The sequence below is a fragment of the Azolla caroliniana genome, unplaced genomic scaffold (assembly GCF_043228905.1).
Source record: "Azolla caroliniana isolate FFs.n. ecotype wild unplaced genomic scaffold, voAzoCaro1.0.p SCAF_15, whole genome shotgun sequence".
NCBI lineage: Eukaryota > Viridiplantae > Streptophyta > Polypodiopsida > Salviniales > Salviniaceae > Azolla > Azolla caroliniana.
This window is the reverse complement of record NW_028230450.1, coordinates 12,848,751-12,920,839: the sequence shown is the minus strand read 5'-3', so window position 1 is coordinate 12,920,839 and position 72,089 is coordinate 12,848,751. Positions and strand designations below refer to the sequence as shown.

The 72,089-nt window shown below is 43.4% G+C and overlaps 2 protein-coding genes across 2 annotated transcripts; one reads left to right on the top strand and one right to left on the bottom strand.

Moving 5' to 3' along the window:
• The first annotated feature begins 48,426 nt into the window (after positions 1-48,426).
• Positions 48,427-53,201, top strand: LOC147854653 (ubiquitin receptor RAD23b-like). The gene is made up of 12 exons (XM_087331113.1): positions 48,427-48,590; positions 49,391-49,552; positions 49,659-49,706; positions 49,800-49,909; positions 50,018-50,056; positions 50,168-50,342; positions 50,442-50,630; positions 50,716-50,778; positions 52,259-52,306; positions 52,384-52,496; positions 52,573-52,651; positions 52,741-53,201. Exons 1-12 carry the CDS (start codon positions 48,525-48,527, stop codon positions 52,855-52,857), a joined length of 1,209 nt encoding a protein of 402 aa, XP_087187239.1. The 5' UTR covers positions 48,427-48,524; the 3' UTR covers positions 52,858-53,201.
• A 2,534-nt stretch (positions 53,202-55,735) lies between these two features.
• On the bottom strand, positions 55,736-58,222 carry LOC147854652 (exocyst complex component EXO70B1-like). Its single transcript, XM_087331229.1, has one exon. The coding sequence runs from the start codon at positions 58,046-58,048 to the stop codon at positions 55,886-55,888; it is 2,163 nt and encodes a 720-aa protein (XP_087187355.1). The 5' UTR covers positions 58,049-58,222; the 3' UTR covers positions 55,736-55,885.
• Positions 58,223-72,089: the final 13,867 nt, after the last annotated feature.

The following is a 72,089-nucleotide window of genomic DNA, read 5'->3' as shown; positions in this document are numbered from 1 at the left end:
AAGACGGACGGAAGATATGGCACGCAGTAACACAGTGGCTCACCTTGCTTGTGCCACCCGTCCAGCCCAAGAAGCGGGGAAGAGTTGCAGACGGCACCCCAAAGACTGCTTCCAAAAGACAACAGTTGTTGGCCTCTAAGGCCACTAAGGGGAAGGCGGCGAACGCAGAACAGGCGGGAAAGGAGAGCGCCAACCGGAAGCGGCCAACGGAGGCGCAGGAGGAACCACCGGTACGGCCCGTAAAGATTACACTCTGCCGACCGGTGAATAGAGAAGCGAACCCCGTGGCGGCGAAAATCAATGTCGGGACTCAGGAAGAGGAAATAGAGGAGGAGCCCACGGAGCACCTCCAGCGACGGTCGTCCGCAAGGACCGTTGAGGCAGCCGGGAAACGTTCGGACCCTCAGACGGAGGGAACACCGGCTCCCCATACTGAGACTCCCACGCCAAGGGAGGAACCGGAACCGGTGCGCATGGCACCGGAATCAGAAGCCCCTGCACCACTAGCAGCACCGGCAAGACCCATACCGCCAGAGCCGGAAAGGTCAATGCAGCCTCCCTCAGTCAACCAATAAGAAGCGCAAGGGGAACCAGGACAGTAGGGTGGTCCACGGGCAGAAACGGAATTGCAACTCGGCACAATCAGGCGGGACCACCCACCCACAAGCGAGCCCATCCGTCAAACCTCCGTGCAAGCGCAACAACAATGCACCGATAGCCTGTGGTTCCGGTGGATAGGCGAACAGATTGCCGGAGCAATGGGGTATATTGAGGCGTAAGAAAGAGCGCAAAGCGAACTGTTGCTCGTCACAACCGAACAACTAGAGACGGCCTGGTCCAGAATCCGGTGCCTTAAAAAAGACTTGGATCAGGTCACGGCAGAAATGGCCAAAATGGCCTTAACGGCAACACAGATCCAAGCACTGGTGACTCCGGTAAGTGTACAAAATAAAGAAACAGACCAACCTGTACATACTAATAAGACCCCGGCAATGGAAACCGTTCCAGAGAGAGATGTGGCGCAAGCCCAGGAGCTTGCGGAATTGAGAGATGAACTTGCCACACAAGAAGCGCTAAGGAGCCGTGAACGGGAATTGAAGGCAGCGGCCGAAGCAGAATTAAAGAAGACTGCTGAGAACCTCCGCCGGGCAGAGGAGAGCCTCCGGAAATGCCATCAAGCGTACGACCGGCTAATGGAGGAAAAAGACAAAGTGTTGCAGGAAAAGGACAACCTGCTAAAGACGGCGGAAACGGAAATTGAACGGCTAAAGGAGGAGCTCCGCCAGCAGAAGGACTGCGAGGACTGGGCCCGTCGACAGATCAACGTACGGCTCAAGCGAAAGACAGATGATTTTGAGCACCTGCACCGGGACTACAAATGGCTTGAAACGGAGCATAAGGAACGGATGGCTGAGCTCCAGCAGGAAGTTGACCAAGCCGCGACGGCGCTCGCCGATGAACGAGCGGAAAATACAAGACGGTTGGACGAGGCGGAGAAGGTCCGGATTGAGCTCCAGAGGCAGCAGTAGGAAGAAAGGGAGAGAGTGACAACGGTATTGCAAAAATTACAAAGCACATATCAAGGGCAATTGACGCATTACAAGGAGCAGGCGGATGACAACGTCAAAATCATCAAGCAATTGAAGGAGGAACGGCAAGCTGCGGAGATCAAATCGCAGATGGGAACAGGCCGGATTCAGTGCATCCTCCGGGCATGGCTGAATCAGACAAAACTCTTGATTGACGAAAGCTCCGTAAGATGGTGGACAAAGTGGGCACAAAATACGGTGGAACTCCAATTGCTACGGGCAGACGTGGAAAACCGGCGGAAGGAAGGAGATGATTGTTACACGTTGACTTCCGAGGACTTCACCGCCATACGGGATGAGCTCGCTAAAGACTTCCAAGTCATGGCGGATGAACAGCTGGTGCAGGTCCGGCAACTCGTAGCTCAGCTAGACGATGATAGGCTGGACGCTCAAATCCAGTTTGAGAGCTACGAGCGGTCCCGGGTTCAGGAAGAAAAAGCACGGGAAGCGGCAACGGTTAACCTTAGTGATGAGGAACCGTCGCCGGCCGAGGGCCAGGCCGGAACCAGTCAACCGGAGACCACTACGATGGAGGGAGCAACGACGGAAACGCCGGTGTCAGAGCAACAAACGGAGGAGCAGCCACAACAGCTACCAAAGGACCGGTCGCAACAGTCATCAACGGAGCGGCAACAACCACAACAACAACAGCCAATTCCAGATGAACCATTGGAGACTCTCGAACAAAGCATTCTGGATATTTTGGACGAAGAATAGCAAGGGTCGGATGGTGGATTCGACGTACAAGGTATTGTCCCACGGGCGTGCCATGTGTTATCGGCCGGCAAAGGAGTCCAGAGTGTGAAACGAAGGAGTTATTTAATTATTAAGGAATGGTTGTAAGTAAGCTATTAGTGTGGACGGACCGACTGAAATCGGTATGCCGTTCCGGATCCGGACCGATCCCGAACAAGTGCAGATGGCACCGTTTTGTACTACAAACCGGAAACCTATTTAAAGGCCCGGATACAATGTTATGGGCAGCGGATAATTAATGAAGCTTAGTGTTTTTATCTCTCTGTGTTAATTGCCATTCTGCATTCATTGTTATATCTTACGCGTGTGATTGTTAAGGATGATCTTGCTAAGTAACCTAATTAAGTCGGATTAATCGTTGAGCCTAATCCTCTTGCTGTAACACCCCTTTGGTGAAGTGTCTTCCGTAGACACCCTGTGTTAGGCCATTGTCCGGCCCTAAGAGTTAACACTGTTTTTTATGAGATGTACGGAGAGTCAATGTGATGAGCGAGGGTCAAATGTTATCATGATGATTGTTGTGTGTGTGTAGGGGGCATAAATGTAATTGTGAGTCTATACGTATGTGAACACATGCACACGTGTGTGCATGTGGATGGATACGAGGAGGTGTGAGTGAGTGTCCAGTATGAATGCTCGAGGGGGCTTACACCCCTATGTATCTACCCCCTCTTGTACTATTTAACCCCCTTATGGGGAATGAATGAAACATGAATGAATCATCTCTCTCTCTCTCTCTCTCTCTCTCTCTTTGTCATCTCTCTTCCTCTCTCTCCGCTTAACGTTGAGCCCCCTTGGGAGGGGGGGTGGAGCCATTCTAGGCACCACCCCCCACCCCTCAATGGTTGTCTTGTTCTTCACGCCCTGTCTCATCATCACACATTCATTATCAATCTACCATCATTGCTAGCCCTATTCCTATCTTTATCATTATCATACCCTAACCCTAAAACATACAACATCTAGCAATTTTTTCTTACCTCGAATTGTTGTAGGATATTCACTTGGCAAAAGCACTGTATATCTTGGAACTAATCGAAAAAATAAGCCTATTTCATCCATATTGTAAACACAACTAGCATCATACTCGTTGATTATAGCATAGAACCTTTCCAAAGAAGCCAACAATTCTGGGTCATTTCGATTAACTGCCCCTCCTTCGCCATACAAACTAATAGTATTCAAACATTGGCAATGGCGAAATTTCCTAAACCAACCTCAAGTTGCTTTGAAATCATCATCACAAATATTCATTTGTGTAGCCAATCGTCGAGCCTTCTCCATAATAACGGATGGAGGCAATGCAATTGACAATCGACGAGATGCATCAATCCAAGCATACAAGCGTTCCTCTAATTCTGGATATTTCCCTTTGGATCCCCTAAAAGTTGTTTTCCTTGTATTATGATCTTTTAATTGGACACGCATTCGTATCTCATCCTTCTTCTTGATCAAACTTCTAATCGTTGATTCACTTACACCAAAATTTCTACCTATGTTGCGAAGAGAAGGAGCGAATGGTTGTTCCACTATCTCCAAAATTTGTAGCCTTTGTTCATCATTCAAACAAGGTCCAGCACCTCGCTTATGGGTTGAATTCATCTCTGTAATAAGGCTAATGAGCTAATTTCACATTGACTTATATCTATTATTTTCTAATTCCCTAAACCGTCAATCTAATTTATGAACCCAATCAACAAATGTACTCAAATTCAACAGTAAAAACAACACAAATACATTCACATACTCATCCACAATCAAATTATTTTCTAATTCCCTAAACCCACAATCTAATTTATGAACCTAATCAACAAATGTACTCGAATTCAGCAGTAAAAATAGCAAAATACATTCACATACTCATCCATTATCAACTTTTTTTCTAATTCCCTAAACTCGTAATCTAATTTATGAACCTAATCAACAAATTTACTCGAATTCAGCAGTAAAAACAGCAAAATACATTCACATACTCATCCACTATCAATTTTTTTTCTAATTCCCTAAACCCACAATCTAATTTATGAACCTAATCAACAAATTTACTCGAATTCAGCAGTAAAAACAACAAAATACATTCACATACTCATCCATTATCAATTTTTTTTCTAATTCCCTAAACTCGCAATCTAATTTATGAACCTAATCAACAAATTTACTCGAATTCAGCAGTAAAAACAGCAAAATACATTCACATACTCATCCACTATCAAATTTTTTTCTAATTCCCTAAACCCACAATCTAATTTATGAACCTAATCAACAAATTTATTCGAATTCAGCAGTAAAAACAGCAAAATACATTCACATACTCATCCACTATCAACTTTTTTTCTAATTACCTAAACCCGCAATCTAATTTATGAACCTATTCAACAAATTTACTCAAATTCAGTAGTAAAAACAGCAAAATACATTCATATACCCATCCACTATCAAATTTTTTTCTAATTCCCTAAACCCGCAATCTAATTTATGAACCTAATCAACAAATTTACTCGAATTCAGCAGTAAAAACAGCACAAATACATCCACAATGAAATTATTTTTTAATTCCCTAAACATTTGGCCTTAAAAAACCTGAAAATGCGCAGAAACTCTACATACCCGAAGAAGATTGTAGGTGCACAATAGTGTCTTGAGCAACAACCTGGTGAAGCAGCAGCCTTGTGACCAACTACGTGGGATTGATTAAGGTGCAAAGAGGGTCTGATCGGTGGCGGTTGGGGCTACGCTTACTCAAATGTGCAGAGAAAAGAAAAATTGGGGGAAAAAAATTTTGTGTGTAAAAAGCCCTAAGTGTGCGGCTCGGTTAAGTGCGCACTTTTCCCTTCAGATCAAAGTGTGCACTTAACCAAATGTTTACTATATAGGGGTCGTTGATTTTTTATAAGGGTTGATTAATATAAAATATTCTTGGGATTCATGATTTTGCCATCTATTTCTCTTTTACAATCTAAGTATCAATTAATACACTATACTCGTGGGATTCACGAGTTTCATATCTTCATCTTGCAATCTATTCATAACGAACCTTATCTCATATTCTTCTTTCTCCTAGTCCAAAAACCCAGCGGTTCCCACCCAACTCATGCTAACGATCCGGAGCAAAAGGCCCAACACAGTGGTGAACCCGACGTGAAAACAAGTGGCAAGGAGATGGAAAATCAACAAGAGGCTAACAACATGATGGCAATGTTCGAGCGGATGCTATGAAAACAACACGCGATGTCGGAGATTGCGGCGGTAGTAGAGCGGCTCGTGCAACGTAATGGGCAATTCAACGGGAAGGATGTATCGCAATATTTGCGGGATTACAAGGCGGAAATGCTGAAAAAGTTGAATAACCGTCCCACAAGTTCCAAGTATATGGATTGTCGATGCATATGGTGCGATAGCACCGAACATGATCGGAGGGATTGCGATGAGCACAAGGAGGCGCTACGACGGGATCTTATCTACTACGAGGGAAATCGGATTCATTCAATGGACTCTCGAAAGCCACTCCGACCGAACTTCCAAAAAGGCGGCATGAAGAAGGTCCTAGAAGAGGAAATAGCGGCGAAAAGAAATTTTGCAAGAACCGCGGGGATACGTGTGGGTGAGTCCTCCGAAGCAAAGGCGTCTTTTTGGCCGGAAGTGCTAGAAAACCTCGAGAAAACTGACTCTAATGAGATCCGAAGCACCGTGAAAGGCATCCGAGAAGCTACGGGATGGGAGTGCCCCATCAATAAGAATAGGGTGTACGTCCTATGCCAATTACATGAGGTGTATGTAGATGACAAACGACGGCGCACGGATGATGCAGCCGGACCATCAAAGACGCCGGATAGTTGGAACTCCGAAGGGAAGGGGAAACGAAAAACAATTCCGGCATTCAAACTCGCTTCAGACATCGAGCAATGGACGGACTTAAAAAAGGTGTTCGAGGAGAGAATCCTCGATAGCCGGGTAGATTTTTCGCTTCGGGAATTACTCGGAATAGCGAAGAAGGAGTTCAACAATCTTCTTGTGGATATCGTGAAGAGAAAAAGACAAAATACGAAGGAAAATGCTCCAAGGGTGAATGCAAATACCATTCTAATGAATGATACCGAAGTGGAGGATGAAATTCCGAACTCCCACTACACAAGGCCACATTGGGCACGCGCAACTACGAAGACTCTGGTCCGAATCGGAAACATCAAAGAGCTCGTACTAGCATTGATTGATCATGGATCAGAGATCAATTTGATGTCCAAGGAGTTCTACCAAAAGGGGAAGTGGCCTATTAACACTAATCATGGATGGAAGATCCGGGCAACCACTAAAGCAACGGAAGATTTATTTACGGCTTGTCCGGATGTGACGATGAAGATCGGAGATGTGGAGATTGACCAAAATTTCTTCGCACAAGATGAGGTCTCACACTTTGTGATCCTCGGGCAACCCTTTATCATGGCTTCACGATGGAGACAAAGGTGCTCAATAGCAAAGTGGCTTTTGCACGAATTCGGAGCCATAGCGAGGGGAAAACCGTCCAATTCCTAACTGTGCCATCAAATCACGAAAGCAACAATAGAGAGCTATTGTCCCAAACAAAAATGTATTTTTAAAGCAAACTATTGCAGAGTGGGGAAGTAATAGTCTGAGAAGCTCTGATACCCCACACAAGAAGAAAAACTACGGAGCAAAACAAGTACGAATCGGTACAGATGGGGCATCTACATACATGGCCATAACCGGAGTAATGAAGGAAGAATTCTGAAAGGTGCAAGATGAGTTACAATCTGCATCAATAATAAAAGAAGATGAAGAAATCGTGGGAGTGGTCGAAGAAGTGTTCTATGGGAACACGCTACAACGACTTGAAGAGCTTGCAGAAGAGAATAGCCAGGGAGACCGGGTAGTTCCGATGGAATCGGTCGAGATGTACGAGATCATTGCGAAAATGGGGCCGGATGCGCTCCGCAAAGAAGAAGCAATGGTATGTACGAAATATAAGACCGTGGAAAAGAAGGTGAAACTGGCCGCAGGACCGCTACCCGTCGATAGCGAACAAAAGAGGAAAGAAGTCTCGGGAGATCCGACACTTCAGAAGTCTGTGGATATCGGACATGCCTTCACAGATGAGACCCGGAAAAAACTTCGGATTGGTGGAGGTGGTTTCCTCTCACAAAATGAAGAAGAACGGTTTCGTGAGATGTTGGAGCAACATGGAAAAGCATTTGCATTCACATCAAGAGAGATAGGGTGCGTTGATCCGAAGATAGTGGAGCTGATGGTGATCTTCACGATTGATCATGTGCCGTGGAACCTGAAGCCGATTCTAGTGCCACAGGCGCATATTCCGAAAATCATTGACTTGCTCAAGGAGAAGGTGGCGATGGGGATTCTAAAGCCATCAAACGCTCTGTTGTCGCGTTATTACGCGCGTACGTGTAGAAGGGGCGGGACCACATGGGTCTCAGACTAGGGAGAAGAGGGATGCCAAGAAAACCGACGCCGGACACGACCCGGATACAACCGAACACGAGAGAGAGAGAGAGAGAGAGAGAGAGAGAGAGAGAGAGAGAGACAAAGGAGAGGGAGAGCATGCGTGCGACACCGACACTTATGCACAGGAAGCAAGGGGTTGTGTTTCCGACACCACCAAATACACCAATATGCACAAACAGATACGAGTATGTATATTACAAGGGAAAGAATACATCCCCGGCTTCGAGCCGGACCAAGGTAGGTTATGTTGCAACAACAGTCTGCTGCCAAGCCGCCGTTGGGGGAGCTTTCGGGCTCGTCGTGCCGAGCGGGGTCTTGCACAGGAGGCCGAGTCGAAGTTAACCCCCACAGAACATACAAGTTCTTCACCGGGCAAAACCCTAAACAGACACGAAGGGGCAGAAGAAGAAGAAGACAAGACGAAACCCTAAACGAAGTAGAGCGAAGACCAAACTACAAACCCTAAGGGAACAAGAATAAGATGAACAGGAAGAACTCTACCAAACCCTAGACCTAAGTGGTATACCCTCCTAAGTCAAAATGGGCAACCCATCTACAAAGGATCATCCCTTCGTTTTATAGAACAAGGAGAGGGATGCGTTACAATGTGGGATAAATCCCAACTTACATGGGATTCTCTATCCCGACTTGAATCCTACTATTCACACGTTTTACAAGGGTAAATGCACATGGTGCACTCCGCCGATTCTTCCGATATCCCCCGGTTTCTCACCATGGCCCGGAATCTTCACGACACTGTACTTAAATTGATGGTTTACGGTTCCGAAGAAGAATGGGTCACTCCAGTTTATTCAAGATTTGCAACTGGTGAACAAGGTCACGATCCCGAACTCCAGAGTCGGTCCGAGAGTGGACGAATTTGCAAAAGCATTTGTTGGTCGCCCGATATACTCCATCGGTGACCTATAATCCGGGTATGACCAATTCCAACAAGCCATGAAGAAGCTCAAGAAATCACTATGGAGGGTTGAACTATGACCGACTGATTATAGTAACAGTTGATACAAGTCCAACCGGGATCGAATGGGTCATCAATCAAGCCGATTCGGATGGTTCATGATATCCGATTCGATTCGGAGCAAAGGTTCTTAACAAAAGGCAACACGGATATCCACAAGTTAAAAGAGAATTATGGGGAGTCATGTCGGCGATAAAATCAGATCAAGATTACTTGATCGGAGCCGAAGTAGTGATCGAAACGGATTGTCTTCCGATACTCGAGATGATGCGGTGTTGCACAATACCGGATGTGGCTATGCTAAGATGGATTGCATATGTAAAGTCACTTAATCCGGAGATACGACACGTCTCCGAAAAAGACAACGCGATAGCGGATATGCTATCAAGGGCACGGTTCGGAGACGACATAGCCAAATCCAATAATGAAGAAGTTTCCGAAAAGTACTTTATATGCCGGGTGAACGTAATCCAAGAATTTCGGGAAGAAGAATACGAGGGAGAAAGCTTGTTGATGGGGAAAGTGCTACAAGAAATCGAGGAATCATCGGACAATAAAGAAAAGAGAGCCGAGATCCGAAATAAGAAGCAGCAAGTCCAGAAGTTTTTCTTGAACAACGGATTAATCTAGAAGGAGCTGGAAAGACCGGATGGCATACCACTACGGGTAGTTGGAACAAAAGAGCAATGAAACCGGATAATGTCCGAATTTCATGAATCTGATTGGGCTAGACATCGGGGAACATGGGCAACATTTGCGAAGATCAAACAAAAATATTGGTGGAAGAATATGTACAAAGATGTAGCGGAGTTCACGGAAAGCTGCGAGAAATGTCAAATCTACTCCGAAGTTCGACACCGAGATGAATTACATCTGACATTCTCACCGACAATCAACTTCAAATGGATAGTCGACATTGTGTCCATGCCAACCGGGATTGGGCAAAAGAAGTACTTGGTGTTAGCCCGGGAAGATCTGACAAACCAAGTAGAAGGACGGGCACTACGAAGGAAAACATGTTCCGCAGTATGCCAATTTCTCTTGGAAGAAGTGTTCTGTAGGTACATGTGCATAGGACAAGTGATTGCGGATCGGGGAGAACTTGACTATGATAAAGCTAGGGAATTCTTCATCAGACATGGAGTACGGTTAACAATAACCACGGCATATAATCCAGAAGCCAACGGGAAGATCAAACAAGGACATAGTCCAATCGTCAAAGCACTTGCAAAAGCATGCGATGAAAGGGTGAAGGATTGGCCACAGATGCTTTTGTATGCACAATGGGTGGATCGCACAACGCATAGTTCCGTGACCGGTTATATGCCAGCCAAACTTATGACCAGACAAGCACCGGTAATGCCGACAGAAACCGCAATTGCAACATGGACGGTGTTACCGTGGAAGGAAGAAATGAGCCCGGAAGAACTACTAGCGGTTCAGATACGACAACTAGAGGGAAGACCGGAAGACATAGTGGAAGCAACACGCCGACAACAGGAAGCGCGATTCCGGAACAAAAGTTGATTCGACACAAAGCATCGACTACGACCACGGAATATTGAAGAAGGAGATTTGGTGATTGTCTATGACAGTAGTTTGGATCATCAACATACAACGATACGGGAGTTCACTAAAAGGTGGTTTGGGCCATATGAGGTTCGGAAAGTTTTCGACAATGGAACTTACTAACTATGCGAGTTGGATGGAACAGTACTATGGGTGCCTATAGTGGGGAAACGGGTGAAGATTTTCAAGAAGCGGACTGACGACGAACCTTAAGTAAGCTTAGACAAGATCGACAACAAGGAGCAATCAGACAAAGATCACAGTGATGTGGAAAGCGAAGAAAGTAGACTACAATTGATAATCGACATAAGGGGAGAATCGGAGAGTGCTACGGATGAAGGCGAATAACAAGAATCGGAAACCTTGGCACATACCGGAGGATGTGTAGGTTCGGAGGGGGTGAGTGTCCTGGTGTACTTTGTACACTACGTAAAATATGTGTGGAGTACCCGATTGACTAAGTATAAAGAAATAGGAGAAATACTACAATAATTATGTTACATGCATAGGGCAAGATTTGAACCCTATACCTCCATGTTAACGATTTTAAGCCTTACCACTATACTAGCATATTATGAGTTCTAAAGCTATTTATCACATGTAAATATTCTAGATAAGCATGATAGAAAAAGTTATTCATGCATACACACTCGAGTTAAAAGAAAAGATGTGATAGAAAGCTAATCATGCACATGTAGTGTGCATGAAAACTAAAGTTAGAAAAAGCACAATCTAAGTATCAATTAATACACTATACTCGTGGGATTCACGAGTTTCATATCTTCATCTTGCAATCTATTCATAACGAACCTTATCTCATATTCTTCTTTCTCCTAGTCCAAAACCCCAGCAGTTCCCACCCGACTCACGCAAACGATCCGGAGCGAAAGGCCCGACACCGCGCTTTAGTGCAATTAGGTCAGCCATTCTCGCGAGGGAGAACCCAACTTCCTTTGTCGACCTTCGATCAATATTATTGATGGAAGAAAACCATGCCCGACAAAGGAGCAATGCACCGGATGGTCATATGCTTTACTCACAGTCAGATGATAGAAGACAATTCAGTCGTGGGTCAATTCGGCTGAGGGCAGCAGGGTCAGTTGACCCGAGCATGCAACTCCCACCAATGGCAAGACAATAGGAACAATTCCAAGGACTTCGGCAGAAGTGGGAGCCATCAAGAGCAATGCACCGGATGGTCATATGCTTTACTCACAGTCAGATGATAGAAGACAATTCAGTCGTGGGTCAATTCGGCTGAGGGCAGCAAGGTCAGACGACCCGAGAATGCAACTCCCACCAATGGCAAGACAATAGGAACAATTCCAAGGACTTCGGCAGAAGGGGGAGCCATCCTGCCGAACCAAGCCATCGCAGCAACCAGATCGAATGCGGGTACTGTGGAAAACTCGGCCACTATGAAGAGGAGTGCCGAAAGAAGAAGTGAGATTGGCATCGACCTGCCGACAACTTACGAATTACGGCTCGAATTCCGACTATGATGATCGTGGTGGAATGTTTATGATGAGGCACGAAGCGCATTCGATGTCAACACAAGGTGAGACAAGCACCTCAACCTCGGATAATGTGTGGTTTGTTGACGCGGGAGCGTCCAATCATATGACGTCTCATGAAGATTGGTTCCGAGAATTACGAAAGCCCGATTGGCCCGGTTATGTCGAAACAGGCGATGACACGACTCATTCAATACGGCACATTGGAAACGTCCCATTCGGGAACGACGGAAAACAAACCTACCTCAAAAATGTCTTGCATGTCCAAACCATCACTAAAAACCTAGTCTCGATAAGGCAGATTGTCGAACAAGGAATGCAAGTTCGGTTCAATGATGAAGGGTGCTTCATCGAAAAAGAAGGCCGCCTCATCGCTCACGGTCGCCGAGAAGGCAAAATGTTTATCCTCGAATCAAACAAGGTAAAGTCGGAAATGTATGCAAAGGTCTTAAAGTCGAAACTGACTTGAAACTATCGCACAAGTGTGTTACTCCTGGGCAGGACTTGCCTCTAACACAAGGTGTCCCTTCGGAACACTTCACCAAAGGGTAGTTATGGTAAGGGATTCAGCACTAACAACCATAACCGATTATCTTCCGGTTCAGTATCCGGATTCAAAACACACCTCAATTACACACGTAAGATCCATACATTCAGCGCAGAACGGAATAGGAACATAAAGATCCACAAGATACAATAACAAAACTTTCTTATATTAATATTCCGTCGTCTAAATACATCGATACCCGGATCCTTTTATAGGCATCCGGTTCTGTGCTACAAAACGGTGCCTAACCGGCAACAGTCTATGAATCGGTCCATATCCGGATCGACATACCTATTCCGGATCCGTCCGTTCTTATAACTAATAATATTATTATATATCCTGAAACCGGCTCTCCCCTGCCTCATTACATACTTGGCCACCAACGGCCAACACATGGCACGCCTGTGGGACAGTACCTTGTACGGTAAACCCACGGGTTAACTCCACTACTCCTCATCAAATATGTCTAAGACTCTGGTCCAAGGGTTCGAGGGGTTCCTCATTTTGTTGCTCTTGCTGGTCCTTTCGATTTCCGGCATTTCCGTCTTCTCCAGTTCCTTCCGCTCCCGGCTCTTCTTTTACTCCTTCCAGCTGCTCTCGTCCGGCTTTTGTTGGTTGTTCCAATCCAGCTTCATCCGGCTACTCTATTCTGTCTCTTTCCGGTTGTGTTGCTCCGGCCTCGGTTTCAATTGGTGGCTGATCCGGAGATTGTTCTTCATCACTGAGATTGATCACCACCATCACCCGCGCGGCCTCCTTTTGTTGACGCTCCCGTTTGAATCGCTCGAACTGGAGTTGGGTGTCGAGCTAGTCATCGTTTAATCGTTCCACCAGCCTTTTGACAGCAACCAATTGCTCTCCGACCAAGGACAGAAAGTCATCCAACAACTCTTCCCGGATGGTGACAATCCTTTCCGCATCCATCTTATAGAAGTGGTCATCGTCTTTTCTCTGGTTCTCAACATTGTCGTGAAGATTTTCTGCAACGGTGTGAAAATTGCGTGGAATCGAGAAGGTGTAATGTGCAAACGAATGAAAGGGGTGATGGTCACACTCATATGTTAGCATGTTGTAAATATAAATGTAATGAGAACACCTAAAGCCTATTTGCGTTTTCAAGCATACGAAGGGTTCCAAGTATTGAACCTTGCTCCTCCAAGATAGAAGACAACTGACTTACCATTAGGCTAAGTTATTTCTTTAGACCATCTTTATGTTTTTCACATATGAATGCTCATACATGAGAGCTTCAATGAGGTACATGGTCATCATGCATCACATGTGATGCACGAGCACCAAATGGCAATCATGCATTTCATGCATTGTATGCATGTCTTACACCCTCACATGCACATATGCATGGGGGCATCTATATAAGTGGGAATCAAAGAAGCTATGTATCAAGCAAGCTATAGATTAAATCAAGATTATTAATTTAATAAGAAAACCTAGTTATCTTATTGGTGATGTGTCTTGTTTTTCTAAATTAAAGTCAAGGGTTCAAACCTAGAATTGGAATTTCAATCCATCTATCTATCTATCGTAAACACTTCCTCAACTTTCATTTCTCTCTCACACACACTCTCAACCACATTAGTGCCTTACTTCAACTGCCTACACGTCAATCCACCACACCGTTGAGTCGGGTTCGGGTGCGTCTTCGACAACGAAGGACGACTCGACGATAAACCTAAACAATCAATTCCTTACAGGCACAACTCACCCAATTCGTTCTCCCCTGTCAAAGACCTTGGTGGTCCCATTCGATCAACCCGTAGGCGCAGAAATCCCATCGTCAATCCTCCATAACTATTAGGAAACAGGTCCCTCCGAATGGGAAGTGAGAACCGAATGACGAGTACCCGGCAATGGAAGACCCGGTGAGAACCGGATGATGAGTACCTGGCAACGGAAGACCCGGTGAGAACCGGATGTGGAGTACCCGGCAATGGAAGACCCGGTAAGAACCGGATGTGGAGTACCCGGCAATGGAAGACCCGGTGAGAACCGGATGTTGCAGGCCCGGTGAGAACCTCTCATCGGATGGAAGGGACATATATGTAAATATGTTCCAAAGAGCCCACTGGGGCTATATTTGTAAATAGCCCAAAAGTCATATTAGTATAAATATGACCTAGGGCAAACTCAATAGAAGATGATGTAGAGTTGGTTGTGTTATTACCGTTGTGGCGATAATTCAGAGTGTAACTGTGTACAAAGAAGAGAGGAAGAGAGGAAGAGGTCGTTGCCTCTATTGTAACCGCCTGGTGGCGAAGCGAGGGAGCAAGAGGTCGTTGCCTCTGTGCCCCATTGTTGTAATCTTGATATAGTGATATTTTGCAGTCTGAGGGCTACCATGGTTTTTCCCAGATTTCAACCAGTGCACTCTCTTCTTTACTGTTTCGTGTGTTAGATACATTTCACCACATCCTTGTTTCCTGTGCTTGATCCGACGTCTCAGTTGTGGCCAAGCATAGCTAAGGAAATCGTATTCCTTTTCAATAACCACTAGCGGATAGAGTCTCGGTGCTTGTCCGCGCTTGTGACACGCACATCCCGACGTTTGGCACGTATGTCACGCGCCACGCGACATCTATTTGGTGAACCCGGCATGAACAACACAAGGTGGTAATGGGGGGATCGCGAATGGTGGATGTGATCTTGGATGCATACTTCTTAGAGGAGTTGATAAGAATAGAAGGTGGTCCAACGGTCATGATGCTTCCATTTGTAAGGAAGACCATCGAAATGATGTTGCGATATGATAAGGATAGAGCATTGGAGTATCTCAAGTTGGCAAGGCAAGTCGAAAGACTATATCAAGAAGTTCCTGATTGGTACGAAGCAATTCTGACGTCAAGATTCGGGCCTCAACCTTTTCATGGTTTGCTCGATGGTGACGACGATGAAGATGATCGAGATCAGCGTAGTTGCGGTGGTGAAGAGACATGTGACGAAGAACTAGGCTTTGAAGAGAGATATCGAGATCAACGTGCCTATGGTCGTTACAAGGATCATTGCAAACTCGACAAAAGAGAAACATGTGACGAAGAACGTGATCTTGAAGGGAGGGATTGTGATCGACATGCCTATGGTCATCCCGAAGATCGACGTAGTTGTGGTCGTAAAGAGACATGTGACGAAGAACAAGGCTTTGAAGAGAGATATCGAGATCAACATGCGTATGGTCGTTACGAGGATCATTGCAAACTCGACAAAAGAGAAACATGTGACGAAGAACGCAATCTTGAAGGGAGGGATTGTGATCAACATGCCTATGGTCATCACGAAGATCATTGCAAAATATTGAGAATCAAGCTCAACTTGGTCTAGTGTGTGAACTCACCTTGAGAGTGAATAGACACTCCAACGGTCAAGAGTCACCATTATGTCACCTCTTTGTATTCTAGCATTTAGTATGAGTCATAGAATCATATTCTATGACACATAACTTATGAGCTTTCACATTCCCCATGCTCCATGAGTCTTGTAGTTAATGAAGAGAGAAGGTGACTATATAAAGCACCCTCCCCCTAGCTTGTATTGAGTTGAGTCTTTCTCCTTTGTTAATATACTTTTACCTTGCGTATTCTCTGTGTATTATTCCTTGTCTCTCTCTCACTCTCTCTCTCTCTCTCATACACACACATAACTCACATCTCTTCCACTTCACAAGAATCATATCCGGTTCTTTACATGGTATCAGAGCGATTTGGTAGCTCGATCTAGCCCATTCGCCTCATCGTGATCGTGTGTTCTGCTCCACGCTGACGACCAAGAACCGGCTCATCGCTATCGTATCTTTGCTACATAGCTTGCATTCGAAGAGAGAAGAAGAAGAAGAAGAATCGACATAATGAATACTCAAATGGGGAGCGCTCTCCCTACCGAGAAGTTGGATCGAAACAACTTCGCATCTTGGGAGTACAAGATGCACCAATACCTTGTCGGACAAGGCTATTGGAGCTACATCAAAGGAGCGCATGAAGACCGACCCACCGAAGCGGCTCCCGGATACACGACATGGGAGCAAGCCGCAAGCCGCGTGATGTATTGCTTGGTGTCATGTGTTCACAATCACATGCTCGGCTACATTCGCGAAGCCAATACGCCGAAGGAGGCATGGGAAAAGCTACGAAAGATTTTTGCGGCGAACACAACCACAAGAAGGCTTCAACTCTGCCAAGAGTTGAACAACATTCAACAAACGGATATGTCCATCACGACATACACCTCGAAGATCAAGGAGCTTTGCGATTCGCTCGGCTCAATAAGCGTAAATATCGATGATGATGAGATGGTTCAAATATGCCTCGGCAGCCTCGCACCACAGTTCGGCGCGATGTGAACCGCCGTTCTAGCACATGAGAAATCTCCCTCCTTCTTCGAGCTCCAATCAATGCTATTGGTCGAAGAAAACCACGTGCGTACAAGGAGCAATGAGTCGGAAGGCCACATGCTTTACACACACTCGAACGGAGGAAGAGGACGCGGACGGTCGAGAGGCCGATTCGGCCAAGGACAAGGCAGACGAGGTCCGACCTACGATAACAACTCCCAATTTCGGCCGCAAAACGGAAGCCAACGAGGAACCTTCGCAAGCAGGGGGAGCTTCCACTCCGGCCCGAGCCGTCAAAACGCAACCGAATGCGGATATTGCGGAAAGCTCGGCCACCACGAAGAAGATGTGTGAATCAGCTTCCACAAGCCGACAACTCACGAATTACGCGCACAATTCCAACTACGAAGAGTATAGTGGAATGTACGGGCACAACTCCGACTACGAGGATCGTGGTGGAATGTACGCATACAACTCCGACCGTGGCAGATTGTTCATGATGAAACATATTTTTCTCTTCTTCTTTGCAAACTTCATACCCACATAACTTGACACTAAGATCTCTGTTTCGTACGTAGTAAAGCACATTCAGAAGCTCTTCAAGACCTCCATCTTTTTGTATCAAGATATTAAACTTTTTTAAGATAGTATCTTTACTATTATTGTTTTATATTTTGCGAGAAGAACCACACTCGATTTCGTATGTTCCTTACAAGTTTCATAGTATCGCCGAAAATCTTCACGACAACGCTCCCAACTCTCCCTCGTCCGCCGTGAGGGTGTACAGGATGGATTCCGCATTCCGCAAACTACTCATACTACTTCCTTCGTCCAGGTATGGATTGTGCTATAACCGGAGTGACTCCTCCGCGACCCGCCAAATCACACTAGAAAAAGACCGATCCGATCGGATCTCCTTAGTTGCTGCTGGTAAGCCTCCCTCCTCCACGGTCTTTCGGCTAGTCTTCTTGCTCGTTCGGAAACTGGGTCATTTGTTGGCCTAGTCATCCATCCCCATTGTTCATTGCTTGCTGTAGTAATCGTGGTCGCCAAAATATGTGTTACTCCTGGGCCGGACTTGCCTCTAACACAAGGTGTCCCTTCGGAACACTTCACCAAAGGGTGGTTACAGTAAGGGATTTAACACTAACAACCATAACCGGTTATCTTCCGGTTCGGTATCCAGATTCACAACACACCGCAATTACACACGTAAGATTCATACATTTAGTGCAGAACGGAATATGAACATAACAATCCACAAGATACAATAACAAAACTTTCTTATATTAAATATTATGTCGTCTAGATACATCGATACCCAGATCCTTTTATAGGCATCTGGTTCTGTGTTACAAAATGGTGCCTAACCGGCAACTGGGTACGAATCGGTCCGGATACGGATCGTCATACTGTCCATTCTTATAACTAATAATATTATTATATATCCGGAAACCGACTTGCCCCATCCTCAATACATACTTGGCCGCCTACGGCCAACAAAGTGAATTGGCCACATTAATCTCCAGAACATGCAATCGAAAGGAGTCGTAATCAAACTCCCGAACTTTACCGAGAAGGAGATTACGGGCGTATGCGAGGCGTGCCAATTCGGAAAACAACACTGACATCCATTCCCAAAAGATATCAATGTGAGCAAAGGGATCCTAGATGCAGTACATTCAGATGTATGGGGACTGGCGCAGACAACCACATTCAGCGTTTGCCGATACTATGTCACAATCATTGACGACTTCTCAAGGCACACCTGGATCTACCCGATGAGACAGAAGAGCGAAGTGTTCAAACACTTCCGAAGGTTCAAAAATGAAGTTGAAAAAGCCACAACTCAGCACGTACGCTGCCTTCGATCGAATGGAGGCAAAAAATATTTCTCGGATGAGTTTACGGCATATCTCCAAAAGGAATGAATACGACGAGAATTCTCATGCCGGCACACACCTCAACAAAATGGTGTAGCCAAACGAAAGAATCAACATATACTAGAGGTTGCACAGGCAAGGATGAACGAGAAGAACCTATCGAAATCGTATTGGGCAGAAGCGGCTAACATAGCTATATATCTAATGAACCGGTGTACAACATCCGCCATGCATGAGGTTACCCCGCATGAGAAGTTTTACGAAAAGAAGTCGGACCTATCACATGTTCGGACATTCGGCTCTGTCGCCTATGTGCATGTTCCCGACGAGAAGCGACAAAAGCTCGACCCGAAGTCAAAGAAAGGTGTCCTCGTAGGATACTCATTAGAGCAAAAGGGGTATGTTGAGAGACAAGCTCAACATCGGCCAGTTCGGCTGAAGAAGCCGAGGACTGGATCGGTTGGGACCAATCGGCTAGGCCGAGTGCGTAAACCGGGAGGTCGTTAGGAAAGATATTCCGTAAGGAATATATTTGGGAGTTAGTGTAGGAGCTCTTGATGAGCATTGAAGTACTGTCAGTACTTCGGCCAGTCCTTCTAGGGCTTGTATAAAAGTGTTCACTGAGCACGTCTTATGTACAGACTGAGTATTATTGTTGAATATAGTTTTTTGTGTCTTCTCTCTCACTCTCTCTGTCTCTCCCGCGTATACCGTGTAAGCTCAAGCTCTCCATTAAACCTGAGTTTCCTTCCTTCTGTTCGGTCTTCATACTTGCTTCCGCACGTTGCTTTCTACATGGTATCAGATCGCGAGGGTTGAGAACCTCTCTGCAGCCGACACAACTTGACGAAGAAGAACGAGAAGAACGATGGATAGAGGCATGGCGAGCTCGCTTCCAACAGAGAAGCTCGACAGAACCAACTACGCGTCTTGGTCCTACAAGATGCACCAGTACCTGCTCGGGCACGGCTACTGGAGTTATGTCGAAGGAGCTAATGACGCGGCACCCGAATCGACACACAGAGACTTCCCGTCGTGGGAGCAATCGGCGAGCAGGGTATTGTACCGCTTCGCGTCGTGTGTGGGCGAACAGCTATTGAGCTATGTTCGGGATGCAAAGACGCCGAAGGGTGCGTGGGAAAATCTGAAGAAGATTTTCGCCGCGAGCACCACAGCTAGGAAGCTTCAGCTCCAACAGGAGTTGAGCAACCTACGACAACGCGACTTGTCGGTGGCGGACTATACCTCGAAGATCAAGGATATCTGCGACTCCCTCGCCTCCATAGAGGTGAACATCGAGGAGAGCGAGATGGTCCAGATCTGTCTCGGAGGTTTGGCGTCGAAGTTCGGAGCGTTCCGAACGGCTGTTTGTACCCAGGAGAATACGTCGTCCTTTTTCGACTTACAGTCGATGCTCTTGGTAGAGGAGAACCACGCGGGTGCGTCGACGAGCACGCACACCGACAGCAAGATGTTGTACACAGAGGGAGAAAGGCCCCGTGGTCGTGGCGGACAAGGCAAGTCGGTACGCAATGGAAGCGGCCGACGAGATCAAGGAAGATGGCACCGAAGTGATGCCGACAACAACTCCGGACCCTCCAGAAACAGGGGGAGTCGAAGCGATGAGAACTGGCAAGGGAAGGCCATCGCCGAGTGCTGGTACTGTGGCAAGAAAGGCCACAGGGAAAGTGAGTGCTGGAAGAAGCGCGCCAATTCGGAGAGAACCGGTTCCGGAAACGGCTCCGGACATACCGACAAGGGAAATCGGCAGCGATCACACTACGCCCAAGACTTTGGGAGAGTCGGAGAAGGGTCTGTCTTCGTGACGAGACACGAAGCAAACTCAATGAAACAGAGCACCCCGAGATCGGACGAGGTGTGATACGTAGACTCCGGCGCGTCAAACCACATGACGAGCCATAAGGAGTGGTTCTCGTACCTTGAAAAACCGATAGAACCTGGAGTAGTCGCAACAGGAGACAACACTCCGCATCCGATCGCGAATGTCGGAGAAGTTCCCCTTAGCCATGTCGGGCAGAAAGGGAAACTCATGAACGTGCTGCACGTCCCGACAATCACGAAAAACTTGGTCTCGGTCGGACAGATCGTCGACCAAGGGATGGAGGTTCGGTTTACACACCTCGGGTGCTTCATTGAGGAAGAAGGCCGTGTGATTGCGCAAGGGCGCAGAGACGGGAGGATGTTCATCCTCGACTCCACTGACGGCGGCACCGCAATGTTCGCGAAGGGACAAAAGACCGAGTCAGACATCGACTTGTGTTACAAGCGGATAGGCCACATCAACCACCAACAGCTTCAAGATCTGCAATCGAAACAGGTAGTGTTCGGATTGCCCAAGTTTAGTGGCCGAAAGGCACAAATTTGTGAAGCTTGCCAGCTCGGGAAGCAACACCGATTTCCTTTCCCCAACGAGCGAAACCGGAGCCGGAACAAGCTTGACCTTATACACTTTGATGTATGGGGACCGGCACAAAACGTTAGTCTTGGTGGGAGCCGATATTTCGTCTCCTTCATCGACGACCACACGTGGCACACATGGATCTACCTCATTGAGAGGAAGAGCGAAGTCTTCGACTGTTTCCGGGACCTCAAAGGGTTCGTGGAAGCCGAAACAGGACAAAAGATCAAGTGCTTGCGGTCGGATGGCGGGAAAGAGTACTTTTCCGGTCAATTCAACGGTTACTTACAACAAATGGGAATTCGCCGCGAATTCAGTTGTAGATACACGCCAGAGCAGAACGGCGTGGCCGAGAGAAAGAATCGGTCAGTTGTGGAAGCGGCACGGGCAATGCTGGAGGAGAAGAGCTTGCCCAAGTTCTACTGGGCCGAGGCGGTAAGGACCACGGTATACATCCAAAACCGGATCGGAGACAAAGTGTCGGCGCACGAGCTATATTTCGAAATGAAGCCGAACTTGCGACATTTGAGGGTGTTCGGTAGCATTGCATATGTGCATGTACCGAAGGAGAAAAGGAGGAAGCTGGACGCAAAGGCCGAGAAATGCATCTTGGTCGGTTACTCGGACGAGCAGAAGGGTTATAAGTGTTATAACCCTCGCACCAAACAAGCACGTGTCAGCCGCGACGTTGTGTTTGACGAGTCCGCGTCCTGGTACCTGCCCCCGACTACGAACCTCGACTCCAATCCGAGCTTTGACGATGAGGTCAGCGAGGCCGAGATGCCTCCGGATGAGCCCAAAATCGAGACCCGCGAAGAGAGTCCGATTTCGCTCCGTTTAAGTGGACCGATTGGACGACTGAGTCGGTACGACCAGTCCGATGAAGAGTCGGCGAGTAGTGGAGACTCGGCCGTGCATTCCCCGCGCAGGAGGCCGAGGAGACGGCTTACGCGCAAAGAGAAAGGGACGAAGGTGTCGGATTCCGGCACGGAAAGGAACGGTCAGACCGATGCAAGTCCGACTCCGAGGCAACCGGTGACGGGTCTTTAAAGGTGAAGGCCGCGTCGACCGAGAAGGCCTCGACATCGGCTAATGTGAGATTACGCCGATCTACCCGCCAGAAGAATCCTGTTTTGCAGTTCGGATACAACGAGTACATGGCGCATCATTATGCGTACATGAACCGTGTAGCGGAAGTGTTAAGAGTCTATTACTAATCAATAGACCAAATCAAGTAAAAAGGAAGAAAATAGATTGGATAGAAGAACCCGTTCCACCCGACCACCCCCGAGCTATGATCTAGACATAGCCAACCTACCACCGACGTCCCATACCGCCGGATATTAGGATGACTAATACCTTGGAAGAGATAAACACGATCGTCGAGACGAAAGCCTAGCCCGCACCACCGGTGTCTACGACAGCAGCCTTCCGACGTGATTGTCCCTATGAGGGTAGCTAAGCCTCATATTTATACCTTTTCCTAGGCCCCTTGAATAGATGTGCCTTTCTAAAAGGCTCTCTATTCATTGGTTGTCTAAATCATGATAGTGCATGCACATATCATTCATTCTATCCAATCATTAGTCCCCTTTTTAATAATAGTGAACATACCCTTCACTAATGTAAATATTAGTGACCTACCCTCACCAACGTTATGTGTACATAACATACTCCCCTACTTCAAAAGATTGCACTCTTGCAATATAAAGTGAGGAAATTGTGCCTTAAGCGAATGCTCGCGTTCCCATGTGGCATCATCAATAGGTTTATCCATCCATTTGATCTTGAATAGCCGAATCTCTTTAGAACGTAAACGTTTAGTACGAGAATCAAGAATTCGTTCAGGAACATGAGGTTTGTAAGAAAAATCCTCTAATGTTACAAGATCTTGGATTGTGATGGTGTTATCACCAGAGCCTAAAAATGGTTTTAGACGACTGACGTGAAAAACAGGATGAATACCAACGTTACGAGGTAAGGCAAGGTGATAAGCAGATGACCCAACTCGCCTAAGGATTTCAAATGGGCCACAATATCGTGGGGCTAACTTAGCGCACTTGCCCGTAGATAATGACGTAGAATCAGTCGGGACACGCAAAAAAACTTTTTGACCAATAGTAAATGCACGAGGACGTCTATCCCGATCAGCATAAAATCGAGCACGATCTTGAGCTGTCTTGACATTTTCTTTGGCAATATGCAACATTTGGTTCATGTCTTGCAAAAAATTGCGTGTACTGTCTAATGTATCACGATGAATCGTGACATCAACTGGGGCACGTGGCTGAAAACCATACATCAACATAAAAGGACTATATCCAGTGGATGTATGTTTAGAGCTATTATAGGCAAATTCTAAGATAGGAAGGTATTGCTCCCACTTAGAAGGGGTTTTTGCTATATAAGCTCGAAGCATGTCCTCAATAATTTGATTAACTCGTTCAGTTTGTCCATCAGACTGAGGATGATCTGCGGAACTCATGCTCAACGTAGTTTCTAGTTTCTTAAAGACCTGAGTCCAAAAGTCACTAGTAAACTTGGAATCTCGATCACTAACAATATCCATCGGTAATCCATAAAAACGAAATAACTCATCAACAAATTGATAAGCCAACTGTTGAGCGGTTACCGTGGTTTTGTAGGAATAAATCTAGCTAATTTTGTTAGCCTGTCAACGACAACCCATATGGCATCATGACCCCTCTGTGTACGAGGTAAACTAACAATAAAATCCATCGAGATACTTTCCCATTTATTGTTGGGAATATCTAAGGGATGTAAAAGACCAGCAGCTTTAAGTCGTTCCGACTTATTAATCTGACATTGTAAGCATTGAGTTACGTATTTATGCACGTCAGAGCGCATCTTAGGCCAGAAAAAAGTACACGAGATGAGAACGAGTGTGCATTGTATTCCAGGATGACCAGCAGATGGTGCATCATGACATTCATGAAAAATTTTCTTTTTAACATTTGGTAAATCTGGAACACAGACCTTTCCACTACGGTAGAGCAAACCGTTTGTAATGTGAAAGGTCGCCTTCGAGGGTAGGGTGCTAGTATCGGCATCTAAACCAGATTCGGCTTTCGTCCAGTATTTTGAGAAATAACTGTCATCAAGGTATTTCCCTCGAAGGTGATCTAAAAGATCAGATTTTATTTCCGTGAAGCTAAGCATGTTAACTTCTTTAATGCGACTAAGAGCATCAGCAACGGTGTTCATAGAACCCTTGCGATATCGTATGGAAAAATCAAAATCTTGCATAAGGTCAGCCCAACGGCCTTTACGACCAACAAGATCGGGCTGGTCACAAAAATACTTTAATGATTGATGGTCTGTTGTAACCACAAATTTATTTCCATAGAGATAGTGCCTCCATGTTTTAAGTGCGTGTATCACCGCAAACAACTCTTTCTCTTGAACCGAATACCGAGATTGAGCAGCATCTAGCTTCTTACTTTCAAAAGCGATAGGGTGACCACCTTGATAAAGAACGGCACCAATAGCATAATCACTAGCATCGGTTTCAATTGAGAAAGGCTTAGAAGGGTTTGGTAATAGAAGAGTGGGAGCCTGACACACATGCTCCTTGAGTGTCTCAAATGATTTGTCAAGTTGTTCATTCCATGAAATTGGTTTGACAGACTTACGTGGATGACCTTTTAAAAGGTCAGTTAATGGCGTAGTCAATTTGGAATAGTTACGAATTGATTTTCGTAAAAATCCAACAAACCCTAAGAATGATCTAAGTTCACGAATATTACGAGGAATGGGCCAAAGTTTAACCTTTTCAATACGAGAAGGTTCAATTTCAACGCCATTTTCTGTAATTAAATGACCTAGGTACACAATAGATTTTTGGAAGAAGTCACATTTTGAATGTTTTGCATAGAAAGAGTTGTCACGCAACTTTCGCAAAACAAATTGAACATGTTGAACATGATCTTGCAAGGTACGGCTATATATCAAAATATCATCCAAGAAGACGACAACAAAATCACCGAGTTGATCTCGGAAAACATCATTCATCGCTTGTTGGAATGTGGCTGGAGCATTAGTCAACCCAAATGGCATGACTAAAAACTCATAATGGCCATAGCGCATACGAAAAGCGGTTTTAGGAATATCATCCTCGGCGATGCGAATCTGATGATAACCAGTTCGTAAGTCAATTTTCGTAAAATATCGAGCCCCGTGCAAACGATCAATCAAATCATCGGCACGAGGTAATGGATATGCATTCTTAATTGTCATTTTATTCAAACGGCGATAATTGATACACATTCGCCACGAACCTTCCTTCTTCTTGACTAATAGAACTGGCGCACCCCAAGGTGATTTACTATACCTAATGTGGCCCATACTCAAGTATTCCTTAAGTTGTTTAGCGATCTCATCCTCTTCTAATCGACTAAGTCGGTAAGGTGGAATGCTCACAGGAGCAGCCCCAGGGATGAGTTCAATTTGATGGTCCACATTACGTTTAGGTGGTAAAGTAAGTGGTAATTCAGTAGGAAACACATCTTGAAAATCCTCTAAAATAGAGTCGAGTAATCGTTGCTCAAAATGTGGTAATTGTGTGGCATCAATATTAAAATAATAAAATTGAACCGCAGGATCAATTACACACGAATAAATTAATGAACTAGAATACTCACTTAAAGATTTAGAAGACACAAGTGAATGAGAAGGAAGTTTGGAACATTGAATAAAATGTTTACAATTATTAAGTTCAAATGTGATTGAGTGATTAACCCAATCAATGGACAAAGAAGGGTTTTTATTAAAAAACCAAGGATATCCTAAAATGACATCTGCGGATTGTAATTTCATAACATGAAAGTCAAGCTTCTCCAAATAAGTATCTATTTGAATTGGCAGTTGACAAACAATGCCACTGATGTATTGAACGTTTCCATTTGCCATGTGAACTTGATAGATATGATCACTTGCGTTTATGTGGAGCTCCATTTGCTGCACAAAGTGATCATTAAGAAAATTGTGAGAACTACCGGAATCAAACAAGAAATGTGCTTGTGTTCCATTGATATATCCGACTGCTCGGAGTAAATCATTAGGTCCAAGTAAATGTGAAGGAAAAGTGCATTCACATAAACTTAAGTGATTGGTATGAACTTCAACGATATCAAAAGACTCACCTGTGTTACTCGTAGATTTGTCTTGAGGAGGGGTGTTCATTGACTTCCTCTCAAGACGACGACAGGTATCCTTTGTGTGGCCCCGCTTCTTGCAATATGCACAGAAGAGGTTCGGTTTCTTTGAGTCGCGGTCAAGAGTGTCACTGGATTGCTTACGTTTCCCAATGAACTTGACATTCAGAGTTTTGGCGAACTCAGGTTTATTGTGGTCTTTCTTGGAAGTCCTATGGTATCGCAGCACAATGTTGACGGCTTCCTCGAAAGTTGTGGGGTCCTTGTCATGGACAATCCAATGATAATCCCCATTGGGAATACCATTCAAAAAACAAGCGACAAACCATTTCTCACCCGTAAGTCCCGATTTTTGGATCTGGGTCCGAGCGTGATGCACATAATCCTCGAGAGAGGTAAATGGCTTACTAGACAATGTGAGCAAGTGTTGCGCTTGTTCGGTTTGAGAAGGTGGCTGCAAGAATTGTTTCTTAAAAACATCAACGAAACCTTCCCAAGTTGTGGGTAAGTTTTTTGCGGTCCTTAGGCCACGCCACCAAGCAGCAGCTCGGCCACCTAACTCACGACCGACATAACCAATTTTTACTGCATCGGGCTTGGGATGAAGCTCAAAGTGAGACTCCCAACGACCAAGCCAAGTGCTAATGGCCTCCTCGGTTCTTTCTTTCTTATCTCCCTTGAAAGGCGTGACTACGAAGGAAGGTTCACCTTCTTTCTTGGACTCAATAGTTAATTCTTGGAATTTCTTTTCCAATGCCATATTGGCCTGTCTCATTTCGGCCAATTGATTCAAGGTAGTAGTGAGCAATTGCTCAATAGTGATCTCAGCTTGTGTGCGAGATGCGGATTGGGGTTGAGAGGTCTCATTTGGAGAGATCGTTCCAACTGCGTTCAAAACTTGTTCCATGATGCACGCTGTGGGTATGCAATAAAATAAGGAGGTTCAGAAAATACACAAGCAAAATGAATGCTTGAAATTTTGATTGAAAGAACTTTATCCAAGAAAGTATCTCATGTCTTTACCCCTCTAGACATATGAGATGTGATTCGAGATCCGATAACTATGGTAACACTATGGTGTTTTAAAAACCATGGGGGAAAACATAGCTAAGATGTATTTCTCGGATCTCTATCTTGAGTAATCATGGCGGCTCCCCGAGGCTCAACCATGGTTCTTACATCAATGAAATTTCCTAGATAGCCTTATATTAATGCCAACCCATCATGTATTATATGGTCGAGAAAGTGTATTACGTGAAAAAACAAGTGCACTCACAAGTAATATTCTAGTCTTGCGAGCAATAAGCAAACGTGATGATAAAATGATAAAATAAGGCACTACTCATAAGAGTTAAGTAGTGACGAAAACAAGGGTAAAAAAAAAAGAACCCATGTGTTACCTACGAAAAAAAAACAATGTCACAAATAAATGGGAAGTGCAAGGTATGCACATATACATCCCAATATGATTGTTATAACTTGCACAATTGTGACATAAGCCACAAATTGATACAAGTGATGACGGTGTTGTGCGCAAAGATGTAATACTCAATCCATGAGTAAAACATCAATAAGGGAACTCATATGGTTTTACTCATTTTCTAAGGCTTGATGATAAGAGTTAAACCTAGATGACCCGTTGAAAAAAAAAATCGTTCAACAAGCCACTCCATACGAAAAAAATAGTCTACACGTAAAGGTTACATTAAAAATAAACGATGTAAATACTTTATACATGAAAAGGAAGTGGAAAAAGGAGAGTTAATTGTGGGCGGTAAATAATAATTACTAGAAAATCATATAAGTGAAACAATACTTATGAAATTAAAATTTAATTAGAATAATCAACAATTAGGTGTATGGAATCAAACATGCCCTAAGATACGAAACCCTAGGGTAGTTGACATGCACCTCCTCAAGACCACCACATATCCCTAGAATCGGCCAAGTAATGGCTAATTAAAGAGGAAAGTGGCATAGGTAAGTGACATATACCTCGTCAAGGCCACATCATCCCTTAGAATCGGCCAATTGATGGCTAATTAAAAAGGAAAGTGGCATATGTAAGCTACATATACCTTGTCAAGGCCACAACATCCCATAGAATCGGCCAATTGATGGCTTAATAGAGAGTAGAGTGGCATAGGTAGGCAACATACACCTCGTCAAGGCCACATCATCCCTTAGAATCGGCCAAGTGATGGCTCAATAGAGGGGAAGAGTGGTATACTCAACATCATATGCAAAACGGCCATGAGATAAGCGTGTGCGATTAGAGCAAACACGCTCGACCCAATGCACAAGAATAATTATTATCGTAAGAGTTCAAGAGAGGAGAGAGTGGGATATATATCGCAATATGCAAAAGGCCATGAGTTGAGCGTGTGCGATTAGTGCAAACACGCTCGGCCCGATGCATAATAATAAGTAAAATCGTAGCGTAGTAGGAGGTAGAAAGAAAGAGAATAAAACGTAATACCAATTTGATTCGACCATAAAGAACGCATAATAGAAAAAGAGAAGAGATCAAAAAAGAAGAATACCGGGTTTAGAGTGTTGTTTTGATCCTGAGAAGAGCATGACGAGCCTTGTTAGATCCCCCTCGCTCACACGCAAAAAACATCAAAACAACAAAAAAATTGTTAGTAAAAGCTCTGATACCACTGTTAAGAGTCTATTACTAATCAATAGACCAAATCAAGTAAAAAGGAAGAAAATAGATTGGATAGAAGAACCCGTTCCACCCGACCACCCCCGAGCTATGATCTAGACATAGCCAACCTACCACCGACGTCCCATACCGCCGGATATTAGGATGACTAATACCTTGGAAGAGATAAACACGATCATCGAGACGAAAGCCTAGCCCGCACCACCGGTGTCTACGACAGCAGCCTTCCGACGTGATTGTCCCTATGAGGGTAGCTAAGCCTCATATTTATACCTTTTCCTAGGCCCCTTGAATAGATGTGCCTTTCTAAAAGGCTCTCTATTCATTGGTTGTCTAAATCATGATAGTGCATGCACATATCATTCATTCTATCCAATCATTAGTCCCCTTTTTAATAATAGTGAACATACCCTTCACTAATGTAAATATTAGTGACCTACCCTCACCAACGTTATGTGTACATAACAGGAAGTGCGTGAGCCGGAGAGCTACGCAGAAGCGGCGAAGGACGCGAATTGGCATGCCGCGATGGAGGAAGAGATGCACGCATTGGCGGAGAACGAGACCTGGGACCTGGTTGACGCACCGAAGGGTGTGAAGCCGATCAGGTGTAGATGGGTGTACAAAGTCAAGTACAACACCGATGGCTCGGTCAACCGGTACAAGGCTCGGCTAGTGGCAAAGGGCTACACGCAGAAACACGGCATCGACTACGATGAGACGTTTGCGCCGGTCGCGAAAATGACGATCGTCCGTGTTTTGCTCGCAGTAGCCGCGGCCAAGGGGTGGCACCTACATCAGATGGATGTAAAGAATGCGTTCCTGCAAGGTGACCTTGAGGAACAAGTGTACATGGTACAGCCCCCCGGATTTCACTCTGGAACGAACTCCTCGGCAATATGCCAACTGAAGAAGTCCCTTTACGGACTGAAGCAAGCCCCGCGTGCTTAGAACGCGAAGATCACGCAACAACTGCGTCGGTTGGGCTTCGTCACATCAAAATCGGACTCTTCCCTGTTCATCCAGAAAGGTCGACTCGGACCGGTTAGTATTTTACTGTATGTTGATGACTTGGTCATCACCGGCGCCGACCTAGGTGAAATCGACCGCGTGAAGCTCCAGCTTGCGGCATCGTTCGACATGAAGGATCTGGGGGACCTTCATTACTTCCTCGGGATCGAAGTGATCCGTACCCCCGAAGGCATATTGATCAGCCAACATCATTACGTGCTGAGTATGTTGGGAGACAGGTCCCTCTGGATGGGAAGGGAGAAGATCAGTGCTGATGAACGAACTTGGCCGAGGCCGATAGGCCGAGGCCGAAACCGTGTGAGGAGTACCCGGCTACGGAGAGCCGGATGGTGCAGGCCCGGTATGAACCGGATGAGGAGTACCCGGCTACGTAGAGCCGGATGGTGCAGGCCCGGTATGAACCGGATGAGGAGTACTCGGCTACGGAGAGCCGGATGGTGCAGGCCCGGTATGAACCGGATGAGGAGTACCGAGCTACGGAGAGCCGGATGATACAGGCCCGATATGAACCGGATGAGGAGTACTCGGCTACGGAGAGCCGGATGGTGCAGGCACGGTATGAACCGGATGAGGAGACATATTCGTAAATATGTTTCTGAGAGCCTATCGAGGCTACATTTGTAAATAGCCGAAAAGTCATATTAGTATAAATATGACTTAGGGCAAACTTTTAGATATAGTAGTTGTCATTCTTCCTTGTTGGTTCAAGAAGAAGAGAGAGTGTGTAACTGTACAGAGAGAGAGAGAGAGACGAGGTCGTTGCCTCTGTTGTAACCGCCGCCTGTGGCGAAGATTTGTGAGCACAAGGTCGGTGCCTCAGTGAACTCACTGTTGTATATTCCTACATAGTGACAGTTTGCAGCCTGTGGGCTGCCGTGGTTTTTCCCCCTAGTTTGGGGTTTTCCACGTAAACCTCCTGTGTATCTTCCTCTCCTTTGAGTCGTGTTTTCGTTTCTTGTTTTCTGTGTATGAAAAGAATCTCGGTTGCGGCCGAGCTTTGTGCATAAGGGGTGTTGGGTTCCCGTCAGAGTATGCTCTTCAAACTCGGGATGGCCGACTGTAAGTCCATCTTGACTCCTCTGGACAGAACCGTCAAGCTTCGTCCCGATACGGGAAAGGTATGCGACCCGACGAGGTTCCGACAAATTGTCGGTAGCCTCATATACTTGACCATCACCCGACCCGACCTCAGTTATCCGGTCGGAGTGATCAGTCAGTTCATGGCGCGACCTACCGAGGAGCACCTTCAGTGTGCACAACGCGTACTTCGGTACGTAAGCGGCACTAAGGACCGTGGACTGCTATATCGGACCGGTGCAGTCGCGCAGTTAGTCGGCTATACCGATGTTGATTGGGCTGGCAACGCCGCCGATCGCTGATCCACGTCCGGATACGCGTTCTCCCTCGGGAGTGCCGCGATCGCGTGGAGCAGTAAGAAGCAGCCGACAGTTGCACTGTCGAGCACCGAAGCTGAGTACCGAGGAGCGGTTGTCGCGACATGTGAAGCCATATGGTTGAAGCGGCTTCTTAAGGACCTGCAAGAGGAGGTGTCAGATCCAACAACGATCTACTACGACAACCTCAGCAGCATCCAACTCGTGAAGAACCCCGTCTTCCACGCACGGACCAAGCACATTGAGGTGCACTACCATTTCGTCCGTGAGCGTGTCCTTTCCGGTGAAGTCGAACTTCAGTACGTTCCGACGGATCGGCAGGCTGCCGACATCTTCACCAAGCCTCTTGGTCTGGACAAGTTGCGGCAATTCTCAGGTGCACTCGGGTTGCATCACCTTGACGTGCCGAACTTGAGGGGGAGAATAGTCCCGAACGACCAAGCAAGTCAGCAGGAAAGGAGCAGACACCGCGACACCGAGTCGGTTGACAAGTTCGACATCGGATCGGCTGAAGAAGCCGAGGGCGGACCCGCGGAAAAGTTCGGAAGCAGACAGAAGGGGAGCAACCGAAGGAGAGAGCCGAAGCCAACCACGCATGGAGAAGATGACGCCATCGAAGGCGAGAAGACCGAAGACGAGTTGGAGACAGCCAACTCGGACGAGAGCGAAAACCGATCGGAGGTAGCCGAGTCGGTTCGGATGTTTGATTCAGACACGTTGAATCAACCGAGGCCCAAGCAGAAGAAAAGGCAGCAGAAGAAGTGTCGACACCGCAACAGCAGAAGAGCTGATAAGGGCCGCATGAGCAGACGTGCCGACCGGAAGGGTTGAAGCGCGCGGAGTCGGACAGGTCGAGGAGCGTGAGCGAGGCGTGAAGCCAGGAGGAACCGGAGCTGTGAGCCCGAGGATCCCGAAGAGCCTCGAGTTGAGCTTGAGGGGGAGTGTTGAGAGACAAGCTCAACATCGGCCGGTTCGGCTGAAGAAGCCGAGGACTAGATCGGTTGGGACCAATCGGCTAGGCCGAGTGCGTAAACCGGGAGGTCGTTAGGAAAGATATTCCGTAAGGAATATATTTGGGAGTTAGTGTAGGAGCTCTTGATGAGCATTGAAGTATTGTCAGTACTTCGGTCAGTCCTTCTAGGGCTTGTATAAAAGTGTTCACTGAGCACGTCTTATGTACAGACTGAGTATTATTGTTGAATATAGTTTTTTGTGTCTTCTCTCTCACTCTCTCTGTCTCTCCCGTGTATACCGTGTAAGCTCAAGCTCTCCATTAAACCTGAGTTTCCTTCCTTCTGTTCGGTCTTCATACTTGCTTCCGCACGTTGCTTTCTACAGGGTACAAGTGCTATAACCCCTCAACTCAAAAGGTTCGTGTAGTTCAAGATGTCATTTTCAACAAGTCAGCATCCTGGTACGCACAAGAGACAACCTCAATTTTAACTCGGTTTGACCCGGAATCCTCCGAACAAGAGATAGAATATGGAGATCGACTCAAACACATGTTCGAAGAAAGTCCGATTATGACAAGGCTTAGTGGCCCACAAGCGCCCCCGAGCAACCAAAGCACATCTCATCCTAGTCCGAAGATGGACAAAGGCAAGGCGAAAATACCGGCGTATGAAGACGATCAATTCGACGGCAACGAATCGACTCACTCCCTCGACAGTGAGTTCGAAGGCCTCGACATCCGGATAAATGGAGTGAAGAAAGCATTAGTGTCTGCAAACGAGAAGGTACGCCGGTCCACCCGTGAAAAGAACCTCGTAAGCTCGACTCTTCGCAAAAGGATACGCACAAACGCACGACGTCGATTACGAGGAGACATTTGCCCCAGTGGCAAAGATGGCAATGGTGCGAATAGTTATTGCACTCGCAACAGCAAAAGGGTGGCATGATCTAGTCATCGGGCGAAAGGATCTCGTCGAGATCAATAAGATTAAATCACTCCTATTCGGAAGATTCGAAATGAAAGATATGCACGAACTCCATTACTTCCTTGGTATTGAAGTAATTTGGACACCGGTCGGGCTATTGATCTCTCAACGGCACTACGTTCTCAACTTACTCTACAAGTTCAGATGACCGAGTGGAAACCTCTGTCTACCCCTCTCGACAGAAATCTCAAGCTCGATGTCAATTCGGGCACAACCGAGTGTGATCCAACTCAATATCGACAACTAATTGGCAGTCTAATCTATCTAACCATCACATGACCTAACCTCAACTATTCAGTCGGCCTACTTAGCCAATTCATGCAGAACCCACGAAATGATCATCTCGATTGCGCTAAGAGGATACTTCAGTATGTCAGTACAACGATGGATTATGGCATCATGTATAAGTCAAATACACTTATTCAACTAGAAGGGTACACAAACGCAGATTGGGCTGGCTATAAGGCCAATAGACGATCAACATCAGGTTTCGTCTTCTCCCTCGCAGCGAAGCGATCTCCTAGAGCAGCAAGAAGCAACCGACAGTCGCATTGTCCAGTACAAAGGCCGAATACAGGGGCACGGTAGTCGCTGCATGCGAGACCGTTTGGCTCAAACGCATTTTGAAGGATCTGGGTGCTCCCATCACGAATCTGGTTCGCTTATACTACGACAACATGAGCAGTATCTACCTAGCTCGGAACTCGGTGTTCCACGTGTGGACTACGCATATCGAAGTGCACTATCACTTCATCCGAGAGCGTGTTCAAGCTAGAGATGTCGATTTACGACACATCAACACGAATCTTCAGGTAGCTAACATCTTCACTAAAGCCCTGGGGATCGACAAGTTGCAGCAGTTTGCGACGAACCTAGGTCTCTCGATCACCGACCAGCCGCACTTGAGGGGGAGTACCAAAAAACAACAGTAATCATCGATGTCGAACAGCAGCCGATCGAAGCCAACCAAAGGAGTTGAAATATGATAACAACCAAAACAACTCGAAAGCCAAAGCCGATTCAGTCGAATTGAAGTTTTTCGAAGATCGAACCGAACCAACATTTCGACATCTGGAAGTTGTATTCAAAGGGGCGTGTTGAGAATCGAACTCAACTTCCCATAGGGACAATGTTCACACTAGTCAGTGGACAACTTACTAGGATAGATTTGTAATTAGTTGAAAGGGCATTTGCCCTATACTAGTTGGTATTTAAACCAACCTTTTGTAAGTGAGTAATTGTTGGAGGTAATATACAACTTTCTTGTTTAGGCTCTCTCTCTCTCTCTCTCTCTGTTGCATCACATGCACATACACTCACACACAAAGCTCACTTCTGCTACATAGCACCATCTATGCCTATCATTCTTCATAGATACAAATATCTATCTTGTTTGGATCCACCCAACTATAAAGCTCAACTCGTCGTGAAGGGATAGAAACAAGAACATGACATCCACTACGATGAGATTTTCTCTCCCTTAATCAAGATGACGATCCTTCAGTCCCACTTAGGAGTCATTGTGACCAAAGATCTAGATCTTGAACAAATGGACGTAAAAGCAACTTTCCTACACAGAGATTTAGAGGAAGACATCCATATGTCTCAACGAGCAAGCTTCACAGCAACGGGGGAGGAGAATCACTTTGTATGCCGACTGAAGAAAAGACTTTACGGCTTGAAACAGTTGTGGAGATTTTGGTACCAAAAATTCAATTCCCACAATCGGTAGCTTGGATACAACCGGTCCGACTCCAAACCTTGTATGTATGTTCGGGAATTATCCAATGAGTCCAAGATATACCTGATCCTTTACGTTGACGACATCGCAAGGAGTGATAGGGCCAAATTTAGGAAGCTAAAGCAAGAACTTCACGAGAAAATCCCGATGAAGGAACTCAGAGAGGCCTGACACAACTTGGGATGAGGATAGAGTGAGACAGGACAAAGAAGATCCTACAACTCTCCCAATCCAACTACATCCGAAAAGTGCTAAGACGATTCAACATGGATATGTTGAAGCCCGCACTGACACCGCTCCCGATGTGTATCCAACTATTGGGCAGAGAATCTCCCTCCATAGAGGTTGAGAAAGAGCCAATGTGACATATTCCCTATGCATGTATGCGATCGTAGCCACTCATCCCGAGCTTGCATATGTCGTAGGAGCTACCAGTCGCTACATGTCTAATCTCGGAAAGAAGCACTAGGAAGCAATGAAACACATATTCAGATACCTTCGGGGAACCGAGAGTATGCATATGACATTCGGCTCTAATCATCCGACCAAAGTTGAAGGCCTCACCAACTCCGATTATGTCGGCAATCTCGACAATCAGAAGTCAACGTCAGGCTACGTTTTCACCTACGGAGGTGGAGCAATTTCATGGAGGTCGAAACTCCAAGAATGTACGACACTCTCTACAACAAAGGCCAAATACATTTTCACGTTGGAGGCAGCAATGGAAGCAATTTGGTTGCAACGGCTATTGGCTGACTTTTCGGCTAAGAGACAAATCGTCCAAAATACTCCGGCCTTGTATTGTGACTTACAGAGTGCAATTCATCTTGGATTCTTGTGCAGAGCCCCATTTATCACTCGAAGACGAAGCACATAGAGGTGAGGTATCATCATATTCAGGAGTTTGTCACTGATCAAAATCTTGAAGTCTGAAAAGTCGATACCAAGGTGAACATCGTCGATAGCCTAGCGAAGCCGCTCCTGGATCACCACTTTAGAGCACTAAGGAGCCAAATGGGACTATATCAATCTGAGTAGAACATGGAGGCCGAATAACCCATAGAACCCAAAGGAGCCAAAAGGCCGAAAGATAATTGAAGGGCTAAAAAAGCCAAAAGCCGATCACAGGACCAAAAGGGTCGAAAGGGGGAAAGAATACTGAAAGCCAAGTCAGTTGATTGAGCCAGAGATCCAATGAGTTGACCAAGCCGAAGGGTCGAAATTCCAAGATAGAAGGGCTAAAGGCCATAGGACTAAAGTACCGACCCAACCTGATTCGACCACTTCTGATTTGAGAATTAGCCCCTTCACTTGTAAATTCAAATTGTAATTCAAATTGAAATTGTATTTAAAGTTTACAAGGGAGATCACCCCTACATTATTATAAGTAGTCATTTTACAAGGGTAATAAAAGCGTTACTAAAAATAAATAAAAAGTCATTTTACAAGGGAGTTTGTTGGGATAAAAGTCCCACTCTACCCATGTTGTATCTTCTTAGTGTGAACACTTCCTAAGGGAGTTAGGGCTTAGTTGCCCTAAGTATAAATATATGGGAATAAGTCTTGTAATACAGTTCGGCGGGATTTTGAATAGTATTAGTCTCATTCTCATACTCTAACTATGTAACTATCTTTCTCCACCTCTCTTGTATATCTTTGTTGAGATTAAACAATGCACCTTCTATTCTACTTGTCTACATGCTTGCTCATTCCCATTAACAAGATCCATATTCATATTCCACACAAGTCGACCAATCACACATCAGTCGACTCAAGGCACATATTCAACCTTCAAGGAGTGTAGAGAGTGTTATACTTCAGAGAGTATCATGCAATGGAAGAGGCCTCTTTTTATTACATTGTAGGAGTGTGGAGAGTGTTATTCTTCGCAAAGTAGCATGCAATCAAGCCCTTTTGAAGTACAAGGAACATTTCTTACCTAACTCATGCATTGGCACTTGTCACATGCCTAATTAACCAAGTGCATGCAATTTTGAACTTTGGCCCACCATATGTCATTGTACCACAATTTCCAGGTTGTACCATATGTCATTGAACTTTGGCTCTTGTATTTTGGGAAATAAGAAAGGGGTTTTAAAGTTTGAGGCTAGGGTCTTAAATGTTGGTAGATGATGGGGCAGGGTAATGTGGCAACTAATGTACTAGTTGACATGGGGTAGCTGACATGGCATTTTAGCGGCAATGTTGACTTCCTCAAAATAGACCTTCCTTGAACTAGGGCTTTCCTTGGTTTGAGGAAAGTTTTCCTTTGACCTTAAAATGCTTGAAGATGGGCCCTCCTTTGAGGAAATAAATTCATTGAAATCACAAATCTATCCACTTTTGTCGGACATTGGTCTCAGTCTTCTTGATTGATTTGACTCTTATAATCTGAAATTCATTCTTCTCGCTTAGATCTTGGAATCATGTCTTGAAAATTCTTTCACGACCCTAACAATGATCCCCTCGTCTAGGTGTGTCGAATCCTTTGGTGTGAAACTCCGATATCCATCTTTCGTCGATTTCACATATATTTGCACACCATGCTTAGTTTTACAAGCCAAAAAATTCTTTGCAATCCTTGTTCAATCATGATTTACACAAAACAACACGCCACCTTTTGTCATCATTGCTCTTGCCTACCTTCTTGATTCACAATTCCAAGCTCAATTTAAAAGTTTTGGCAATGTTTCTACCTTAATTCACATTTATCTTCGAGAAATCCTGCCACATTCTTTCTCAGTATGACCTTCATCCTAACCTTCAACCCATCATAAACCTAGAGTTTGATGCTTTTCCCCCCATGAGCACACCACATAATGATAGTGTCTCCTTTCCAAAAAGTGAAACATCTCCCAAATCCTCCCCCAAGCCAATTCATTGTTATAGATCACGTTTTCATTGTTTGCTAAGTTATACAAGGTAACGACATCAATGAAATTACCTTTGACTCTCATGCAAGTTTCGCCTACCTATAGTCACAACACCAATGCAATGTCCTTGATTCATGGAAATTTAGCATGGTGGCCCATTTAAATTTCACAATGTGTAGTTTGTCTTATTGAAGATTCTTGTCTAATATTATTAGAGATTGTGGAATTGGCCCACCAAGATTCCTACTTCCCATTCTTGACATCATCTTCACTAGTTTCATAAGGAATCACATTCAACTTCAATGAAATCGCCTCTTCCAAAACTCCTGGATGAAAACGATAAACCATCTACAACTTTAAGATCACGAAAAACTGTTGTATGGAAAATAGAGAATGTAAAGGTTAATCAAGACGAAAAACTATGGTACAAACATAGATTAACTTATATTGTAAAATCATGGTGCCAAATTTCCAAAACACATTTACAATAAAGAATGATACAATTGGAGCTCCTGAGTCCTATCTTATATACATCTAAACAAATAACTAACCATTTCTCTAACTAAGGTTGGGTTGTTAATCCTAACGCAAACACTAGCCCCATCTACAACATTAAATGAACTACTCTTTTGGTAGACTACACTCAAGAGGGCGGTTGTTGGTTGTTTAATAAACGACAAATAACTAACACCTTGTTTCATATGTTATAGAGAATATCCATGGTACATGAGCTCCTAGGATTCACACAAGACATTGTGTGGACAAAAGGTGTCGCACCTTTTAGGGCAACATTTAGTTCAAAGGTAGAGACTCATCCAAGAAAAGGAGCCTAGTTGAGTATATTGCCCTACTATGGTCAAGAGATAAGAGGATGATAGAAAATGAATAAGCCTTGACACTTAGTTGACCAAATTCTATCTTACAAAAAACATTATTAACTAGCTAAAAGTGGAGATATTGACTCTAATTAATAAAATAACAATATTGCTCAAGAGTTCTTCCTCTATTAATGTTTGGCAAAACCCTTTGTACAAGGCGAAGTACCATTGGATAGTGCACATCGAATTCCACATCACCCTTGATTCTTTTAATATGTTCTTAAGACAAATTAATGTATTTCTCAAGTTTCGATATGAAAAATACCACTTTAATATAACTATGTATTGTAGTATAGCTAGATTCCTATAAATATCTATTTCCATTGTATGGATAACAAAGCACCAAACCTTCAAGAAAATCATCCACCATTTATATGCATGCCATATAATGCCAAACTAGGCTTCATGACTTCATGTGCATCAAGAGTCATTACAAAAGGAATGTACACTTTTCTAGTTGAAAGGAATATATCACTAGTAGTATCCTTGTGCTCCTCAAAATTTTCACAAAAGTTTCAACATTATTTAGTTTTGCGTTATGTTCTATTTTACTAGACCCATGATCCTTAGCTTTAGTAGATGATTTTTTTTAAGTTATTACTAATGGAGACAAGAAAATCTACCTTCGAAACAATTGGCAATGCAAGTTCCTCCATGAAATTCAAAATGCCTCAAGGTCAAATGAAAGACATGTTTCATCTCAGCCCTTACAACATGTAAATCTTGCATAAAGGCAATAAATGAGAAATTAATGCATCATTGAGTAGTATGTGATGCTCACAAGAATTGTCAAATATATAGATCAACAATAGTGCCTTCCAATTAATCATTGCAATAAGAAGTGCCACTCATTGGGGAGGGGCTATAAAATGCATAATTCTATCACATGAGCTCAAGAGAGGTATTTAAAAATTCTATTTCTATATACATTAATCATATATTCAAAGGTGTGAAGGTGTAACTATGGATTGAATGAATGATAAAGGGAGTATATTTAACTCATGAAAACTTCGAAATTTGGTGTTTTAAACAAAACTTAATCACACATTATATAGAATGGTTTACATATATAATGATCCCTCGAGTGATAGCCATACATTTGGTACAACGTTGATGTTGATTTCAATGGTCAAAAATTTAAATCAATAGGTAAAACTCATGAACTACATAACAAGTGCCCAAAAAGTCTATAACATGTCTTAGGAGTAAAGGATCAAGTTTAGAATGAATATCTAAAAGCCCAGGGCCCAATTTTGTTTCTCAATAGAGAAGAAATAAATGTCACTTCATCGACATTAGATCCCTATGTGTAATACATGAGACTAATGTTATCTCCATTGTCCTCTTTTATTTTTTGAATTCAAATTCGTTGGGATGAATAACACCGCAAATATTATCAACAATTATCACAAATAAGATGACTTGAATGTCTCGAGTTAATAGGTGAATGCCTCAAGATAAAGCATGACTTGTCAATGGGCCAAAGGGAGCATATCGATAATGAGAGAAAAAGAAACATATGATTGAACCTTTTTTGGGTGTCGACAAATATTTTTGTTATTGTAGTGGGCCAAATGAAAGATTTAATATTCTTGGCTTCTTTTGCTTAAACCAGCTTCCACATTGAACATCAAGAGCCATTTTAGAAACAACACCACACAACGGGTGCATTGGCATAAAAGGCCGACTCTTTCCAAATTGTATCCTTAAGTGTGAACACGTCCCCAAGTTAGGCTTGATTATATATATAAGCCCAAATGTAACATTGTAGTGAGAGAGTTATAAAATAACAAGTTTCCATTAGAGCTTCATTTGAGTTATCTTGCTACTTACTTTTCTTCATATTGTGCATATTCTACTTCTCTGTCTTGCACACATTGTTTGTCTAACATCACCTTGCAAGTTCTCACATATTCTTCTGCATATTATATTCAACAATTGGTATTAGAGTGACCTTGTTGTTCGGCGACAACGAACAACAGAAAGTTGAGAAGGAGGAATAGTTGACAACAGTCGAAGTCGAGGAATAGTCGATCAAGTGTTTTCTACGCCCATTGCAGAAAAACTAGTCACAATGCTTCGACTGCTTGTCAATAAAAATAAGGGAAAACGGTGGGCGATTCGATCGGACACAAGGACACTCTAATTCGAACCGTCTACTACTGGCAACCAAGTAAATGTTGTTGACTCCCGATTGGGAGAAATCCTTTATGTGGAGGAGTCTACAATCGGAGAAGTCCTAGCGCATGACACACCAACATGGTTGTTGGACTCGAGCGCCACTTTTCACGTGACCCCCAAAATCGAATAGTTTTCGAACTATTCAACTAAGGCCCGCGGCATAGTTCGATTCGGCAATGGGCAAGACTGCGTAATAGCAGGGATCGGCAAGATCCCCATTCAATTGTCGAACGACAATTCAATCATCCTGCACCAAGTTTAAGGAAATATGAAAATCGACTTTGGATACAAGTACAACAACTTGTACCCATTGATGGCGATCATGATGTGAACGTAGCCGATTCGTCATAATCGAACTTATGGCATGGCCAACTCAGCCATATGTCACAAGCCGGATTGGGCCGACTTATTGCAATCGGCTACATCTCAAAGCTCTAGACAAAGACAGAATTCTGTGAGCCTTGTAATTATGGGAAATAGATCCAAAGTTCACACTCTCTCCATTATGAGACAATACGATAGCCCCTAGAACTGGTCCACACCGATATCTGTGGGTCGATGCTTGAAAGGTCACTACGAGGCTCTCGGTACTTCATCACATTCGTAGATGACTCTACACGGAAGGTCTAGGCCTACTCGATTAGGTCGAAAGATGAAGCGCTCGACGTCTTCTCTCGGTGGTCAGCCGAAGTAGAGAACCGATTAGTTCACCGAGTGAAGACACTCTAGTCTAACAACGGAAGTGAATACACCTCCCGAACGTTCAAACAATAGCTGTCTGAAAAAGGGATTCAGCACCAAAAGATCATTCCTTACACTCCCATGCAAAACGATGTGGCGGAACGGATCAATCGAACGGTCCAGCAGAGAGTGACGACAATGCTCCAACAATTTGAACTAAAGCTGGAATTTTGGGCTGAAGCGTTGTAAATGGATGTTTATTTGATCAATCTCTCACCATCAAGAGCAATCCGGCTCAAAGTGCCACATGCACTATGGTCTGGCAAAAAGCTGACCTACGATAGGCTTCGTACATTCGGATGCAAAGCCTACTTATTCATCCCCAAGGATAAGAATACCAAGCTAGCACCCCATGCACTTAAGTGTATATTTCTTGGCTACGACATAAACGGTGACTTCAACTATCGGCTATGGGATACAGAGAACTGGAAATTGATCCGGAGCAGCAACGTGGTTTTCAATGAAGACTCAATACTCTCTAACTGAACACAATGAAAGAAAATATCTAGAAAGGTCTCATTTGACCTTGATAAATCGGTCGAAGAAGGGCCAGCCGACTAGGTGAATCAGAGACTCGACAAACAATTGAAGACGACCAAGCTAGCGACCCCCCTATCGAACCCGAATTAGTTAAAGGTCCATTAGTTGAATTCGATTCGACTAAAAGGTCGACAAGGGCCTAATCAGCAAAAATAGTTGAATGGGTTGAAGAGGGAAAATCAAGAAGAGCCGATAAAACCAAAGGGCTGCATCGGCAAGAGCCGAATCGTTCAACCTAGGCACAACCGAAAAAGGCAGAGTTGATATAGATAGAGTTGAAGTAGACATAGTCAAATTGACCAAATCACCCAAGGTGCCGAAAGACCAATCCAAACCGACCAAGGCACCAATCCCTCTGTCAATTGATCCCGAAGAAGGGGAGGATGATTCAACATCACTGAAATCGTATTTTAGAAATCTGGACGAGTTAGATAACCAACAGAGTTTTATCAACTAGGCCTTGACTACGTCAATTATACGAATGTAGGCAAACCCAGCTTGTACGAGGAAGTTGTAGTCTCACCGAATGCTGACACATGGCTCGAAGCCATGAGATCCAAGATGGACTCGAACATGCGAACAAGACATGGGAGTTGGTCGAACTACTAGTTGGACGGAAGCCACTATCGTGCAAATGGGTCTACCAAAACAAATATGTATCTGGTTCGGAACGACCCAAGTACAAAGCTCGGCTCGTCGCCAAAGGTTTCAAACAGGAACATGGGGTTGACTATGATGAGATCTTCTTGCCAATAGTCAAAATAACCACCCTTAGGTGACGACGAACGACCTAGAGCTTGAGCAGCTTGACGTCAAAACGACCTTCCTACATGGAGATCTTGACGAAGACATCTACATTTCTCAACCAGCATGCTTCACGGTGACGGGGGAGCAAGGTTGTCTCATCTACAAACTAAATAAGAGCCTATATGGCCTCAAGCAAACGCCGAGAATGTGGTATCAGAAGTTCGATACCTACATCCGGTAGCTCAGCTACAGTCGGTCGAACTTCGACCCATGCATGTACATCCGACAACTGGTCAACGAGTCCTGGATCTACATGATCTTGTATGTCGACAAAATGTTGATTGCAGGGAGCAATCAAGCAAAAATCAGAAGACTAAAGCGGAGCCTTTACGATAAATTTTCGATGAAGGAACTTGGACAAGCCCGACATATCTTGGGCATGATGATTGAGCAAAATCGGATGACGAAGATCTCCAACTCTCCCAATCTGATTACATCTAAAAGGTGCTTAGAAGGTTTCACATGGAGAACGCTAAGTTGCCATTGACTCTGCTCCCGATGTCAACATGACTAACAGACATGGAGTCTCCTTCAACTTATGAGGAGAGCTCAATGGAAAGATACGCTATGCATCAGTCGTAGGAAGTATCATGTACGCAATGGTGGCGACCCGACCTGACCTTGCATATGTCGTAAGGGGTCGTCGCTAGTACATGTTGAACCTAGGATGGAAGCACTGGGAGGTTGTCAAACACAACTTCAAGTATTTGTGAGGAACCAAAGATGTACAATTGATTTTCATATCGACAATCCGACCGAAGTCAAAGGCTACACAAACTCTGATTACGTCAACAATCTAGACAATCAGAAGTCGACATTAGGATATATATTCACCTATGGTAGAGGTGTCATATCATGGAGGTCTAATTTGCAAGAGTACATGGCCTTGTCGACCATAGAGGCCGAGTACATTGTTGCATCAGAAGTAGTGAATGAAGCAATTTGGTTATGTCAAAAAGCAAAATCGACCATCCATCACTGACCATTTATTGTGACTCACAAAATGCAATACACCTCATTCGGAACCTTGTTTACCATGAGAAGACGAAATGCATTGAGGTGCGGTACCATCACATCCAGGAGCTCGTAACATAGAAGAAGCTCGAAGTCTAGAAGATAGATAACATGTTCGCGTTCACAAGTGGAAGAATCGCGTACAAATGGAAGGATAAGGAATATTTCGTCTGATTTTGGGGCATTTTTTGCCATTTCACAAAACACCTTGATATCAAGATCACATGTTCTCAAAAAGTTGATGAAAAAGTTGAAATTTTCACTATTTGGTAAAACTGGAAAATGTCAAAATTTCATCAAATACGAAAAGTAACATTGTGTATTTTTAAGGAAAAAGGACAACTAATAATTTTTTAGATTTTAAAGAAATCTAAATCTAAATATTTTAAAACAATTAGCTTTTGTATATCATTGAATAAAATGTTGTCTAAATCTGTTACATATCGTTGCACAAAATATATATTCAGGAGTTATTTGTATCACTATGATCATTCCTTTCATGAGAGTCACTATTATAGTTATCGAGATATCAAGCTCAACTAGATTTAGTTAGCTTGCCAACACATGTAACTTAATAGTTACCTAGATAGAATCTAGTTAGTGTGTTGACCTTAAAGTCGTAATTAGGATTTTGTACTTGAGTGGGATACATTATAGATCCTCCACTCCTATGCTCATTTAATATAGGACTTACACCTTTGTACCTATATTTTACTCACACATGTGCACCTTTCCACATGAGATGTATATATACCTTATTATGGGTATTTTTGTATTTGATACTACTTTATAATATAGTTAATCATCCCCCATCTTGTCTCGTTGTTTATAAGTGTTCTTTCTCTCTTCCTCTCACACTCTCACATACATACATACATACACATCATATAATCTTCTTCTACTTAATCACATAATTAGGTACTAATTAACCCATAATTAATTACCTAATTATTAACAATTGTGACTCTTCCTCCTCATTTTCAAATATACCAATCAAAGCATTGTCTTCATCTAAAACCAGATGGTGTCTCCAAATTATGTGCACTAAATCTTGTTTGCCTTCAATCCGAGCCACTTTCTAGACTTGGTAATTTCTCTTTTATTATTTTTATCGTTCACATCCTTAAACGTCCAACTTTTGTTAGTGTAAAGTCATACACAATTATTACCATCGACATAATTATTTTAAAAACAGAGATTTTAGTACAATTCGATAGAATGTAACAAATTAAGATTGCAATACAATTCAATACTCAGGTTCAAAGTGTTTTCATCATAATTCGATTCTTAGTATCGAATTCACGTTCAAAGTTTTTACTTTCTTTAATTATAGTTTTTTTATGATAAAAAAAATTGTAAACCTAAATTCGATACTATGTATCGAATTGTGATGCAAATGGGATGTTTTCATCACAATTCGACACTTAGTATTGAATTCAAGTTTCGAATTGTGATGATTTTTCATCACAATTCGATACTTACGAAAATAAATAAATACTTTAAACCTAAACTCGATACTTAGTATTAAATTCAGGTTTCAAATTGTGATGATTTTTCATCACAATTTGATACTTATGAAAATAAATAAATAAATACTTAAAACCTGAACTCGATACTAAGTATCGAATTTAGGTTTGAAGTTTTTTTTTCTCAAAAAAAATAAAATAAACTAAACTAAAAACTTTAAACTTGAATTCGATACTAAAAATCAAATTGTGATGAAAACACTTTGAACCTTAGTATCGAATTGTACTGAAATCTCTGTTTTAAAAATAATTTGATGGTAATCATTGTGTATGACTTTACACTGACAAAAGTTGGATGAGCAAGTGCGTTTCATTCACATGATGATTAAAGTCATAACGTTTTCACCATGCATCACATGAACCAATTGCTCCATTAGCTGGTGAACTTAAAGAGCTTATTGATTTTGACGACGAGCTAGTAAAGGACCTTACCGTTGCCAACCTGTGTGGATTAGATACTACTTCACAATTTTTGGAGGAGAGTTCTCAAAAGGAAGAAGAGGAGAGTTATGTGATATGTTCCAATGATATATTAATGTTCACATCTAGGTTTGATAGTTCATGAATATTGTCTACATTTTTGGAGTTCTGAATTTACGGATGTTGATGAGCACTAAATTTATAGATGTTGATGACACTTCAGGAACCTACATCTCTTCAAGATAGTGAAACCATTAATCTTAACTTGTGATTTGAGTTAACCATTGCGATTTTCCTTAAGTTAACTACATTTCATACTAGTAGACATTCAATGTTTAAACATTTATCGAAAAACTATTGAATTTTAGAAATTATCATTTTGACACTTTTTAAATCTCAAAAAATCAGCAAATTTTATATGTTATTTACGAAATGTGATACTAGTGTTATCAACTTTTTGAATTTGCCTAAAATCACAAGATTATAAAATGAATCTAATAATGGAATGCACAATCCTTCCACTTTTGAACGCAAATGTCTTAGATACTAAGGTGAACATCGTCATTTGCCTAACAAAGCCACTCCCAAAACAACACTTCGGAGCATTGAGGACAACGATAGGACTACGACAAGAACCTGAGTAGAAGAGAGTTGGACAAACAATCACAATAGATAAGTTGAAGATCAGCCCGACCAAACGAGCAAAAAATGCAAAGTCAAGAGAGCCAGAATGTTGAGAGGTTAAAGACGCAATCAACTGCAAGGAGATCGACTGACTGGAGAGGAGAAGATCGAGGGGCAAGCGGAGCTAAGGACCGATTGAGGATCTAGCGGGGAGCATAGGAGCAAGCGCGAGCAGGAAGCATGCGATTGACCAAAGGCCAAGAGTCGGAATCGAACATGAGCCGATCCAAACTAACTAACTAACTCGGATGATATATGATCCGAATGACTAGCTGAGTCAAAATATATCCCAACTTTACCATTGTAGATTCGACCGAATGCCGACTACCCTATATGTATACACTTGTAACTATAGATCAAATTTGTAATCTAAGTTCACGGGGGAGATAACCCAAATTACTTGTATACATAGGAAGAGTAGCCCTTTTATGGGGGAGTTTGTTGGCATAAAAGGCCAACTCCTTCCAAATTGTATACTTAAGTGTGAACACGTCCTCAAGTTAGGGCTTGATTATATATATGCCCAAATGTAACATTGTAGTGAGAGAATTACAAAAGAGAATAACAAGTTTCCATTAGAGCTTCATCTGAGTTATCGTGCTTCTTACTTTTCTTCATATTGTGCATATTTTACTTCTCTATCTTGCACACATTGTTTGCCTGACATCACCTTGTAGGTCCTCACATATTCTTCTGCATATCATATTCAACAGGGTGAAACAAAAGTTGATTCAAAGCTTAACGGTGTACTTTAGGAGCACGAGTATAAAAAGGAATTATAGAACTTTGAAAAACTGAGCTTGAACAATTCAACATCAAGTCGTATATATACATTTGCAAGTTGTGGTTCAACGATGCAAGGAATACACCCTTCTTGTGCGTGATGAATCGAGCCCATAACACATCAGTTATTGTGATCGAATGACAGAGAGTGGCAATAAGAACACCATGATGATGATGATTAGGAATTGGCAACGACTCGGCTCAAGCCTAAATCAAATCGTTAAACTATTTCAAACGATTTGGCGGTTTGGTTTGGTTTAGGCTTGTGCTTCCTTAACCGTTTGAGCTTGGTTTGGGATGGCTCAAGCCGAACTGAACCGAACCAAATTGGACCAAACCGGTTAAGGCTTAATTGACTTGGCTAAACCGATTCCTAAGCCGGTTTAGGCTTAACCAGTTTGGGAATCGATTTGGCTCAAGTTTGGAAACTCCCAAACCGGAGAAGTGAAAACCGAACCAAACCGATTCGTAAGCCGGGTTAGGAGAACTGGCTTGGCCAAACCTGTTAGCCTTAACCAGTTTAAGAACCGGTTCTGTACAAGTTTGGAAACTCCCAAACTAATTAAGGGTTTTAACCGGTTTGGTTTGGACAAGGCCAAACCGGTTAAGCCGAAGCCGAACTGCTACCGATTCATAACATTGATGATCAGGAGATGCCGATTGCCCCCATCCCAAATATTTTCTTGCCACCATTTAAATTAAACATCGGCGGATGGGAATGGACCATGACCATGACCATGACCATGACCATGAGGAGGTGGTGCGAGGTTTGGCATCCCGTCAGGGGCCGTCAGATGAGACGGACGGGCCTCCCTACCTTCTTGTGAGGGAGAAGCCCCCCTCCCTCCCCGTCAGGCGCCGTCAGATTAGACGGACTGCAGATTTACCCACACTTCTTTCCCTTCCCCTTTTTTCATTTTTCTCTGCCTTCTCCATTCCTCTTCCTCGTCTCCACGACAACGAGACAGATTCAGACAGACAGATTCAGACAGGCAGCGCGTGCGTGCGTGTGCGTGAGAGAGAGAAAGAAGGATCAGTCTCTGTGTCTCTCAGCCATGAAGATCTCTGTCAAAACCCTGAAAGGAAACCACTTCGACATCGATGCTTCGAACACTGACACAGTAAGTAGCTCCTTCTTGCTCCCCCCACCCCCCGCCTTGGGGAATTTTGGGCTGCACTATACCTCTGTATTCGTGTTCAAATGCTGCCTTCTATCCTTTGATCAAGTTTGTTCAGTAGGGTTAGGGTTTATGAAACCGCAGCTCGATCTGCTCGAAGTGGTAACGTAGAGTGCAAAGTGAGTTTCCCATGTAGTCATGGATGAGTCCGCACCTGATGTATTTAATAACACCGTGATCATTCATTTGGCATCCCTTTTGCGACAATTAGACGTTTCTTGGATAATGTGTATTGGATGAAGTTGTGAAAATTTGAAATTTGAAAGGAGGATGCATTAATCTCGCTTCTCCCGAAGGAGTAGTCTTTTCCTATATCTGAATCTGAAATGAATGAAATGCTAGCTTGATCTTTGTGAACTGGCAACACATAATGACTAGTCTTCTCCCTGAACTGGAAAATGAATGAAGTATTAGCTTGATCTGTTTGAACATGTGAGCATGTAGTGCAGATTCCAATATAAAGATGGAAGCAAGTTGATTTCATGGATATACCGCTAACAATGACCAGTTTTTTTCCTGGACTGGAATATGAAAAGATGGTTGAACTGTTTGATTTTTTTTTGCATTTCAATTTAAACATGACAGTAAGCAATTCCCATTGACTTATGGTTTTGTAATACATTTGATACATTAGTATGATGATCCAATCTATATTCCTTTTAGAACAATGATTTCATATCTAGAAATTTTTGCACAAGGAACAGTATCCCTATGCAAAACTAATTTCTTGCTTCTTTGCACAGGTCCTGTCTGTGAAGCAAAGAATTGAGGAAACTCAAGGAAAGGATGCATTCCCATGCTATCAGCAACTGCTAATTTACAAAGGCAAAGTGCTCAAGGATGAGACCACTATGGAGGAGAACGGTGTTGTAGAAAACAGCTTCTTAGTTGTCATGCTTTCAAAGGTAATAGTATGAGACAGGATTTGCAAAACTGAATTTTTATTTATTCAGATATTCTTATTTGGCCTTTTCATATGCTTATTTTGCAATTTCCGTTTTTCCTACAAAGGCGGCCCCGGCCCCTTCTGCAGCCCCTTCGGCAAGTGCAGTGACACAGGTCAGTCTGTAGAAGATTTGAAGTTGTTTGAAACTGTTGCTGTTGCTGTCTATAAGTGAAATATTTGGTTGCAATAATTTTAATTTTTTGTAGGTTTCTTCAACACCTCCACCTCCTGCACCTGCTCCTAGTCCAGCTGCACCTGCATCACCTGCATCACTTTCAACAGCAGCTGCTTCAGTCTTGCCTCCTGTGTCAACTCCGTAAGATATGAAGTTCAATTTATATGTATATATATGTCTGTAGGGATGCTATTCCCTTTTGGGTGGCTGAAATATCTGACAATACATGCATCTGTTTTCCTGATGCAGAGTACCTCCAGTGGAAAATGCCAATGTGGCACCTGCACAGTGAGTATATATGCACCTGAATACACTATTCCTAATAAATTACATCAGATTGATATGGATCTAGAAAGGTCACATCCTTAATTTTAAGGCTAACATGAGCGAACCTTTCAGACCTGCAGATATTTATGGTCAGGCTGCATCTAACCTTGTTGCTGGTTCAAACCTCGAGCAAACAGTTGAATGGATCATGGACATGGGTGGAGGGAGCTGGGATAGAGAAACAGTTATCCGATCGTTACGTGCTGCCTTTAATAATCCAGAGAGAGCTGTCGAATATTTATACAATGTATTCTTTCATGCTATACATTATCCAATTTGGTTCTGAATGTTAGAGGTTTTGAGAAGCAGGGTTTAGGGTGTATTACAATTTTCTGCATTGGTTCAGGGTATACCAAATGCACCTGAGGTTGCTCCTCCTGTTGCACCACCTGCGACTGCGACAGGAGTTGCAGCTGCAGCAGCAGCTGCACTACCAGTGGCTGCAGCACCACCATCAGTGCTGCCAACACAAGCACCTGTACAGCCTTCTGCTGGTATTGGACCTAATGCTGCACCACTGAACCTCTTTCCTCAGGTATTTCACATATATTTTGGATAACCCATCTCTAGAGTTTGCATCATTTTTAACATTAACTCAACTTCTTAAATATATTTTCCAGGGTATGCCTGGCCTTGGTGGAGCTGCCCCAGGTGCATTAGATTTCTTAAGAAATAATCCACAGGTAGGGTTTGCAAGAAAATATCGTTGAAAAGAATCTCTACTAAATGCATATCAGAAATTGCTTTTCTTGTCTATCTTGTCAGCAAAAGTTGAGCACATTCTTGTGTTTCCATTTTTGTAACATTTAAATAACTAGTCGTATGTGGATATATCATCCCTTTTTGTTAGCATATAGTTTGAGCAAGAGGTTGATTAGTCCAGAAGCTGAAGAAAAGAAACTCCCTTCACTTTACAGAAACACATAATTGCTGGCTCGGTCTTCCCAACAGCATCCTTTAAAAAACTGCACCTTGGCTGAACACTGTATTACATGCTGTTCATACTAATCCTTTATGAAGCTGAAAAGCAGCATTCTGTCCAATGGCTATTAATCACAAGTTTAGTTAACATAGACAATTGATTGATCATTGACAAATAGTAACAATATCACAAAACTAAATGTACTCTCATTGGCGAGCCTGTTCTTGTATATTACAAGATAAACATGAACATACAAGTAATTGGTGCTTGTTTGTGTTAGCAAATATGTTTTGCTTACAAGTGATATATTTAGTTATAACCAGTATTGTTTGTATGATTTGGTCATGCTGTAAAAGTTTTCTGCTATCCTTCTTTCATTGAGAACAACTATTGTATTTGCTCAAACCAAAATGAGGGCTAGATTCATGCAATTCAGAAATTTATAGATAAAGCTGAAATTTAGGATTAATATCTTGGAAAATATTTATTGGAGTAATCTTATTTTAGGAGAAGGCATTAAATCTTATTTTATGGCGAAGGTGACTTGTCACATGTGTAGGGATGCTATACCATCTTGTAGATGATATTCATTTTAGTGTATTTTTTCAAACCTACCTGACCCATATTTTGAGTTTTTGAATATTGATTACTGGTGTTTTTGTTGTGCCCTCTCGCTTACTCATTTGCACACACTATTTTGGACTTGGGAAGCTCAATTATTGTTTTTGGTTTAGAGCAATCCTTGGATTTACTTTATTCAAGGAAAACAAATGTATGCATAGTTTGGACTTACATATTGTCTCGTGTATAGAAACAATATATTTTTAAGAATAACCTTGAAGGTAGGTTTCTACTACAGAAGAGGTCAATCTAAAGCAGAGATGGATTTTCTTGTGGAGAGTCCAGTTGAATTTTGCAATTTCTACTTGTATATCTTCTAAATAAGACATTCTTTGAGAAATACTACAGATGACTAGATAATTCATGTAGTTCTGATTTAGCAATTCTTTTGGAGAACCTTCAGAACAATGATAGCTTCATTTTTAGCAAGATAGACAGGGCATGTTTGTTTTCTTATGGTGTAACTTTTGAAAAGTAATTTATTAAATTAATTAAGCAATTGCAGTTGTAAGTCTTTGAGAGAAAACCGTGTTTGTGAAATGCTTGAGATTTCTCTTTCATTTTCCTTGCCTGATTCTTCTACCCTGATTCCTAAGTAATTAATTGTTTGTTCCATGTAGTTTCAAGCTATACGAAGCATGGTACAAGCAAATCCCCAGATCTTACAGGTTGGATTTTTACCTACAAATTAAATGCAAGTTGTTTCCTTTCATCTAATGGTACTTAATGTGTGCATATTTTACAGCCAATGTTGCTAGAACTTGGCAAACAAAACCCTCAATTATTACGACTAATCAGTGACAACCAGCCAGAGTTCCTCAGGCTGATAAATGAACCTGGTGCAGAAGGAGCAGAAGGGTAGGACCTGAGGTCTCCATTGATCGATTCATGTTTGCATTCATGACTGATTGTTGTATGTCTATGATTAATGCAGTGAAGTGCTTGGACAAATGGCAGAAGCAATGCCTCAGGCAATAAATGTCACACCCGATGAAAGGGAAGCCATTGCACGGGTAATTTGAATCGGAAAGTTTTGCTAGCTAAATCGGCATGAAGTTTACGTGATAGCATTTCGATCTTGATATTTTTTTTGTAATGCCAGCTGGAAGCATTGGGATTTGACAGAGCACGTGTTATAGAAGCTTTCTTGGCATGTGATAGAAATGAGCTTCTTGCCGCAAATTATCTTTTGGAGGACACTGGTGAGAACGAAGAGTGAGCCCATAAAGTTTCTGGTATTACTATGTGTTTTTCACTCGGACATGAAGGTTGACAACAATGATTAGTCCATATGTAAGTGCTGAGTATACCCTGGAAACTTGAAATCATGGTTAGGGAAATGATTACTATGTGATTTACTTTCTGCAACAGCAACTAGAAAGACCAAGTCAGCCATTGTCTTTTATTGTATGATTCCAACATAGGAAGTTAGGAGGTTGGTATCTGTTTGATTTTTCTCTCGAGGAACTTTGCTAAATGGTCTGATCGTGTAAATTGAGATATTTGATGTCAACGAGTCATTAAAACTGCATTGATCAAGAACTTATATTTCACATTTTTTTATCTCACTGAAATTTTGCAAAGTTAATGCAAATAGATTGTGTGCTGAGTTTTGATTTAGGACTTGGAAGTGGCAGGTCGTATGATTACATGCCTATCGTAATGCACCCTAGAACTTCATTCTCATTAACTTTGGTGTTCTCCATGCAATACATGTACGAGTTTTTGTAGACGTTTACAAATCTGAGCAGAAGATTTTGCTCCTAAGCATAACATTCAGAAGCTCATAAGTTAACATTTTGTCTAGTACTCATTTTCATGTTTCATCTATTCAGAATCTTACACTTAAAAGTTTATGCTTGTGGAAGCTTGTACCAACTATATACTGGTCTAGCTATTGGTGGTTGGATTTTCCTAAAACCAAATAGCGCATCACACAATTTATCAGTACCCTGCATAGCGTCATGAAATGACATCATTTTTCATACGTAACCAATAACAGTGTTTTAAAAGTAAATTGTTTATGGCATGAAAGTTATCAGCATGAAGTAGCAGTGTTTTCATGGTCTACCAATAGTAGCTATGTCATTAAATTAATCCTGATTGCTGTATAATGCTCCCTTTTTCAATCATTATTACGGATTAGTGTTCACACATGTTAGAAATTTAACACCCTTGTTTAATACGTAAGCCTTATGGTCAATGATTTAAAATGGTAGTTGGTTGGCAGTTTTAAAGTCGACAAAACAACAAAATGGTGGTTTTAACATGATCATTCTATTTATTAATTTAGATCTCATTAACATCATTGAGCAAATTTTCAGACACGTTGACATATTTTAAATGCTAGTTTGAAGGATGAAATGTTTTACAAGCCAAGTGAATGTGAAATATGTATTCAAACCTAAATCTCTATAATAGGATTTGGTGATGGAAGGATTAACCTAAATCATCTCTGAATTTTAGGAGGTTCTCAAATTTTTTGCAGTGATATTTATGGTATTTTTAGGATTAGGCCATGTAATTGATTTTGTAACAGGTATTAGAGTGATATTTTTAATGGTAACACTTACCCAGCTTTGCCAAAACTATACCAAAAACAAACATGATTAAGGGATAGATAATAACTTCTCTTCTATTGTGATGTTTGCTGGGTTTTTATCTAAATGGCCTCACTGATATGGAATGACATTAATATTTGAGGAATAGAGGAATATTTTAGTGATATTGTGATACTATTTGCTTGAATAGAATGGAAATGTAACCTGGGCGAAGCTTTGTATGTGTACAGCCATAAGGTCCAAAAATGAACATCATTTATGGCGATTGATTCAGGATTTAATTGATTCAGTATTGAAAATTGTTTACGTACTATTAATTTCTTGTACTAGGATCATGATAGTAGACATGGAGCTAATGTTTTCTTCAGATGTACATTTCCTTCTTACCACATGGTTTGTTTTGAAGGATACTTCATATGACAAAATAAATTCATGTATAAATTGTAGTAGCAAAAACAAGGGATTCTAATGGTTGTCAATTATAATACTAACAAAAGCATGAGCTATTGGGTTTGTGCACTTCTCAGAAGTGAGAAAGTAATCATAATTTGGGTTTGATTGTGATGCCCGTTTAATTAATTTTCCAAGTGCAATGATTCAGCATTACTGGTGATCTTATGTTCGATTCCATAAACTTGGATTTATAATCCACATTATTCAGCAGGCTTGGAAATCCAACAGATATGGTAATATTTCTTTAAAGTTCCTACTTGAACATACTCTTAATAATTTACTTCTTGACGCATCGTGAAGATACTTTACATTCACAAGGTGATTTCATCCCATTCATGGTAGACGTATTGAAATATATTTAAAACACTTAATTGTCTTCACAAGATGATTTCGTGGCATCCCTACATTGGGACGTGCTAAAAATTCAGGTTGAACATAATTGTCTTGTATATACATCTTTTAAGGACTGCAGCTTGTAATTTGTGCTTCTAGCTGCTTCTACTATTTGAGCATTGCAACTCCTATGTTCTGAGTTCGAATCATTGTTATGGATGCTGCAACTAAGAGAAGAGACAATTGGAAAATGATTATAATTTATTATAGAGTTGGGCTATTAAACACCTAAAAATTGTATATAGTTTATGATTGGGTGTACCCCTAAACCATAAAACCAAGCATTGAGAATTCTATTTAATAAACTATAAGCAACTATATTGTTGTTCTGAATACATTATGATGCCCTTCCGTCAAGACCTAGTTCCATGCATACCAAGTGATGGGATCCAATCAGAGCCACACTCGTTCATATTGTTCCCTCACGTTACTATTGCCTAGTTCACATAAGAGTGTCAAAATTCCAATCAAGATTTGTACTGAAACAAGGGATTATTGTATCCGATCAACACTAGCTCAAATACCAAGTTTCTTGAGAAAGGAACTCAAGGCCCAAGCAAAGACTTAGAAAATTGTCCTAATGTCCCAAAGTGTTTGAAAGGTAGTGAAGCTTCCGTAGACCAGGGTTCAATTACATCTCACTAATGCTAAAGATGATTCATACCATGTTTAAACCAAAAGCAACAGAGATTTCGCTGTCAATGAAAGGAATTAAATTGAAGAATATTCTCAAACTTACAAGTATTCATTTGTAGGCATTTACTTAACCCTGAATGGAAGATATACAATGTATTGAATCCCTATCGGCTGCCAATAAATTCCCTTGAAATCTATCACCTTCTACATAGTGTTACCAGCAACAGGGAATGATTTCCTTCTGTTCAAAGATCCTGAAGTTCCTTCGAACAATTCATTCAAGTAAGTCTCGACATCTTCCGGACTATATTTCACGTACCTTTCTGGATGTCTAACCGCATCCAAGTGGATTTGAAACCGCCCAAGAAAAGATCGATAAGCTGGAAGAAGCATTTCGGTTACCGATATCCGAAGCTCGGTACAAAGCTGCGGGTCCGGAACAGCCCAATTGGACTGAGTCCTTATATTCTCCTCAAATGCCGCATTGAAGCTTTTGAATTTCTCCTTGATCACATTCCTTGTAGCACCATTAGCCGTGCCCCCACTAATGTTGATCCCTTCATCTTTCAAATAGCTCAATACCTTAGTCCATGCCGTCCTCCTATAGTTGTTGTGATATTGCCTCAACTTCCCATTGTTCCTCCTTATCCACTCATCGCCAAGAAACTTCCGGACGAGTTCTGAGCTTTTTACCTTCTGGCTTATGTAATGGACGTTGTTCATCAAGAACAAACTAGCAAGAGCAGGGTCCTTATAGAGCTTTGACTTAGCGTCGAGGTTTCGGTCTAAATTCTCCACCAAGCTCAACATTATATCTGACAGTGGACCTCGATCAGGATCATCTTGATTGCTGCTTGAATTTCCAACCCTATCTGGGAGCAATTGGTTCATAGTATCAGAGTATTCGGAAAGCAATGCCAGGTAATTCATCACATAGCGAGTGAGAGGGTGGATGTTACCAAATGGCATAGCATTCTTTGAGGTCTCATGTTGAATTGCATTCTCAAACTCTACAAAAGTACCCCATGCTGCATCCCCGAGCCTATTCAAAATGGCCAAAGCATCGTGCCTTAGAGTCTCTGAGGGCTCCCCCACAAACATGGTCTCGATCGGGGAGATCGATTCATTAAGGCATTCATACATATTGAGTATTTTGAAGAGCTTTTCTGATGATCGTCGGCTGATGGCAATGGCTTCTCCAAAGTTGAAGAGTTGGATAAGGATTGGCTTTGCCACATCCGTGAAGCATTGATCTGAAACAGACACTCGGAAAGCAAAGATACGTTCAGCAAGTTGCTTCTCGGAGGGGAAGAGGCAACGGATGGCTACTTTCATGGTGCGGACCCACTTGTTAATCTCATTCTCTAGATGTTCCCATGGCATCTTTTGCACCTCTTCAAAGGAGAACTTCTCATGGCCAAGGCTATCTTCGAGAACACACTTTCTGATACCAATATAAGCATGGACACATTCAGATTCATAACCTGATTGCAACATTCTCGATGCGATTTCGAAGAGATCAGATACTGCAGCCGAAGGCAAGAGGTCGAGAGTCATGTCGGCAAGGCCCCTTGATTTGGCCGTTTCTTCTTCTTCTTCTCCTTCATCATCAAATTCTCTCTCCCTTCCTTTTTTACCTTCATTATCATCATCATTATCATCATAATCGTCATCATCATGACCATCAACATTATACTTAGCATTATATTTAGCATCGGTCTCTTGCTCTTCCTCTATCCTTCGGCTGCTATTGTTGCTCGAGAAGCTGAAGCTAAAGGCAGCATCAAACGAAGATCGTCCAGAGACAAGGTCAAACAAACTTTCAGGATCTGCAGGCTCACGATTCTGCCTAAGAATATGACAAAATTCTGCTTCTAGCCTTAACATTGCAAGTTGTAAAGCATTATAAGCTGTGGCAACCTCTGATGGCAATGTCGAAGAAGAGGAAAGTGATTCTGAATTTGCCATAGATTCAATGAAAGTATGTAATTTATCCACTGCATCAAGGTATCGGCGAGCTTCTTCTCGATTCTCGGACCATAGAAATGTTGTTGGTTGTTGTGAAGAAGGAGATTGATCGGAGTTCAAATCCCACTTCATGATTATCTCTTCAGCCGATTTCAGGGCGGAGGGCAATGGAGTCTTCTCAATAATCTTGGAATCTTTTCCTTTTCCTTCGTCAGGGCACTGAAGGTTTTGGTCCTGAGAATCCGTGGATGAAGGAATGGAACTCATGCTGAATCTAGAGAATCTATCGTCAAAGGTGGAGAGGATCCTCATCATATCGTCGGCCTGAGAGGAGCTAAGGGTTCGCAGAATATGGTTAGCGGTGGCTGCCACTCGATCTTCTCCCTTCGGATCCGCCATTAGGAAAAATCAAGCATAAGAAAAACGCCACCAAAGTCCACAGACTCGAATGGGCGGGCAGAAGTTGTGGCAACAAGAAGACCTTTTGGCAACGAACGATGTTGGCGCTTTTCTGTCTACAAGAAACCTCAAATGATACCCTAAAAGAGGGTCTTGTGAGAATAAAAAAAACGCCCTAACCCTAGCAGAGCAAGGCAGTCTGTGGTTTCTCTGTCTCTCTCTGAGTGCGGGTCTGTGTAAACCCTAACAAAACAGAGGATCTTGTGAGAATCCAACAGCCTGACAAAGACCCTGAAGGGAGGAGGGTAAGAGCTGTGCGATGGAAACCCTAACAGGGAGGGTGCGAGAGCTTGAGCATCGATTCAATAGGGATTCATGATGGGAATTTGCAGGATCCAGAGAATCGAGAGAAAGTGCTATGAATGAGGGAGAAAGGAGGCAGTCGCCGTCCAAGCTGACTGACGGGAGCAGGGGATGGACGTCTGACTGACGGAGCTCCGTCAAATGAGTGCGTGAAGTGACGCTTGACCCCCTTGACCATTTCATTTCCCACAAAAGAAAAAGTAAACATAGACATGGACACTCGGCCCTTGACTGACCCCTCCCCCCCCCCCCCAATATCTTGACCAATTCTTCCCGGATTGAGAGGAGGCCGATTGGTAGACCTCGCTAGAGGCCGGTGATGCGAATGGTGAAGGGAACGGCGACGCCAGAAAGGGCGCCAATTTGCCCATCTCGCAATCTCTCTCTACCCACACCAGGAAACAATTGGCCTCTTTTTATGTCGGCCAACAACGTTTAACAAAGAAACATGTATGGGGATTACAATTTTGAATGCGCTTGAACTGCGAAGAAACCGTACGAGCACTATGTGATACTTACCCCCAGTCGAGAGACACCCATCCAGATTCCACACTACATTGATACACACACACACACATGCGAAGACTGTCTAGCCATCCCACACTTAAATCAATGCACAAATTGAATCCAATCTTACTCCAGTCGAAAGTCACCCGCTCCACACTGAATTGATACACCGCGCGCCAATTCGATGCCGAAAGAAAGCGCTGAGTCTCCCCCACAGTGCTCCTACACCTTAGCTCGCAACAAAGAGAATGTACGTTGAGGCTTACGTAAGCAATCGTGCTCGTGATAGAGAAAGGGTTTGGTTCTAGCATGTATGAGTGTGATCAACATGTTTGGAGAAGTTAGTTTTGTACTTTAGGAGTTAACATATACAATGGCATCATCGAGAGTGCAAGAGCTCCTCACCTCTACCAAGTCATGATTCATTAATTGTGCACATTTACTTCATTCATTGAGTAATCTATTGAGCTCCATCTTCCAAACTAGTTTTCCATATCTTGTATTTGTTTTAAACTCAACAATTTGTTTTTAAGAGCCTTTTAAACTTTTTACTTGCTTCTCATGTTATCAATAGAAAAGGGTCTAGTCACAAGGCGTAGGAGCATCTATAACATCATCACTTGACTCGAAGTAAGTTCATGAGACAAGGCTTTCAAGTGTTTTAAAACTCTTTTCAAGTCGACTTTGAGATGCCAACATCCCGCACATATTGCAGGCCATAGAGGCATCGACATCACAAACATGCCAAAAAGTGTTTCTTGAGAACCCAACGTTTGATTTCTCCTTTGCATGTGTTATCACATGCACAACAAGTCATCGCTCTGACTTCCGTAGCACGCACACTTGTTCCATACGTGATTGGAGTGACATCAACTGCAAGGACTTTGAAGCGTTCTACTCTTTCAAGTGGCACATTATTGTGTTCAATGCATGATTTATCATTATTGTGAGAGTCTTCACAAGCATGACCTTTTGTTAGAGCTATTGTCGCCCAAATTTCCTATCCGTGCAATAGTTTTCCAAGACAAGAGATTTTGAGCAGTTTGAAGGCATTTTCTACAAGAATTTGACATTTGAGGCTTGAAAAGACAATTAGAATTATATAATAGAGAACTAATGAAAGTCAATTGATTTTTTTTATACAAGGCCAAGTTCTTCGAAATGAATCGATGCATTGAAAGAGTGAAGAATTCACGGGGAATGTGACTCAAATTTTTATTATAGTTTTAAGTCCCACCAAAGGAGGACTTTTGTAAAGTATAGATAGCAATTATGTAAGACTTTCCAAATCCATGATATGCCTATGATACTTCACGAAGAATGAATTGTAGAAAAACATCAAGCATTGTCATTGCTCTCAAGGCTCTAACTCCAATAGTCCAAATGTTTTAACACGAGGAAAAATAGTTTAAGTGGTTCCCAACAAACATGTATTTATAAATTATATTTCATATTACATTGTGGTCAACCAAAATATATAACACACACTCGTAAGATATATATATATGAATATGGGCCAAAGTTGGCATCTATAACGTATGCAATAATCTAGATATGTAGGAGCATATGTAAATGTGCGTGTGTTAGTATCTATAAATGATGTCTTTATATATCTTTATTGGTACTTATATGCTTGTGTTGGCATCTATAAAATGATATATTTATACCAACTTTTTTACTTTCCTTGGCCCGATATAGAAAGGCAACCATTCTGTTTTTTATGGGGCTTCACCCATATTCTCGTGCTTACGTAAACACAACTTTGAAATGCATATTCTAACACACCTAATGTCATGTGTACCTAACGAAAAGAAGCCCTTGTATCATCTCCTCAATAATGATAAACATATTAACCCCTCCATTATACACACATTAATATCATTGTACTCCACATACTTAATTTGGTGCTTAATTTCATTAGTTGTGCACTAAGCTCGGTACCAAGTCAAACTAGGATGTACCAATTACAATACATACTCATGACAATTGATTATTCACCATTACTCTTATTTTGAGTGTAATGGATATAATGTTAGAGATTATCTTTAATGTAAGCAAGACATAATAAAATAAATGATAGATATTAAAGAAAAGAAAAAGAGAGAGAAAGAAGGGTACCAATCCACTCGACCACCTCGAGCAAAGGGATCGGGACAGATTTGAGCCTTGATCGCCGTTGTCGTGATGTGGTGAGCTCGAGAATGGGAAAAATCAGCAAAAGGGGGGGGTCAAAATGTGTATGTGCAATGTGTGTGCACACAAAGGCAATTAATTCTGCACATGCAAAAGAAAAGGGAAAAGAAAGGGTGGAAAGGGGGTATAGAAGCTCGTGTAAAAAGTAAGAGAGAGGAGAGATAAAAAGTAGAGGGGAGACAGGCTATGAATTTGTAGATGTAGAATAATATATTATGTAAGAGAGTGTTAATGGGTTAGTGGATAGTTGCATTAGCTTTTTGTTAGAGGTGCTTGGTTCAAATTTGGTCTTACAACGTAGTGTCATTTAAGGATTTTTATTCCTTTTTCATTGAACGCAAAATTGGCGACCCCCCTTCTTTTTTTCCTATAAAAGGAGGTCGAGGGGGGCTCATTTGGGAGGACATTTTGGGAGGAGGAGACTATCGCCATTTTTCCTTCGGAGCTCTTCATCTTCATCTTCACCACTTCCCTTCATCTCATACCCCTTCATCCCCTCATCGCCACGTGCTCGTCTTCTTCGCGTTGGCACTCGAAGTGCTCGTGAGCTTGAGCTTCGTGGGTTCAACGTTGCTTCGCCCCGTTCGTCGTTGCAAGCCCGTGTGCTCGCCATTCGAGTGGTCGTGGTTCGTTGGGATCAACATTTTTGTGGTGCTCGTGTGTTCGTCTTTGTCGTGTTCGGATTTGCTCTTGTCTCTAAGGGCATTTAGTATTTATGTTTTGTTGAGCTTGTGGTTAACTAGAAGTTGCCACATTGTAATCAAACCCTATTTTATAAAGGGCCCTCTTGCGTTGGAATCGAACACATATTTATTTCTTTAACCAATATCATTAGTATTTTTCTTTCTTTCTTTCTTTCTTTGTTCTCGTCCACTTGTACATTCGGTTGTATTGTGATGAGGGAGTGTTTCGGGCATGCCCATGCCCCTCTCCTCATAAAGGCGTACGAGCATTTGTGTGCATGCTTGTGTCTTCCTTGTATGTTCGGCTGTCTTGTGACAAGGGAGTGTTTCGGGCGTGCCCATGCACCTCTCCTCCTCATAAAGGCGTATGAGCGTTTGTGCATGTGTTTGTGTCTTCCTTGTACGTTCGGTCATCTTGTGACGAGGGAGCGTTTTGGGCATGCCCATGCACCTCTCCTCCTCATAAAGACGTACGTGCATTTGTGCGCGTGTTTGTGTCTTCCTTGTACGTTCGGTCGTCTTGTGACGAGGGAGCGTTCGGGCTTGCCCATGCACCTCTCCTCCTCATAAAGGCGTACGAGTATTTGTGCGTGTGTTTTGTGTCTTCCTTGTACGTTCGACGTCTTGTGACAAGGGAGCATTCGGGCAATGCCCATGCACCTCTCCTCTTCATAAAGGAGTACGAGTATTTGTGCGTGTGTTTTGTTTCTTCCTTGTATGTTCGACGTCTTGTGACAAGGGAGCATTCGGGCATGCCCATGCACCTCTCCTCTTCATAAAGGCGTACGAGTATTTGTGCGTGTGTTTTGTTTCTTCCTTGTACGTTCGACGTCTTGTGACAAGGGAGCATTCGGGCATGCCCATGCACCTCTCCTCCTCATAAAGACGTACAGACATTCATGTTTGTGTTATCGTCCCCTTGTGCGTTCATCTTGCGTGCTCATCTTTGCTTGTACCCGTTTGATCACTTGGCTCATGTGGTGATCTCGAAAACTCGAGGAGTCGTGATCAACGAAAGCCATCGGCCTCACAAAAAGGGGCAACGAGCCCTTGCTCGAGAAGGGGTCGGGAAGTAGCATTGTCGTAAAGCAAACCTCGGGTCTCTTTGTCCCTTCAGTACTCCCTAGTCCAAAACCCCCTGTGGTCCCGCCCAAGTAACACACATGTGCAAAACTTCGTGACATAAATTGGTGAACCCGACATGAAAGGGCGGTAAGGGAGAACCAAGATGCGAGGAGGAGAACTCGCTGAAGCGATGGCGGTGGCGCTAGAACACTAGGTAAATGCCTGAGAAGGCATCACCGGCCTAGACCAGGCAATAGAGATGGTGGTCAGCACAACGAGTTGGTTCAATGGAAGAGACACCACGAGCTACTTGGATGCCTATAAGGCCGAAATGCTTATGCGAAACATCCCCGAAGATAAGCGGCTAACCGAATTCGCTAGAGTGGTAACACTGAGTATCCATGCAGAGGTACTCGAGATCCAAGCGGACTGTTGCAATTGGGTGGAGTTCGAAGAAAGACTCCTCGAGAAGTACGGCCTTGATGACTCACTCAGAATTTCGAAAAGGGATCTAATGGAGTGGGTTGAGCTTCCCGGCAAGGGGAGAAATACTATGGCACTTCTACAAGAATTTGAGAAGCGCTTCGCGCGACACGCGACTCTCGATAGGATGGTGCTTGACACAAGCAAGGTCCTACTATTCATAAAAGCTGTTGCTGCACGAGACCGAGAGAAGGTGGGGCTCCTCCTCGAAACTGATGATGGGCTCACGACGGATTGGGCTATGATAAAATGGGTTTGTAGTCGCTTCGATAAGAGAAGAGAATGGAACGACGAGTCTCCATTGAGCGGCCAAACATCCACAGGTTCCATTGGTGAGACACACGAACCCAGGGGTGGTAGAGCACCTCAAGAAAGAGAGCAAGCAAATGCAAGGTTCGTCCCCGAGAGAAACGTGGTTGAAGCACTGTTGGGAGGGTCGGCAACAGACGAGCTCACAAAGATGGTGTGAGATCTCCAAATAACGCAAGCTAGGAGAGAGAGTGGCGGCCCTCAAGATCAACGTCCCCCGTTCGCGCAAATATGTATGTGGTGCGACAATCCCGACCACCTACGAAGGGAGTGTGGAGACTTTCAAGAGGCCCTAAGAAGGGATATTGTCTATCTTTGGAACAATAGGGTCTATTCGACGGAGAAAAGGTGCCCCTTGGGATTGAATCAAGGCCGGGGGGCATGAGAAGGCTAATGGAGGAGGCCGAAGCACGACATGTTGAAGCCGTCCACTACTCGGCGTCGGCCGGGATCTGAGTGGGGACAAAGGTGAGGAGGCAAGAGGAGAAATAGTTTGACTTTTGGCCGTCAATCCTTGGACGCCTCTCTCAGGGAAAGTTCAAAAGAGAAGAAGCGGACGAAGCGGAAAGAAGGGTCCAAGAAGCAACTGGGTGGAAGGATCCGATGGAAGAAAAGACAGGCTTAGTGGAAGCCGCTTGCCAAAACTACGAAGTAATGGTAGAAGAGAAGAAGGTAGGAAAGATGAGGGAGCCAGTCCATCAAGGAAATACGACACTCGAGGTGCATGAAGAAGGGAAGAACTGAACCAGTCTCAAGCATGCGACGAAAGATGGAAAGAGAAGGGGAACCCCCCCAAATTCAAGCTTTGCTCGGAGATCGAACAAGCAACGGACTTGAAGAAGATAGTGGAGGAAAGGATCCTCGATAGTCGCGTAGAGTTTACTTTGCGAGAGGTCCTCGGAATTGCCAAGAAAGAATTCCACGAGGTCATCATCGACCTAATGAGGAGGGAGCGGCTCTCGACGGAGCAAGAAGTGGCAAAGCCCGCGATTGTAAATGCATTGTCAACGGAGGTTCCTAAGGAAGTCGAAGACTATGTGGACAGTCACTACATGAGGCCATATTGGGCGAGAGCAACAACGGAGACACCGGTACAGGTCGGAGGCCACATTGGGTAGAGGGCACCGGTTCACCGACGAGATGCGACAGAAGCTTCGGATTGGTGGGAGTGGCTTCCTATTGCCTAGGGAGGAGGAAAGATTTAGAAGGATGATCGAAAGCCATGGAAGGGCTTTCCCCTTCTCGTCGGTTGAGATAGGGTGCGTAAACCCTAAGATCGTGGAGCCAATGGTGATCTTTACGGTGCCGCATGTACTGTGGAACATCAAACCAATTCTGGTTTCGAGAGCTCACATCCTGAAGTTGATTGAGCTACTCAAGGAAAAGATCGAGATGGGTATCCTCGAGCCATCAAGCGCCCCATACTCGAATCGGTGGTTCATTGTGCCAAAGAAGAACGACACCTTACGCTTCATCCAAGACCTACAACCTGTTAATCAAGTGACAATTCGAAATGCAGGGGTCGGGTTGGGCGTTGACGAATTCGCCGAGGCCTTCGCTGGAAGGGCTATTTATTCGATCGGTGATCTATACTTGGGGTATGATCAATTCCAACTAGCTATGGAGAGTAGGGACATCACGACGATGCGGACCCCTATCGGCCTAGTGCGAATGTGTACCTTGCCACAAGGAGGCACTAACTCTATAGCCCACATGGTAAATGCAATGAACAAGGTATTGAGAGATTGCATCCTCGACATCACCATGCCATTCCTCGATGACATCCCCATAAAAGGGTGCTTTGAAGCGGAGAAAGATGAAACCTTGGACGAGGATGGGTGCAGACGTTGTCGTGAAGATCTGTACCTACGTGCGGATCGAGAGGCGGAACCACCGGGGTCCTGGACCGGAAGGATTCGAAGTTTGCACTAACTTTAGCGAGAAAGTATTTATAATGATAGATTGAGAGAGATTGATATGACGAAAGAGAGATATTGAGATAAAGATTGAACTTTTAACCTTTAGATTTAAGAGAGAAGATACATCAACAATAGGATTACAAGTTTCTTATTTTTCCCAAATTTTTCATTAGTCTCATTTGCTTGATTCCTCCACTCTTTTATAGATGCCCCCATGCATATGGTGCATGTGAGGGTGCAAGACATGCACGTAATGCATGAAATGCATACTTGCCATGTCATCATCTAAGCTCTCATGTATGAGAATTTACATGTAAAAGTATAATGATAAAAATATAACTTTTAAGGAAATGACTTGGCTTAGTGGTAAATATATTGCTTCCTATCTTGGAGGTGCAAGGTTCAAGCCTTGTACACATCCTTTTTAAAACACAAAATACAACTAGGCTTTTAGTCTTGTATTTACACCGAAAATCTTCAAAACACCATGCACCGCGATCAATTGACCGATCTGATCCTGTCTGTCGCCATCCGGTCCTGGTTTCGATTGCCAGTCAGCCAAAACCATTATAAGTAGTTAGGCCACACCCATTTATCAAATTAGTTTAACTCAAGTCACCTAGAACATTCTATGATCCACTCATAAACACAAAGTATTAGATTTTGGCCCTGGTTATATACTCTAGGATCCTTATTTGTCCTGTCTATGTGGGATATCTCGTAGTTTTGTTTTTCTTTCTTCTTCTTCGCAAACTTCATACCCACATAAATTGCCACTTAGTTGTCTGTTTCTTATGTGGTAAAGTGTATTCGAAAGCTCTTGAAGACCTCCATCTTTTTGTACCAAGATGTTAAACTAGTATAAAATAGTATCTTCACTATTATTGTTTTATGTTGTGTGTGAAGAACCACACTCGATTTTGTACATTCCATTCAATTTTCACACCGTTGGCGAAAATCTTTACGACATCCACCCCCACCAAACCGCACATCCTCCGGTACGTACCAAGAAGAGAGAGTGTGAGATTTCGGCTAGGGTGATCAATAAGATTCCTCTACGTCCTCATGTACATAACTCAAGTTTGTAGGTTCTGTCCTACTATCTTCATCGTCGAGGTGATCCAGGTTAGGATCCTCGTCTTGTCTTTTCTTGAAAATCTTTAATCTTTTTCCCGCAATGGGTATGGCTAACCTTGATCCATCTAGCTCCACAAGGTGGTATGTGGCATTGTCGTTGACACTTATCACTACATATGGTCTGAACCATCTTCTTGCGAAGTTTCTTGTTGTATTGTGTTGATTGTCAAGGCTGTTGTCGTAGACCAATACCCAATCTTCTTCTTTGAACTTCTTGGGATGCAGTCGACGCGTCTTGTCGAACCGAATTTTGTTCTTCACTCTTGCTACCTCCATCATCTTCCACGCTTTTTCTAGATCTTTAGGTCTCCTTTCAAGTTGCCTTATCCGTGTCGCTAATAATTCTTCTCGGCTTATCTCGTTCTCCCATGGTATCGCTACCCATGAGGCGATCGTCCTTTCAATGGGCATTACTGACTTTTGTCCATACATAAGCTCCATTGGCATATACCCTATCACTGAAGTATGTGTAGTTCTGTCGGCCCACAAGGCATAGGGCAATAGTCGTGGCCAATTCCCGACTCGACCGTTGTATGCTCGTATGATGGCTTTGACGATTGGTCCATGCCCTCGCTCGATCTTCCCATTCACTTCTGGATTGTAGTCAATCGTGAGGGAGAGCTTCACGCCTAGTTGTTCGAAGAGCTCCATTGCTTCGTGTGCATCCAACTCCCCTCGGTCAGCCACTATCTTTCCCACATCCATATCGGCAGACAACCTCTTCGAGTAGAAATTTGCAAATTGCTGACGTCGTCTTATTTGTCAAGGCCCGTCCTTCTACTTGATTTGTGAAGTCTTCTCTTGCTAGAGCTAAGTACTTCATTTGTCCCACTCCCATTGGCATCGAGACCAGATCCACCATCCATTTGAAGTGTATGGTGAGTGGGTATGTCGGTCGTAGCTCATCACGACGATGTATATTTGAATGTACTTGGCAAGTTTCACATGTGGACACGAAATGGAGTACATCTTGTTACATGCTTGGCCACCAGTACTTCTCCTTCAACTTTTCGAATGTTGCCCATGTTCCTCTATGACCTACCCAAGGACTCTCGTGGAATTCAGTCATCAGTGTCACTTGGTCTTCTTTCTTTACCACCACTCGACGTGGCATTCCTGTCCTTCTTTTTGGGTGTCGCCAAAGGAATCCTCCCCTCAAGAAATATTGGTAAGTTTTCATCCGGATTCGTAGAGACACCTCCTTCGTCAATGAAGCATCCGTCGTCATTGTTCTTAAGAATCTGCCGATCAGTAACCACTCTCCTTCGTACTCTTCCTCGTTGAAGGCGTGGAGGGTTAGTGTGCCCTTGTCTTTCGCCAATAGTCGAGCCATCTTAAAGAAGTCGAGGGTGACGTCTTCATCTTCCAAAACCATGTTACCTTCATTCTCAAATCTTGCCCTCAATAGCATGTCAACCATGGTGTTCTTCTTCCCTGCAATGTGGCGGATTTCTAGGCTTAAAGACTTGATATAGGCGATCCACCTTAGCATAGCTAGATTTGGGGTCGCACATCCTGGATCATCCCAAGGATTGGGAGACAATCTGTCGCAATTATCACTTCTGACCCGATCAGGTAGTCTTTGTCCGTCTTCACTGCCGACACAATACCCCAAAGTTCCCGCTTGACTTGGGCGTATCCTCGTTGTCATTCGCTGAGAACCTTTGCTCCGAACCGGATGGCATACTGTGCATTATCTTCTCCTTCTTGGTTGATGACCCACTTGATTCCGGTTGGGCTCGTATCTACAGTCACATAAATTGGCTCCCCTTCGGTATAGTCAGCCTTTCTTAGTGCTGGAGCTTCAAGAAGTAGTTTCTTCAATCTTCGCATCACGTTTGTGTGCTTGTCTCACCATTTGAACTTCATTCTTTTCTTTAGCAATCCATATAAAGGCTCGGCGACATGAGCGTAGTGCGGAATCCAGATATGATAAAACGCGCATGCTCCAAGGAACCTTCGAACCTCCATTTGGTTTACACATTCTTCTTTCATATCTTTGATCGCATTCACCTTGGATGGTGAAGGCTTCTGGCCGTATGCTCCGCACAAGTGACCTACCACCAAGATCTCTGGTTGCTCGAATGCGGATTTTTCTCCCGAAAATGTCAAATTCACATCTTCGAGCCTTTGGAGCACCTTCTCACAATTTTTCATATGATCCGCGACGAACTTTCTATACCCTTCCTTATCTTTCGATTCATCTTTCTCCTCATCTGAACATCCTTTTATTAGAATATCATCCAAGAATGGCATCATGATGTCTGGGATGCAATCCTTCAAGACCTTGTTCATGGCCTTCACCATATGAGCCACGGAGTTCGTTTCACCTTGAGGCAAGGTACACATCCGCACGAGCCTGATCGGAGTCCTCATGGTTGTAATGTCACGACTGTCGATCGCCAACTGGAATTGGTCGTATCCAGAGTAGAGATCGCCAATGGAGTAGATGGACCGCCCCGCAAACGCTTCGGCAAATTCGTCAACGCTCGGACCGATTCCAACATTCCGAATTGTCACCTTGTTGATGGGTTGAAGATCTTGGATGAATCACAATGATCCATTCTTCTTCGGCACTGTGAACCACTTATAGAATAAGGAGCATTTGACGGTTCCAGAATTCCCATATTCACCTTCTCCTTTAAGAGCTCGATCAGCTTCGGTAGGTGTGCTCTCGGAACCGGTATTGGTTTCAAATTCCAAGGCACATGCGGCACCGTGAAGATCACCATTGGCTCTATCATCCTTGTATCAACACATGTGATTTCTTGTGGGAAAAATTGGAAAGCCTTCCCATGTCTCTCAAGCATGTCACGAAACATTCACTCCTCTTCAAGGAGGAGGAAATCCTCCCTTCCAACTCGTAGCTTTCCTTTCGTGACTTTAACATTTTGCGAAGTCGATTCTTGTACGAAGAAGTGTTGATCCATCTCCACATCCCCAATCGTGACTTTAACATTTGGACAAGCTCCGTACAAGTCTGTTGTCGCCTTTGTTGCCACGTGAATCTTTCATCCGTGGTTTGTATTAATTGGTCATCTTCCTTTTTTGTAGAAGTCGGTTGACATGAGGTTGATCTCCGAGCCATGGTCGATCAAGGCTACCACGGTCTCTTTCTTCTCCCCGATCTTAACCGACGTCTCCGTTGTTGCTTGTGCCCAATGAGGTCTTGTATAGTGGTTGTCCACCATATCCTCATCGACTTCGTCTCTTGCCATTGTTATGGCATTCTCTTTTGCTTTTAGTGGCTTCTCTTCTTCCTCGTCCGATTGTTGCCTCTTTCTCTTCACAAGGTCCACCATCGTGTCATGGAACTCCTTCTTCGTAATGCCGAGTAATTCCCTCAAGGACAAAGTCACGTGGCTATCAAGAATGCGTTCCTCGAGAATCTTCTTCAGGTCTGTCGTCTGCTCTATGTCCGATCTTAGCTTATAGGTAGGCATAGTTCTTGTCTTCCAACCGTCACGGGCTGAACCATTTCTTCGACTCGTTTGCTTGACTCCCCTTTTCGGCTTGATTCTCGTTCCTCCGTTTGTAAAGCTCGACTCGTTTCTACATCTTCCTTCTTTTTCGCATTCCTTGTTTCATGCCTTTTTGATGGGCCTTGCTCTTCTATTCTTTTTCTCTACTCTTTGACGAACACCTCGTGGTTGTCGCACATCACTTCTACGAGTATGGTGTTGTCATCCACCGGATCTAACCATCCGGTTATACTTTGTACACTTCGATCCGCAAGCTCTATCTTGTTCGAAGTGACTTTTCCTTTCTTCTCATACTCGAGAATGGTAGACCAAAACTTTGCTCCCACTTTCGCAGCTTCAGTTTTGTCTTTCCCGACTCTTATTCCGGCCAACGCAGCATCGTGCATTGCATCCACATGAGTCGCCTCGACATCTTCCATAGCTTTCTTCATTCCTCCTCTTCCGAAATTTACCCGTAGGGGTCTTCTAGTCTCACTCGAGCATATCATGTTGCCATCCATGTATACGATATTTTGTCGAATGGCGTCTCGAAGGTTCGCGCAATCTCTTCTCATGTGGTCCATACTATCGCACCACACGCATCTAAAGGGTTCTTTTCCTTTGGGGCCCCGATGATTCATGTTGGCTAGCATGACCATCTCGAACTTCTTCACCAATTCTTCGATGATGTTGTCATCAATCTTCTTTTCTTCAGGGTTACTTTGTTTGGGCAGCTCAGCTACTTTCGGTTGTCTCGTTTTCTCCGTGACAGTCGATCCTGCCAAGTCGGTGTCATCAACCCACTGACGACGCTTGTCGAGCCTATTGCACGCTCGCTTCACCGCAATCCAGTCTGCTACAAGCCCGTTTGCTTGGGTATCATCTTCGAGAAGAGTCCCCAATTCTTGTCTATCCTTCATGTCCACAGCTTTCAAGAAGTACAAAGTCTTGTCCTCCTCAAACAGCACTTGGTTCGTGTTGGGGAGACGACTAAACATCTGATCGAACTTGTCGTATACCCTCGAGGCGCTCATCTTCTTATTTTTCTTCTCTATCCACTTCATCAACGCATGTCGAGTCATTCTCGAAAATCTTCCGTCGCGAACTCCGCTAATATTGATCTTTTAAACTCTGACCACGTTGTCTTGCCTTCTTGAAGCTCGATGATGCGTCTTTGGATGTTGTTGGCAACAACTCTCATGAAGCTTGCGATTTGACGTGCTTCGGACACGTCCCTTTGATTCATCTCCCTTTTGGATGCATATGATAAAAATATAACTTCTAAGGAAATGACTTGGCTTAGTGGTAAATATATTGGTTCCGAAAATCTTCAAAACACCATGCACCGTGATCAATTGACTAATCCGATCCTGTCCGTCGCCATCCGGTCCCGGTCTCGGTCGCCGTCGCCGTCTCGCCGTGTCCGTTTGGTTCCGGTCGGCCAAAACCTTTACAAGTATTTAGGCCACACCCATTTATCCGATTAGTTTAGCTCAAGTCACCTTGAACATTCTATGATCCACTCATAAACACAAACTACTAGATTTTGGCCCTGCTTATATGCTCTGGTATCCTTATTTGACCTGTCTATTTGGGATATCTTGTAGTTTTGTTTTTTTTTTCCTTCTTCACAAACTTCATACCCACATAACTTGCCATTTAGTTGTCCGTTTCTTATGTGGTAAAGTGTATTCGAAAGCGCTCTTGAAGACCTCCATCTTTTAATACCAAGACATTAAACTAGTATAAAATAGTATCTTCACTATTATTGTTTTATGTTTTGTGTGAATAACCACGCTCGATTTTGTACATTCCATTCAATTTTCACACAATTGGCGAAAATCTTTACAACATTTTGTGGCATATCACATCTCGGATTGTGAGAAGGTTCTACAAAGACTCGAAGATGCACGCTTGACCT

Excerpts from the sequence above, each read along its gene's own strand:
- LOC147854653 (XM_087331113.1), top strand. The coding sequence starts at position 48,525 with ATGAAGATCTCTGTCAAAACCCTGAAAGGAAACCACTTCGACATCGAT. Across the intron at positions 49,553-49,658 it reads TAGTTGTCATGCTTTCAAAG|GCGGCCCCGGCCCCTTCTGC; the intron begins GTAATAGTATGA and ends TTTCCTACAAAG. Across the intron at positions 50,057-50,167 it reads GCCAATGTGGCACCTGCACA|ACCTGCAGATATTTATGGTC; the intron begins GTGAGTATATAT and ends CGAACCTTTCAG.
- LOC147854652 (XM_087331229.1), bottom strand. The coding sequence starts at position 58,048 with ATGGCGGATCCGAAGGGAGAAGATCGAGTGGCAGCCACCGCTAACCAT.